The 72,089-nt window shown below is 41.0% G+C and overlaps 2 protein-coding genes across 2 annotated transcripts; both read left to right on the top strand.

Moving 5' to 3' along the window:
• The first annotated feature begins 20,631 nt into the window (after positions 1 to 20,631).
• Positions 20,632 to 33,876, top strand: LOC135503283 (uncharacterized). The gene is made up of 9 exons (XM_064796790.1): positions 20,632 to 20,712; positions 22,486 to 22,654; positions 23,764 to 23,953; positions 24,565 to 24,595; positions 25,360 to 25,433; positions 29,548 to 29,664; positions 30,029 to 30,122; positions 30,928 to 31,056; positions 33,450 to 33,876. Exons 1-8 carry the CDS (start codon positions 20,688 to 20,690, stop codon positions 31,002 to 31,004), a joined length of 777 nt encoding a protein of 258 aa, XP_064652860.1. The 5' UTR covers positions 20,632 to 20,687; the 3' UTR covers positions 31,005 to 31,056; positions 33,450 to 33,876.
• A 2,795-nt stretch (positions 33,877 to 36,671) lies between these two features.
• LOC135503355 (uncharacterized) lies at positions 36,672 to 43,107 on the top strand. The gene is made up of 2 exons (XM_064796906.1): positions 36,672 to 36,823; positions 42,402 to 43,107. Exons 1-2 carry the CDS (start codon positions 36,732 to 36,734, stop codon positions 43,105 to 43,107), a joined length of 798 nt encoding a protein of 265 aa, XP_064652976.1. The 5' UTR covers positions 36,672 to 36,731.
• Positions 43,108 to 72,089: the final 28,982 nt, after the last annotated feature.

The following is a 72,089-nucleotide window of genomic DNA, read 5'->3' as shown; positions in this document are numbered from 1 at the left end:
AATGTAAGAAAATAGTGAACAAAAAATGTTCAAATCATATCAAATTTGAAATTACTGATGTGAGTGCTAAAATAATTAATTTCAGAGGGAGCACAGTTACTTTAAATTTTTCACTTGAAACTAAGAATAGTGTGTTTGAATAGTTCTACTCCATTAAACTAAGATTACATGTTTTAGGAGTTGTGTCACAGTTATGTTTGCCTTCTGGTTTACTTCCTTTTAATTTGCTTCCTTCTGGTTTACTACCTTCTCGTACTTTCTTGCTAGTTTTAATCTTAGGATAGTAGTAAATGATGACTGCAAAACCAAATGCAGCTAAAATGACATACAGTGTTGTACTCCCGGAACTTCCAGTATTTTCAGGCTGATCGAGCTCTGCTCTTTGGACTTTGTCCGAATTGATATCAGTACTTTCAGTATTTTCAGGCTCTGGTCCGGGTTGAGTTGAACTTTGTTCGGGTTCATTGTCTTTCCTAGTAAACCTCTCCTTTTTTGACTTCTTGAATTCCTGAGATCTTTTACCTAATTCTCGAGACCATGCAATTTGTTTTTCTGATCTTGCTCTCTTAAGGGGCTTTTCACTGTCCGTCACTCAAGCTATGCTCTCGTGCTCTGCTCTCTGGACTTTGTCCGGCTCCACTTCTTTCTTCTCCATTTAATCTTCTGAAATTTTCATGTTCACTAGCAGAGTTTGGTTCGTGACAATGTCCTAAAGTGATCAGTGTTGATGAGGCAAGAGCAGTTAGTGCACCCATTCTCAAACTAAACCATCCTAACCATTTGTCCAATTCATTGGTAACAATGTAATCATTTCTTAGGTCTTCGTACAGCTGGTCTTCGTCATCAACAGGCAAGATCAGTTTTGTTAATTTAGTGTAAGTTTTTAAGACTGTCTTACCCAATGAATCGTTAAGTCTGGCAGCCATCTTTGTCTGGTAAATTCTATGATGTTTCAATACTTCCTTCTCATTCATTGCGTCTAAGTCATTAAATGTAAGCTGTTTATTTAGGAAATCCTTGCTTTTACCTGTTGCAACAAGCACCTCAAGGTCTAGTTTAGCTTTAAGGCCATTTTCAGTTAAATTTTGTTGAGAGCTAGTTGACTCTAGTTGGCCACTAGAACTGACTAAATTTGAACTATTTAACCCTAGTTGGCCACTAGAACTGACTAAAGTTGAACTATGTAACGCCTTGTTAGAAGTTTGTTGGTTTTGTAGTGTAATTATGTTGGTAATTAGCAGTGTTCTGTTGGTAATTAGTACCTTTCTGTTGGTAATTAGTACCTTTCTGTTGGTAATTAGCAGTGTTCTGTTGGTAATTAGTACCAACTGAATTTGAACCTGTATTAACTGGGATCACTCCGATTTGTTTCATTTGTTGTTCAATGACAGATGCTTCCTGATTATTCATTTATTTGAAAGGAAAATCCCTTCCAGACAAAGTCCTAAGAGCATATCTCGATCTGGCAAGGTCTAGACTACATGGTAAAGGGTAACATATACTAATATCTTGCACTTCTAATGCCTTCAATAGAATTTCACTTTGATTATCGATTGCTTGTTCATTTTCATATTCAAGCCTGTAATTTTTGAAGAAAATACTTCCTAAGAAACCAGACCATAGAGAGCTCAAATCATCCAGTCGGTCCTTATCGGTTGGATTCGGTTTCAATACTACATAATCAATTTTAAATGCTTTAAATGCTTGGTATAAAAACAGCTTGTAATTTATGGTAATTTTAACTCCCCTGTAATGAAGATATTTGAGGAATGCCAAGAAAACCATTCTGAGTTCTGTGAAATTGTCTTTGGTCAACTGAGGTTTACCAATTGCTCTGTTAATGAATTCAATTTCTAAATAAGTGTCACACTCTAGACCAGGTAAGACATCATTGGGTTTGAGTTTAACAATACCAAATCGCAAGGCATTCAGGACTGTTTTTTCATAGCTGGTCGCACAGAGCCATTTTCTTGGACTTGAGAAGTAAACCTTAATCCTATTTTCAAAAAAAAAGGTTTCAAATCATTTACTAATAAATCTGACAGACGTGTCTGACCAAGTTCTCTGATGATTTAGTCAAAGTAACATGTTTTGTTCTCAATAGTTATTCCTGGTTTCTTAAAGTCATCACTGTAAGTGGTCGAATTCCAATTGCAGTACATGTAAAGTTGCTTGGCCGATCTGTCAAAATTCAGTTTTTTCTGGCATTCAAAAAGTGTCCATCGTTTGCAGTTACGACACAATTGAGCATCACTTCATGTGAATGTATCATACTGTTTCATAGGTGTTACCTGTTTCATAGGTGTTACTGTAAGATCGAGCTCTGCTCTGTGCACTTTGTCCGGATCTTCTTCAGAGCTTGTCAATAATGGTTCACCCCTTGGTCTAATGTAACCATTTTGTTTCATTGGATTGAAATACTGCATTTGACTGAAATACTTCTCTAAAGAGACATAACTGTACATCCTTTCACTCATGATTTAGAATAAAAACAATTATTAAGTAGTAAACTTGCTTTTATTTTTGTGACATTTCGCGCACTTGACCAGTAGATATCTGTGTCCATTTGAAGTGATGTAATGAGTTAACTTACCCGAATTACCTGTAATTTCCTCACATCTAAGGCAATAAATCTTATTCATATTTAATTAGCAGAGATTATTTGAACCAATTTAAGTCAGTAATAGGGAAACACGTCGGTTTTTTCTATGTTAGATTTTTGGTAGTTTTTGGCTTAAAAACGAAGTTTTCTTGCCAAATTTCCAGAAATAGTCGAAGGTAAATCGTACATGCGTTTCCCTATTACTGATGTTAATCGTTCCAGTCGTACCTTCAGTTTACCTCTACTTTTTATCATGACCGCGGTAAGTTCTTATGACCATTATATCTCTTCATTATGTAACAGGCAATTGAAAAAATGTCAAAAAAGTAACTTTTTTATTTTCTTTCTTTTTCACAATGTGTGGGTGAACTATAATGCAACAAAGGTTTTTTTGGTTTTCATTACTAGAAAAATCCTGCTAAATTCTTTCATTTTGAAGATTAGTTTTAGCTCGTTACAGGTGATTGTTTTTTTCAGACAGCTGGTGACCTTTGAGAATACCCCTCATCGTCAGCAATGCAGTCAGTCAGGGTCTTTATGGCAAACTCAGCTCATACATGAAGGATTTTGGGTCTTTATCAAAGGTTATGGAAGAGATTTTTTAAATAACATAAAAATCCTAAGCAAATATGTGCATTCGTCATGACTATCAAAAACACTCTATGGAATTGCAAGTGCCAGAAAATGATGGTCATAAAGCACATTTCATGGGCTGACTTTAATGTTTGAAAAGGCTCATGAAATAAAAAAAATTGGACCTTTTTTCAAATGTTTGTTACATAATGAAGGGATGGAGTTAGTGCATCCAACTAAAACAGATATATGACCAACTAAATATACCATACTCTGATGAAAACCGCATTCAAATATCTTATTTCATCTCTGTGATGTTTTTAAAAAACGGTGAACATTTACTTTCTGGTAGGGCTGTACATTAAGGACATACCCTTTTTGTTATATATACTAACGTGGGCGGTGAAAGTGTAAACACTACATTTTCGGAATATCTCCTTAACATCACACGATACTCAAGCTTTACACCTGCGCCTCAAGTTCGCAAATTTCAAATGTCTTTCTCAACTGCACATACTTTCATTGTGTGCAGAACGGTGTCGTGTTCCAGTCGATTCTTCATTTTCCTCTCAGTTCATTGCCGGTAAGTAAACATAACAGCAACATCTTCCTGAAATTGTGATAGGAACTGTGCTGCCATTCGGGTGTCTCAGTTATTCTGGTTCTGGTTTGATAAATGACACACAATTTTTTTTCACCTCTTTCATATCCGTACTTGGGTTGGCTGAATGATTCCATGGTTACCGATATATAAATAAAAAACATAGACTGGGGCTACAATTGCCCCATTTTACCTTACTGATTAAAAGTAAAATAATTGTTTGAGACTAAAACTGCAGAATTCTCCGCAGATTTAGCCTCAAACAATTTTACTTTAATCAGTAAGGTAAAACGGGGTAATTGTAGTACAACTTGTATCACATCTTCAACAGCATAGCACAGATGGCAGCACTGGAGGGGAGCTAGTTTGAACGTCTTTTTGGGCAGGGAGTTGAAAAGGAGGGCAGGGCGTGGCAATAAACATTTTTAGGTCTCATTAGGGAGTTCCTAAAAAATAATTGGTTTCTTTGTCCGCACAGTATAAAAGTGTTGATTTAGCACTTATTTTGGCAAATACATGTTATTTGGAGTTTCTGAAACCTGGAGCTCTACTCAATAGGCGGCTAACAAGAAACTACGCATTTTACTGTTGTTGTCGACGTATGTGAACACAGAACTTAGGATGTGCGGCGGGCCCGTGTTGAAATGCCGTCCAGGGCCAGTTGGTGCGTTTTTCGCTGATTTGTGAAAAATTCAACATATCTCAAAAGTTCAATGGTTGACCCTCGATTTTTTTTGATTTTTCGGGATCATGGTCACTGTTAGATTTTTCCAGGAAGAAATTTATAATATTTGGGGTTTTCCGTGATTGTCCGGCCCAGTTGGCAGCACATGTATTGCCATTTTGGATGGTGAACTGAGCTAGGAGCCAATGCGACACATATGATTTATTTAAAGAAATAAAATGCCGGATTTAATTCATGCAGAATCAGGGGAATCGGGCGTTTCCAGTGTTATACGATACAAATGGGTTGTCCTCATGCAATCACATTGGAAACGCATTTTAAAATAGATGTCACGTCCCCTTAACGGGGCCCGTCATCATCGCGTACATTCGGGGAAAACTCCCTTACGAGACCTTAGCGGCAGGGCGCATTTCAAAATATTCTTTAAAGCAGAACTGCATGCACAAAACCAGAGCACCCAATGCGGCAGTAGTAAGAAATTCAAACGACCGAAAGGCCCTTCTGAATACGGCCTGAAACATGATAGACCTCCAATGCTTCTATGCACTTGATTTCACAAACCAGCAAGCCGTGGGACGATGCGGACCTTCGCAGAGAATTCTTGAAGGAAAAAAATAAAAAGGTCCTCTCATCGGGACTCGAAATCGAGACCTCCGGTTTTATGTGCCAACACTCTTATCCTCAAGGCCACTGGGCTGCTTGAAATGCTTGTCATTTTATACGGTTTAATAGAATGTGCAAACATTTTTGGGTAATCTTTGTTCAACATCTTTGAGCGGCTTCCAGTGGGCAACTTCAGGAAGAAAGTCATTTTTTCTTTGCTGTGCGTGATTATGTATGCGGAGTCTACGTTTTCTCTTAGCAATGTTTACCTTTGTCTTGGTATCTTCTTCTATTACATATACTTGAGAAAATTTCCGGTTCATCTCTCAAAAATTAAGCATAATGGCCATTCATATAAGATATATTTGCTGGCAGCAGTTCACATGATAGGCCCCCTAGCTCAGACGGTTAGAGCGTTCGTATTTTGAGCCCGAGATCCCGGGTTCGTATCCCTGGAGAAGATTTGATGTTTGTCTCTTCCATTCTCCGAGACTGTCTGCATCGTCCTGTGGCTTGCTGGTTTGTGAAATCAAGCGCATCGAAGCAATGGAGGTCTATCATTTTTCAGGCCGTAAGGACCTTTCGATCGTTTAAATTTCTTTTGCCGCATTGGACTATTGCCGCATGGGACGCTCTGGTTTTGTGCATGGATTTTAAGCTAAAAGCAAGAGATTTTCTCGGCAGAATATTTTCGCGAGCCTGACCTACTCGTGAATCTCGCGAAAATATTGATTTTTGTCTCTCCCATCAAAAATCAAAAATATTTGTAAAATTTACAGTGTTAATTTAAATGGAATTTCAAATGTTCTGGAATAGTGGATTTTACCAGAGTCTTTCTATACATAGAAATTATTGTAAAAAAAAAATTGTATAGAAAGACTCTGATTTTACCAAGAAGGCTTATCCTCATGAATCTAATCTAAAATTAAATGTCATCGATTTTTGAAAAGAGGGTTACAAGTCAACTATGTTTTGTTATGTTGACTATATTACAATGTCCATAGGTTGTGCTTTATTGTAAAATAGGTTTGAGAAGTTTTGTCAGGACTCAATGAAAGGGGAATGTCCTCTTTACTTTTCTAGCTCTCCATTTGTAGATTATGCAAAGAGAGTGTTCACAAGTCCTCTTTTTTGTAAAATGAGACATTTCATTACTATAATTGCTGATATATTTATGTTCACACAAACCCAATCATCAGTCTATCAAAGTTTGAACAAAATTAGCCCAAACACAAAGCGTCCTAAGAATAAAGTTTGTGTCATTTCACTAGTTTTTGAGATTTCTTTGTAAAAGTGGGGTTTATAAAACCATTTTTTCGACAAGATAAATGATCCATAGGCAAATTAGCATACATATTATTGTTCAGGCAATCAAAGTCATCAATCTGGCAGTGGTTTCAACAAAATTTAGGCAAGGCTTCGAGCAATATTGAAGCACTATATTTTGTAGATTAATGCAAAGAGAGTGCTTACAAATCCTCTTTTTTTGTGAGGTGAGACATTTCACTGCAAAAACTGCTCATATATTCATATTGTCACAGACCTAATAATCAGTCTGTCAAAGTTCTAACCAAATAGGCCCATACATAAAGCGTCCTTAGAACAAAATAACTTTTATAATCTCTGTAAAATTTCTGTTCATCAAAGGCACTATTTTCAAAATCAACCATGCTTCCAGTCAGAGTAGTCTTGCTACACTAAACAATGATATATGTATTAAGCATAGTATACATACTAGCAATTAATCTCTACCTGTGGTGACACAGAATGCATTGTTAAGAATGAGGCTTGTTTTACACAATACAATGTATTTTGTATATTTATGCAAGGGGAGTGCTTACAAATCCTCTTTTTTTAAGATGAGACATTTCACTGCAAAAACTGCTCATATATTCATGTAATCACAGACCTAATAATCAGTTTGTCAAAGTTCTAACAAAATTGGCCTGAACATAAAGCGTACTGAGAATAAAATAACTTTTACAATCTTTGAAAAATTGTTGTTCATCAAAGTCACTATTTTCAAAAATCAACTATGCTTCCAGTCCGAGTAGTCCTACTTACACTAAACAATGATGTATATATTAAGGATAGTCCATATACTACACAGACACATCTGGTTATGTAATAATCACACAAAGCAGCAGTGAACCATATCCTCAACACAAAGGAGGTGTTAAACCCTGCTTCCCTGCTGGATTAGTGAAAGCGAGGGCGGTTGATCAATGGAACAGTTAGGCTCACGCTCCATCTGGAACAATGGACGATCTTGAGGGAAGATAGAATAAAACGCAGAAACGAAATATAGTTTATTCCCTATTCTAGGAAGCCACACTATGATGTGAATTTCATACTTCATTAATAGCATGATTTATTCCCTGTTCTAGGAAGCCACACTACGATTGTGAGTTGTATACATATTTGATAGCGTACTTCATTCTCTGATCTAGCAAGCCACACTACAATTAAGTATTTCATTCTTTATCAATGTCATACTTTATTCCCTGTTCTTGGAAGTCAAACTATGATTGTGTATTGTATACTAGTCTTTATTAATAGCATACTTTATGCCTTGTTCTTGGAAGTCACACTGTGAATATGAATTGTATATTTTATTGACAGCGAATTTTATTTTTTGTTCTAGAAAGTCACTCCATGATTATGAATTGTATACCTTATTGTTAGCGTACTTTATTCTCTGTTCTATGAAGCCACACTATGACTATGAATTGCACACTTTATTGATAGCGTACATTATTCCCTGTTCTAGTAATTAAGCCATACTATGATTGTCAAACCAGTTCTCCTGGCCGTAATCGCCGGCTGGATGCAGAGCAGCACGGCCGAATGGACTTCCTACGAGAGTGATTTCGAATTCGAATGTCCAAGTCTCCATCACATCACCAGGATGAACAGCCAATACAATGGTAGAAACGACAGAAAATGGGAGTACGGATGTACGGAGGGATTCGTGGGAGAGGATTGTAAATGGAGCGAAGATCTGGTCGAACATCTTGGCAGCATTATCTTCTACTGCGGCAATGATGAAGATGATGATATTGAGACTCTCATGAATCCAAAGGTCAAGCCAGTTATAACCGGTTTGAAGTCTCGTTACAACGATGGTAAAGGAAGGATCTGGACTTACAAATGTTGTAAGGCAAGTACACTTCAATATCTTTGGTCCTGCTTTGTAGCCAGCTCGTTCAACGCTAAACTACCCAACCAGCCATATAGACGTGGCTCTGGCGCAGTCATTTAAATCACCTACAGCTATACGTCGCACACCTCGGCGGTTTTTCCGTCCCCATGTTTTTTACCACGGAACTACAATACTTGAAATGTACGCAATGTATTACAAGACCAATCATTTATGAAGGTATTGGGGTTTTGTCTTTCGCTGATCATGTAGTTTATGTACCATTTATTCATATGTGAAAATTCCATTCCATTGTCCCTAGACGAAAGGGTTTAAATCCACTGTGAAAGAAATTCCGTGTATGTAAAAATGTTAAGACGAATTTCCCGCTACAACAAAATCTGGTAAAGTCGAAAGCTGGTGTGGCCTAGCCGACGGAGACCACCACCTAAGTAGATAATTGGCTAGTGTGGGGATTTTGATTAGGGTTTAATAAAGTCAACAATTGGTTATATTTTTATGTGACCCCCTGTCACCCTCTTCTCATCAGTATTCAACCTGTGTCTCTCCATTTTCTCCACTCAGTATCACCGTACGATCATTATCTAGTTAAGAAACACCAGATAAAGTTTGATCAATTTATCAAAGGCCTTATCAAAAGTCATATAAAATTGGGTATATCTGAGATCTTATTTTAAATCAAATTGTCTCAGAAAACAGTCGGATATCGCCTTGAATAATCGTTTAAAACTTGCTCAAATTCCTTTGACCTCTACGTTGGCCTTGGTGACGGTAGTTGATAAAGCATGGAATCAGTGTAACCTTGGAACCAGTAATAAACCTTGGAATCAGTCCTAAAAATGCATAAAAACATGAAATAATGTGATTTGAACCTGAGGTGGTTACGAATCAATATTTGGAGATTATTTTTACATGATCAGATCGGAATTTGACGGTAGTTTAGAAATCAGTCGCATATCCGATTCAACATTCTATATTTTAGAACAACCCAGTCATACCTCGCCTCCAGTGTACATTACTGATCTCCCAAATATGGGCATGCACGTCACGACACGCCCACCACACACCCATAATATGGACCAATCAGCGCTCTGCTTGCTACGCCACCACACGGGGCCTATTTGAACTACGGAGCGGTGTGATCATACAGGGTGATACAGAGAAGATTGACTACATCATGCAGTACCGGCTGGCATTTATCCGTACATCATCTTAAACATGACAAGAAACGTAGATGAAGGTTTATTACGGAAGGTTTTAGCCGGGTTTGGAGATGAAAAATGTGAACAAATTCCTTCGCTGTGAGCGATTTCGTACATCTTCATGTACACATCGAGGGATGTAGATATCTTTTCGTGATGTCACCAGTTCTAAGCGGACACATTTTTTAGTGATTCCCGTGTGCATGTTTGTCCTATCTACCAAGCATAAATCAGAGCATTATATAAACAAAATGGTTCTTCTGATAAAAACGTTTTATTTTAGTGTATGGAATACAAAACAATCACAAAACCTTTCTTTTGCTATCATTGAAAAGAAACCATTAGATATTTGCAATTGCGGCCCGTCATGAATATAAGTTTATATTTTAACGACAACAACGGATTTCAAATGCATTCCAGGATGACGTCATCCTCCACCAAAGGTGGTTTCTGGAACTACTGGCAAATTGCTATCAATAAAGTCAGCTGGAACGAGATTGGCAGTTGGAAGGGTATAAATCTTGGAAAGAACGCACCCGATTTTACGCGGTACTTGCACAGTGATTCCACGGTTTATTACTGACTATTCCAAGGTTTATCACTGGTTCCAAGGTTTCACCGATTCCAAGCTTTATCAACTACCCTTGGTGACTGTACACAAATTGCTTACACTGCGCTACGCTGACAATGTTATAGCGTGCGTCACGTACATTTTACATTAGAGATCAATGACCTTGTGAATCGGACGGCCCATCGTTGATATCAATCTTTCAAAATACGCATGCAAAATTATTGAATGCGGTTTTCGGCATTCGGTCAACCTTTCATATAAGTTAGCTTCTCTATATTCGCGTGACATTCGCCAGTCCCATTAGATGCTTTTGAGAAGAGTTTTGATATTGCAGCGATGCCCCGTTTTGCTATGACGTCATCTTGATTGGGAACTTGTTGTGATTTTGTGTCTGCTCTGTGAATCAACGTCTTGTGTGCCACAATTACACAAGTCAAACCGTTAAAATTATTTTGTATTGGAGTCAAAGTACTTTGTTAAATGTATATTATGAGGTCTAATGTATATGTGGACTTTCGAATGAATTGTAGAACTCTAAAGTGAGTTTGATCGGAATCTGAGACAAGACCACAATTGATTTTTTAAGTCTTTTAGCAGTTAAATTGTCAATGTTTGACCGCGACGCATCAAAGAACGCGTGGTGTTGTGAATCTGAAATTAATATTATGTTATTCCGGACAGTCGGGCAAGTAAATGGTGAAAAATAAAATGGTGATTGACCACGGAAATTTTTTGATAATCGACAAATTAGACAGACTTTGATATTTCCACTCTTTTCAGCCAACTGGCAGAAAAAACTCAAAACACGCCCCCTATTACCCAATTAGCAAAATTCGAAATTAATTTTTTCATCAAATAATTTCTTTATATCTGTAGACTTGCCACAACAAATATTTTTTCAATACCTCTCCAAATATGTACTTGAGAGTTAAAAACATGCACTCGTCTAATTGATAGGCCTCGACCCTCCAACCTATGAATATTCATTAGTGGTCTTGTCTCATCTTCGTAACATTGCAAGGAGGATACCGCGGTGACGTCATATCACGTGATCACGACCCATATTACTGATAGCTATGGCCAATCAAAATCAGTCTCCTGACAGCACCAGCGCTGAACACATCTCCACGGCTCACTGTCTGGTGCGCTCCTGTACACAAAAACACCAATAGACATGAAATATTGCAATACCTAGTATGGATTCATCCTGTGTAAAATAAAATTTACAGAGCAGATTAACTTCCACAAATAAAAAAGACGTTTGGCGTGGCCAAAGTGCGGAAATAATGTCTCCGCTAAAATACACTACGAAATACACTAGGCAATGCACTACGTGATACACGGTAGAGATGCAGTTGAGTTTGTTATTGTTTTGACTTAGACGCCCGCCCATATCATGATATATTCATGTATTCATGAAGTATGAACTCATTTCTGTCCCATACAACTCTAAGAACAGTCAATTTCTCCTTAAATCATCACCGAAACGGCGATATCCGCAGGAAGATTTCGTTCTAGTGTCCGAAAACGCATGATCTTACAGGGGCGCTAACTCGACAAATAGAGGGGATCTATGCGAGTTTTAGGTCCTACAGGTCTCGAACTTGTAAAGTCTGTAAACATGCCTCCAAATCCCATTATGATAATGAAGAGATTGCCCCATATCTGGGAGACTGTTTTGAAACCATCGCTAATTTTGGAAGATCGGTGCCCGGCTATTTGGTTCTAAAAACCCTATTTTCCCCCATCAAAACAGCACTTTTCATTATTCAAATGATAACTTATTGTCTGAAGACATATTTCATAGCAGAAAAGTACTAATAACTCTGATTTGATGCGAAAAATCTAACTTTATTTGATGACTTGATTTTCCCTTGGCCATGGATCGAGTTTGTTTACAATATGCAGCGCCATCTTGGAAAAGCCGTGACGTCACCGCGGTATCCTCCTTGGTAACATTGAGTCCGTTCAGAAACTTTCCGAGAACACGTGGCGAACGGGTATATTGCCTGTACATCGGTCCCGTGCACCGACTAAACGCTTATGAAACCGGTTGAAAGTTAGAAGAGTTGAACATAATTACCTTATGAAAGAACTTTATCTAGGATTTTACGAAAGTTTTTGTATTTCCGGATATTTCATATTCCAAAGTTAGAGAAACAAGTTGTAAAAATGTTGAAGTTTCGAGCACCGTCTTGACGCGCGAATCAGCGTCAGGCTCTGTGGCGTCGTAACATATAACACAACTTCTTATTGGTTTAAAGAACAAGACGCGATGTCGACTCTGAGTCATCAACAGGTAAACTTTAATCAATAGACGTACCCGTTGTCCCGGTCAAGGTCGTCATCATAGATACCACACATCAGCTGTGTTTTGTTTACATCGTCATCGGTGAAATACTGAGTTCGTTATAATACCGATACGCGGTTGCATGAAATCAAAAGTTGATTGTTGATGAGGGGAACCTGGTGTTATAAAATCATTGTTAAGCGAAATTCCTTCTACCTCTTAGAAACACCTACCCAAAGTATATATGTATGTATAATAGCATAACACCCCAAATACGGGGTCTTTTTGTGTATGAAACCTTTCTTGTGGGGTATACCAAAAATATGGGGCATACATAATGCCCCACAACTAAAAGCATTATTAACGTGTAGTATGGTCCAAGGGAACCAGTCTGGTGATGTCCCTGATAACTCTGTCTGATATGCACATGGGTAAATTCGTTACTTTTCCATTCGTTATGTGGCAGCACTGGTATTGTTTTAGCTGTGAGGCATTTTTGTATGTGGGGCATATAAAATTGTGGGCTATTGCCTTCATATATACCCCATATCTTGGTGAAATCACTGTTCATCTAAACACAGTCCAGGTTCCCGGCCTATTATTTTCAACATGTAACCAGCTGACTGTGTAGCGCAAGTGGTGACCATACACTTGTAAAAATAAGGGGGTAAAAATGTTAGGGGGCCAGATCCAGGAATTTTAGCGGAGGGGGGGGAGGGGTCGAGATGAAGCGATCTCGGCGCGCCTACGGGATACCTAGAGCCTCCCCAAGAAAATGTTTCAATCTAGATGCCCCCAGATGGGTTTTCCCGGTATTTGAGAACATCAAAAATAGCAAGATTCAGTTTGATTTTAGGATGTTTCAGTGCCGTGGGGGAGGGGGCTGGCAGAGATTCTGGAAGCCAAAAACATTATAAGATCCGAAAGTCCGACCCAGACGCTATATGTGTGATCCCTAGAGGTGAGTTCTTGAATGAAACAACTCGGCGGCTGGGTCAGTCGAGCGCCCGGGCCCTCCCCCCAGGACAATTTGAAATTTAGAAAACCGCAGATGCGTTTTCCCGACATTTCAGCATCTCATTTTCACAACACTGACTTTTTTTGACAAGCCAAATATGGAGGGTGGCCTGCGTTTATTCTTTGAAAAATAGTGTCGAACATCAAAACGTTTTCTGACAGTGACCTGACCATGTTCCAGTGTTGTGGAAAGTAATCTATGATGTACGAAATGCCACTAGACGCGACCCGACCGCAGAAGTTGCCGGGCACTTCCCGTGTGCGGAAAACACCTTGACAGCGGAAGACTTTATTGGTAGGGCGGGTTTCGGTCCGATCGAGTTTCCAACATGACTCGTGGTCAGGGAGAGGCTTACTAGTCTTTTACCAAGATTACGGTCATGAAGGGATGTCGTTACTTAGGCTGTCTCGTCGCGGAAAATCGATGTATAAATCTTTGGTGGTCGAGAGCAGGGGGGGGGGGGCTGGATCCGCCCCTGGTAAGCACATGAAAGAATCCAACTTAGACCGAACAATGTTGCAAGTGGATAGTATAAGCAATGCATGGTTCGACGTTTAAAATGAACTACTTGTAATCATTATTTCGAGGTTTAGAAAAAAAGTGAACCGTGAACCAGGTAGTGTTCCATAATAAAACGGAAAACCAAGTGAGGACCATCCTCCCTTAGCAAGGTAAGCTGGTATTCTTAATACCCTTACATAGTTGTGTAAAGGTCTGAGGAGAACTGAGCTAAAAAAGCCTGCTCAATAGTAAGATGTGACATCCCATAGTCAGAATTCGCTGAAGATCTCTCCACTTGTGTGAGTGACAATCATCCGACGACCATTTCACCAAAGATCAGTGGCTTCAAATGCTGAAATATGATGCAGAAAAATGTTATCAAGACACTTTCATTTTTATTTGAGCAACATTTTATCACCAAATCTCTAATTTTGTGTAATTAAGCCGAATCAAGAGGAAATCCTGGGAAAATGGAATATGTTGCATGGTGACTTAGGACCGGTATATCACCCAAGACATTTAATTTTGACTAAGAGCAAGTTTGAATATTGACTCGGTTGCCAACTAAACCAGTTTTTCATATTTATAAATCCTGTTGCACAGTGCCAGCTAATGAAAGGAGGCAGATTTATAGAAATCTTTGTGTTGAGTTACCTATTTTCACAGTCGCTCAATGAATTTGGGTTTATGACTTCCTTTCCTATACACGCTGTACATATATATGCCCCTCAAAAAATGCCACTTATTTCGGTATAATCTGCATATTGATGATAGTTTTCTATATTTAGCCTGATATGTATATATGCCCTGAAATTTTCCAACCTCGTGAAATTGCTTGGTTTTGAGAGAGGAATCTTTCCCAATTACTGTACTGTGCTGCCACCTTAAAAAGTGACTGTACAGATTGAAACCAATTATTACGGGGCATTTTTACAAATGAAACCTTTCTTGCGGGACATATATAAATCACGGGGCATATATAATGGCCTTGCATAATGTTTAATGGGAAGGATACCAACTTTATGTCAACAAGCACCGAAACGGACCTCCCTTGGACTGCCAGCCCCTTCAATAGTGAAATGAATGTCAACAATAGAGAAAGTCAAGAGAAGTGTTCATTGTCGAAACGAGGAGTAGGCCTACATCTGATACAAACATGAGGTTGAACAACAAATGCCCAGAAGTGCAATCGCAATTGGTTGATAGTTATAAACTACAGGCCAAAAGTTTGGGACCACCCTTCAAAATTCTTCTCATTTCCAATAAATCCTTTCTATCCTCATAGTGTCAAGTCATTGAACCAATTGATATTAATATTTCTATCTTCAGTTATGTATCTGATTTCTCTTCAGGACATTTTAGTTGTTTCACTGTTGGTACTTTGGGCACTGAGAAAATTTTTTAAAGGAAGGAATTCATTTCAATTGATTTCTCAATTGCTATTTGCTGTCCTCTTTCAAAATGGCCCCATAGACAAAACTACTGGTAAAAAACAACCAAGTTTAGCCTGAAGATGCATCAGTTGCATATCCACACAGAAACAGAAAGATATGTCAATAGCCTGAGGTGCAGTGACTTGTGGACAAAAGGGATTTATTGGAAATATGTAGGATTTTGAAGGGTGGCCCTAAACTTTTGGCCTATAGTGTATTACAGCTAGGTTGTCATCCATTTGTCGGAAATTCACCACAATAGACGACGTACATAATCTACCTGCGGCGGACACCTTTAGTGTCTTGTTTGAGATGAAAATATCGCGAAATAGCTGGCTACTTACCACACCCAGCCAAGACACCGTTTTAATATTATCAATGTGTAGACTGATCTTGTTTGACTTGTAGTTTGCCTTAAGTCAAGCCACCTTTGTTACTAATGCTAATCGTCAACATTGCCCTTGGTTGTGACATTTCTGTATAGCATGCAACGATCGTACGATCGAAGGTTCTTCGCAGACATTATGCTCTCCAACAACACTAGTGTTCTGGCTAAGATATGTAAACGTCTGCGCATTGGTCATCATCTGTGGGCAGAATGATTGAAATTTCTCAAACCATGGGCGTACTTGAGTGGCAACGAAAAATGGAGCTTCTCTCAGAAATTCTGTACAATGGTTAAATTCAGTGGAATTATGATCATTGTCCGATACAATCAAAGACAAGACAAAGACAAAGACAAGCGCAGAAGAACGTCATAAAGAACAATGTCTTCGGTCGGGGTTGCGTACATGCTTTCCCATTATTATAAAAGCCATCATTTGTTGACTATAACGACTTGTGTGGGCGTCACGTCCGTGGAGACGTCGTAATATGCGAGTCAGGGCCCGGTTGCTCAATCAGCGTTAACACCAAAGTTTGTGTTAACGCCCGCTTTAAAATATAGCTTATGTAACGTTGAATAATGTTGATTATGTCAATTTGTGTATGGAAAACAGCAGTTTTGAGTTAGATACCATTTCAACTAAAACAAGCTCTTACATTAGTGAGATTTAAGCTAGCGTTAGGGCTAACGTTGGTGGTAGTGTTATCGTTAATTGTGCAGCCGGGCCCTGAAAAAAAAAAAAAATTGTTTATGGAAAACATTTCCTCCAAAAAATATCATATGCGACCTTTAAAATGAGGGCCAGTAAAGCCACTAGATGGCCAAATTTGTTTCCGAGAGGTTTCGTTCTTTAAGCCTATACCTGTATGGCCTGTAGGTCCCGCTCCGAAAGTTTTCGCTGGACTTTATTTGGAAATGTTCTCGGAACGGGATAGCAAAACGTACCTCTTACGACGGCGTTCTCGTTTTGTGCAGTCGGGGACGCGGTGGGGTTGCGGCAGAGGCAGGCCTGGGTCATCCCCGCCGGAGATGATTTTGTGACTTTCCGGTAAAAAAAGAAACTATGTAGGGGAAAAATAGGGATAAAAAGGCCTGTGTATAGACCATGGGTCGGGAGCAAGATCTTTAATGAGCCCAAGTTTGCAAATTGTGAAAAAAACTCAGTCGATTGTCCCCTGCGGCCGATCCATCCGAAAACACTCTTATTTGGCTTCGATTGAGTTTTTGATGCTGGCCAGTCATGCAGTATCGGAGATGACCTAGCTTGAATACCTTGGGGCATGCTTTGACATTCCCAGCAAAGAACGCACTCTTCGGAGGCTACAATTGGCCATTATTTTTGGCATCTAGCAGCTTATTGACTTTCATTTTGAGGTCGCATGCAAATTTCGAAGAAAAATAATGTTTCAGGTTATAGGCCCTTTGAACCCTTTGAGCCGCGCGGGTTGTGGTCCTCCTAATCTCTACGTGAAGGTATTTTGCAGTGACATTTTACTGCATGGCTTTCAGTCTACACAAATCCGTCTCAGTAGTTTTGTGGCGTCTTTGTCTTCGCGAATTACGCGAAAATATTTTTTTTTGTCTTCAAGAAGGTTGTGACCAGGAAATTGCATTTTTGGCACTTTTCTCGGCTCTCCGTGGTTAAAATGACGTGGCAAATGTTGTCATTCTGGGCTGGCTTTTCTTAGACAACCGACGACCCCCCCCCCCCCCCCCCGGGCGACGACCCTAACCCTTTTTTATTTTTGAAGGAACTTAAGACAATTTTTAGGCCTAGGCCTGATTATTGGACGTATAGGCCTATACGGTAATACGTTCAGGAAAAGGAAGAGTGGCTTTTTCATCGGCAATATAGCTTGGATATCCACGTTAATCCCTTAATCTACCGACCAAACCCCCGTTAGTGCCTTCAGTCAACAACACGTATGGCCATTATATGGCCATTACATTTCTATCCCCGACATTTATCCCTAGGCCCTACTATAAAAATAATTTTCTAGGGTGTCCAATGGTGTTCTAGAGTGTTCTAAGGTTTTTGTTCCAAAATACCCTTTGCTGAGAGGTGCTCTATACTAAGTGGTATCTCTTAATGTGTTCAAGGGATCTCTCGGGTTTTCTAGGGTGCTCTAGGGCACAGGGACATGTGTCGTGAGTTAAGGGGCCGGGGGGGGATTTTTATCCCTAGGGTTGTTTTATGTTTTTTGGCCCCCGAACCCCGAATGAGCTCATATTTACCTCACGAAACATACCCCCTGTGTTCTAGGAATACCACTTGGAACAAAAACCTTAGAACACCCTATGAGAACACCCTGGGACACCCTTGCTAGAAAATTATTTTTAGTAGGCCCCTACGGGAATTGAGGCATTGGTAATAATGGCTTTATGATTTCACCGGCGAATTTTCTCCCTAACCAACCATGGAGGTATTACCGCCATGAACCAACGGAGTACTGGGTAAATTGACCCATTTTCCTGCAAATCGGTCCCCTTGGCAAGGGGCCTTTCTCAGGGGGGGGGGGAGCATCGAGGTTGGCCAGTCAGTCGAAGAAGATTTTGAGACCGTTCCTGACCTATAGGGCTACGTCATCATCGAACCACGCCAGCTCCGCGCCTAGATGCAGTGTATAAAAATTCCAATCCAATGCATGCCATGTCAATGACTAGCATGGCAAGTAGGAAGGTAAGTTTCTTGCCCCTTTCCATCAGTAATTTATATACCCTGTAGGTACTTATATATGTGCCACAACCACGCCCAGCGCGCTGTAGCTATAAAATTAGGTCACAGAGACTACTCGCTGATGCTGGCCTACGTGGTTTGATAGGGATACACTACTGACGGCCCTATGCATGTATGCTACACACACGTTGGTTACAGATTACACAAGGCTTGTCATGCTGCTCATGAGATCTGACATGGTCAAGTGCGGTGCTGGCGAGCATTAGTCATTTTTGTCAGTGATGGATTTACTTCAGCGTACGATTGTTTTCCTGGACTTTGTTGCATACAATGTCTTCAGGCCTTTGGTGAACTTAACTCGGATTGCCATTTTCTTCTAGGCCTATTCTGGATTTCATTGTGTTCGTTTTTAACTCTGGAGTCCCATGCGGACTTCCTCACAGCCAATGACACTGGCAGCAGTCTATTTTTTTATGGAAGGAATATTATCATGGTCCCAATATTATTAGCCATCGGCGCTGGGTGATGAATGAAACCTCATCATCATCATTATCATTCCTATGGAAACATGGGCATGGAATGGATTATGGAACTTGGCCCAACCAGGTAAGCATAATGCTGGGGTCTGGGGAATTCATTATGAAAAAATAGGCCTGGCCTAGATCGAGCCCATGATTATGAATTGGCCCCGTGTTTACATAAATGAGACGTGTCATGGTTTTTCGAACTTCCATAACTTTCAAAGTGTGGCACCTACAAAACAAAGAAATACACCAAAACAGAGCAGAAAAAGCCCGTAGATTTTGTCATCTGCAAGTTAGTAGGCCTATAGGCCTGACTTCTCAAGTGGGTGCAAAAACCACTTTAAGTCCAGACTTGCCGGAATTCAAGGTTCAAAGTTTGCATTTTTTAAGTTTCGATCGTTCTGGAGGCTTCCATTTTGGAAAATTTCAATCGAAAAAAGGTTCATTCGATAGCCCACTGTCTCACAATCGAAACCTGCTGCAAACAACCCTTAAAAAGCTGAGTTACTCATGAGACTTTAAAGAAAAAACTGTCCATATCAAGTGCCGTTTTAGAGCCAACTGTGAACCACGTGTGCACGACGTGACATCGCTTCACAACAGTGCAGTCTGCAGATCGATAGGACGTTCTGATGTTACGAAGTCAACTTGGTGCAAAGGTACCGGTACTTAGGGTGAACTTTTACATTTTTGGTTATTTTGAGGAATAAATTATAAATATTTGGGTTTTCACCGATTTGGCCTAATTGACCATCTATAGTCATTGTTTTTAGGAAAACTACAGTTAATTTTGTTGTCCTAAAATGTACTGGCAAAAAGTGAAAATACAGATGAAGTTGGGAACAATACACAAGGATTTCTTTGGGGTAAACAGCCCTGATAAACATGCTTCTCTTTGCGTCATGTTCTTCAGAATTTACAGATTAAAAACATTTCTTTGGTCAACTTGTGAAGTTTACATGAATCTCAAAGGAAGCATACGCATGTAAACCATGGAAACAGTGAAAACTTGGAAAGAGTGTGGAAAATCATGGAAACAGTCAATAGAATCATATTATATTTAGCAAGAAAACACCCCACAATAGCCTGATACACAGTACGCATGTCATTACACATCATTATGAGTGAGTGAGTGAGGTCAGAGTTAGACCTACAGTTCATTTGGAAATGATTTTGCGCTGGGTTTTTGGGGATTTTGATTATATAGAATTTAAAGAGCTGGAGTTCTTCAAATCGCTTCGAATTCTCTCTGCATTATAATAGCAGCGATATTTTATTCAAAAAGAATTTTAAAAATATCTAGATTTAAAAAACAATCGATATTCTGATTAGACTGTACATTTGTTTAGGGTGCATGTACATTTCGCCATCGTGATGTCGAAATGATGTCATCTCGAGTCATGGACGAAAATTGTAGTTTTTCCCTATTTCTCAGTGGCAAATTGAGCTATGAAGATTTTTTTTTCTGCATAGAATACCACCCAAATTACCTAAACTGCTGGGAGATTGTTTTGGATTGTTGAAACAAAAATAATTGAATATGAGACATTTGCAAAATTTGATTTAGCTGACTGTATAACTTATTGTAACAGCCCAAAAATCATCTTCCAACTGGGATTTGAACCCAGAACTTCCCATACCGAAGTCTAATGCTCGACTGCTCGGCGGGCTTGAATGAGCATTGACACTGTTATCAGTAGGCCTATAATTAATTGTGAGCAAAGTATATTTTTTCAAGAATTTCTTGATCTGGCCACACAAAATAACAATATTTTAAAACATTTTCTTTTGATATAGACAGGGGCCCACGTGCGGGAAATGGCACTGAAGCATGTGAAGAGAAGCCCTGTACTGATCTGGAAATGAAATTTTTCAATCCCAGAAAAGGTAAGCACAAGATTTGTTACTAGAACTATTGTAAAACTATTGTGCCACGTTTCCTTCTTCCCGCCAGTTTGTTGCATGTTGGACAGTTTGTCGGCAAACATTTGAAATGGGTGGACTGGGCGACTGACTAGGGCCAGTTGGTTTTATTCAATCATGTCTGGCAACCCAACGCTTCCATTTTTTACCTTCACTTTTGAAAACATGACATTCCTGTGAAGTTACAATGCTCTGTTAATTAGGCAAATTTGGCAGTGTCCTCACGGACCTCATTTGTCACGTCTGATATCTTGATGAAGGCAACTGGCTAGGAGAGAATTGGTACAAGAATGGTCTGATTCTCCCCACAGATTATGGCCTTCTGCAAAAAAAATGCCAATTATAATCAAATTTGACACATAATTCACCCGGCTCCACCGACACTTGCTAGGTTCATAGATGAGAATGTAAGTTAACGATCCCCAAATCATGCAAATCGCTGCATCAGAAGTTCGCAAAAAATATTTTTTTTGCATTTCATGGTAAACTAAGGTGAATGATTCCACGTCATCCGTGGCTTGATCAATAATTTCAACTTCGTTTCCATTGATTGTACGCCTATCCTTTCTCTAGTGCATAAAAGCTTGCCATGCTGTTGCGTCGAGGATAAAGAGGATTCATAGGGTAGCATGGCCTTATAAGGAATGTCACGTGCCTTTGGCGGGAGCGTGGTTCTGATTCTCGATTGGCGTAAATCTACATGACAATAGTACCGTTGACATCGACTATTGAATCTATTGTAGTTTGTACATCGTATTGTACTGCATGTAGGATTGTGATCAAGTTTAAGGGGCAAAGAGCAAAAGCACACCACATTCCAATACAATTGGATCATTAAAACATTTTCCTCATTTTTTTGGAAGTGGCAATCTCATCTATAGATGTAGGTTGAAAAAGACCTCCCCCTCTTCCTACCAAGAAATGTCCAAGGTGGCAACATTCTCCTCAGAACCATTTAGTAATATAGGGCGGTGAGGGTAAGGGTAACTGACTCCATGGACTCCGAGAATTGCAGTGAGTCCTGTGTCCCTCTCATACATGTCATACCTTGAAAAAATGAGATTTCATTGGAATCTTGATTTTATGAGGTTTCTCATTGTAAAACCACTTTTTCAGGGTTCTGCAAACCTCAAATAAATCAAGTTTTTAACAACCTTCAAAAAAGGTTATCAATTTCATGAACCTCATTTACTGCCATCCAAAGGAAAATTCTGATTCATTCATTTGATCAGTGAAAACTGATTTCTTTCTTATGAGTAACCCTTGAAAAAATGAGTTTCTAGCAAACCTCACTTTTTTTTAGTTTGACTGGACTGCCTTAGTAAATATCAACACAGGGATAATAATTACTCTCTAATTCAGAATCCTAGCATGAACCCTGTGCCCCCACGCCCCATTTCAATGAAATTCATATCAGATGTTAGTATGGGAAGGGTGCCCTGCAGAAAAAAGCAAAATTTCAGGTCTTTCTGCAGTGTCCCGCTAAAGGGCCAGGTCATGTCAGAAGGAACAAAAAGTGTGTCTTTTTGTATTGAGTTTGTATCAGCTGAAGTTAGCCAAAATAGGTGGGGAATGTACTTTCAATTGGCTTAGGCCTAATCCTTCTTGATGGCTTAAAAATTATACGTATTGACCCCCCCCCCCCCCTTTTAAAAACCTGGTACTCAACTCTAGTTCATCTTGGCAATGGAAAGCCCAAGCCCAAGTCCACCTACAGTTACGTTTTTTATGTTTCAGGTAGAGGTGTTATTGCTACAGACAGTATTCAACCTGGGCAATTTCTGCTAAGATACAGTGGGGATCTTATCTCTGCTGATGAAGGAGACCGGGATTGGTGTGAAGAATATAAGGAGCTGCAACTGGGAAATTACTTATATTACTTTTCACACAGTGGCAAGGAATACTGGTAGGGTTGTGCTTTGCATCTGGATTCGTGATGCAGGTTTTTCAATTACATGAAACAGGACGTTATGTTGTAGGCCCAAATTGGGCACCCAAAATGAGAAAAAAAAATGCTTAAGTTTCTCTTTGTCTTAAAAGTCACCAATTTAACTATTTAGAGTCAAAGTCTTTATTGCTTAGGACTAATAGGAGAAAAAAGCCTATAGTTGTAACTGAGTTCAACCATGTCACAAACTACATGTACATTCACGGGCAAAAAAGCCCAAATTTATTGGGGACCATTTAAAATAGAGGGTGTAGCCCAAATGCCGTAATTGAAAGGCCTGTGATGTCATGTCATGATGTTTTACTGTACTGGTACTCGGATGTAAGGTCAGGGAAGGCTGAGTATCATCTGGTAAGCTATATGCCTACATTTTCCAGCATGTGGGATTGAGCCACTAGGCCGTGCTAGTTTAAATAGCAGAAAAAAATGCTATGGCTGCCAAGCTGGCATGGTGGCTCAATCCCACATGCTGCATATTTGCCAATTCGCCATGTTTTATAGAAACCCGGTTTGATTAACCAAGCCCAGAATATTTGTAAAATTAGTGCCTCCATCCATTCTTCACTAGTTTAATACCGGTTAGGTTGGTCATGTTGATTTATCAAATGAGCAATGAATTAGATGAATCACCTGCTGATAGCATTGAGATGTCTTTTAGTTTGCATAATCTAAAACTTAGCATGTTTTTAGTCAAATGACATGAAAAAGTATGTAAAAAATCCAGGCCACCTCCCTTGACCTTACAGTTACTGTGTACTTGCAGGAAATTCTGTCTCAGGTCAAGTATAATTACGATTTTCAGCCTTTTTACAAAAAAATGGATGTAGCCCAGTGAATGCTTGGAGGTTGTGAGTTGTGGGGCATTATGTATGCCCCATATTTTTGGAATGACTCGCAAGGAAGGTTTCATTGCGGTGGTCTTCACGGTTTCTTCATGTCCACTTAGATATATGGCTCGAGCGCACAGATGTTGGTTTTCTTGTTATTTCAAACTTGGATTGGCTTAGGCCATCTGTCTTGTCATCCTTTTTCATCATGAGTATGATTCTTGCGTCGTCTTTTTTCAGCATCGATGCCACTTCAGAAATATGCCTAGCAAGGCTGGTGAATGATGGCACGGGGAGAGAGAAGAATGCAAAAATGAAGAAAATAATCACTAATGGCAATCCTCATCTCTGTCTTTATGCTACCAAAGAAATCAAGAAAGGGGATGAAGTTTTATATGATTATGGAGAAAAAGAGTTGGAGTGGAGAAAGGTTTGTTTGGTTATTTAATTTTTAGTCTGGGTTGATTGTGGTATACTATGCGACAATAAACCCTGATTATTCTGGTTTGTCATTCATCCGTATACCAATGCAATGAATGCAATATTTAGATTGGGTTTCAAAACCAGTTCCATTCATAAATGTTAGTCTAGCCACCAATTTTATCTGAAACATATGTTATATAAGCCAGTATTTTTTTCTGCTTTTAATTGAATGCATCCAGTCAGTTGTTAATAAATTGCTGTGTTGATAGTGTTAAAGATGGTAGGGACTGACATAGGGAATCCCCCTTACTGAGTCATCAAACAGCTGAAAGGGGGAAATGCAGCCAGTGAGAAATGTAGCCATGGTATTACAGCTACACCAAATCTGAATATCCATTTTTCTGCATGGGGCCACAGGGGTAGTGAAAATTATCATCAGAACTGAATAGTTTTTTTTGCCAGAAAAAATGATTTTAAGGCATTTTGTTCTGCCAATAATCACTCCCCAGGCCAGTGCCTTGTTCTAGCATGATTATTACAGGTGCATCCCCATAGATAACATATTTTATAGGAGGTCCTAGTTGAAGCACCAGTTGAATGGACTCATTCTAATTTCAGGAGCCAGAGCAAATCAGAGTGGATGATTTCTGTAAGTAGTGAATTAAATTACCAAACTATCTCCCATGAGAGAGCATGACAAAAATGCTTGATGCTATTCCTTTCAGAGGTTGCCAACAACTCTTTAGTACCAAACCTTGCCACAAAAAACAGAGGCCAAAGCCAGGCTGGTGGTTGCCTTACGTATCTTTTTATGAAATCTGATGGCTGATAGCTCCTTTGGATAACCATCATCAATCTAGGCTTAGGGGGGTGAAACTGGAACTAAATTGACATTGTAGACAGTGATGTATGCAGCACTAGTTCCATTTCCCATCATTTTTCAATGTTAAGTTGACAATGAGCATCCCATCTTTACCTGCCATATTGTGCCCTGTGCATACATGAAAGGAAATTTGAGGGTGTCCAGTTACATTACGAAAATCTAAAAACTTTGTTCTCCTTTATTTGCCATTTAGCAAAAACACTGGTCTGTTACAAGGGCATAATCCCCGCATAATTGAGACATAAGTTATTGGTGCAAACTGGGTCAGATAAGAATGGTTTGTTGTATGGCACATTAATCCTATTGTTTTATCTAATAACACTATAACAGCTAGGGCATTTATTAGCTTGAAGTAGGTCAATCTGATATTGAATTTTGGTACCAATTTGGCTGAGGGCTCATTTTCGTAATGCGCATTCAGTTTCACCACTAGTGATGCTCATCAAATGTACTGAATGAATTGCTGACCATAGTTTATGCCATGCGATGGACACATCTGGTACGGTACATGTGGCATTTTTCATTTTCAGGGTATCTGTTTCTGGTTCAGCTCAATCACGACCTTTGTGTTGGCCAACAACAGGCAGCTGAAGGGGTTGAACAGGTGAGTGACCACACATACTCCCTCTAAGCACTGGAGTGTTAGTCTTAGATCTTGCAATCACATGGCGTCCGTCGTCGTCGTCCGTTAGCTTGGCACGTTTCGTAACCACTGGAGGGATTGACTTGAAACTTCATACATATGTTCCCCTTGGTCAAATCTCCCCACATATCATATTTTCGGTCCGATCCAATTCTCTGGTTGGCCACAAGGGTGTGCAATGTAAAAACAGAAAAAGTGCAATAACTCTCAAACGAATGGTTGTAACCTGATCAAATTTTTATGGTATGTGTATCTAGAGAGGACACATGACATATCAAACATGTTTTTGATTGACCTACTTTTCAAGGTCACAGAGGTCAAAAGTTCAAGACATCACTGTCCGAGGTCAGAGTTCAAGTGTTCTAATCTTGTGTGTGCATGTATTTAAGTTGACTCTAACATGTCATTAAATTTGAGGCTGATCAGACATCCAATATGGCTACCAGACGGCCATCATGAAAATTTGACTTCATCCAGTAACTCACTAATTAAGTCAGAATGTTCTTGGCTTGTGTGAGCATGTATCTAAGTACCTTCTACCATGTCGCCTAATTTTGGCCTGATTGGATACAAAAAATGGCTGCAAGGTGGCCATCTTGAAAATTGGACTTGGTCCTATTACTCACTTATTATACATGCCAGAATGTTCTGGGCTTGTGTGAGCATGTATCAAAGTACCCTCTACCATGTGACCAAACTTTGACCAGATTGGATATCCAATATGGCCACCAGGAGGCCATCTTGTATATTTGACTTGGTCCTCTAGAAAATTCCACCATGTCCCCAACTCGGGCATTCCAACTGTGTCAATTTTCTCGAGGTAAGCACATGGTCCATTTCATAAGCTCAGCTGGCAGAGCTGGTAAAATGGTTCAAATGACATCGGATGTCCTTGGCATCCATCCACTCGTCAACATGGGGTGGATGTTTTGTCATCTGGAGAGCTGTGAACCTCAAATTTAGTGGTGAGTAGCCCTTAATTAGGAGATCTGATGGGAAACCAGAAATCAGTCCTGATCAGACCAGTTTTCACTAGTAGGGGGCACTTTAGGCGTAATATTTCTAAAATTTGCTAAAAAACAGAGGGACGTCAGATTCATCACATACCGGTACATGTAACAGCATAGTTTCAAAATGACTGTCAGCCCCACAGTATATTGACAGGCGCTGTTTAAAGTTCTCAAACTTCTTGAACTCATCAGCCCCAACGAGAGGTATGTGTCCCAAAACTAATCTCCATCCCATATCTAACTATTTGTTTTGTTATCGTACTCCTTTTTAGCTCAGCTGACAAAGTCAGCGGAGCTAGTAGAATAGCTGTTCAAATGGTGTCCGTCCTGCAATCCATCCATCCATCCATCCATCCATCTAGGGACCCATCTGTGGACAAAATTGGACATTTCTGATTGGGAAGGCCTAGCCACTTCGTTGACGGTGCTAAATTAGGAGTTGCCCAAGGTGAACTCAAAACACGAAAAATCAGCGCGATCCGACCTGTATTAAGAGAATGAGGTCATTTCGCGTTTAGATTTCTTTCCCTTTGTACCTCGGTCCACAGAGCAAATATTGTTTTCAAATGTGGCTGAATATTTTTTAATATTTTTTCATTTTTTACTTTTAATGGAATTAATATAGTTTTCACCGCCAGTTGGCGCTGCAGGCACATTGACTGAATTTTGGCGATTTCAAATTTGGCGGTGGCTCAACTTTTTGCAAGCAGTGCCGCTGATTGGCCGATCGACAGAAGAGATGCCACCATTTAAAAATGGCGGTAGTCGCTGCTTCAATGAAGAGGAGTGAACTTTCTCATGTTCAATCGGTTGATACTCTTTTAATCAACATGACCATGTACCTGAAATTTGTTTAGGTACTGAAAAGAGTCTATATAATTCAGATTTATCGATAGTTTTTTATAATATTGCGGAAATTTTGTGCACAAATTAGCGAAAGTTGGTGCTCGTCTCATGTCATTTTAGAGCGAGAAATTTGTTTCCGTCGATCTCTACCACTGAAAAATCGCTTGCATAGCTTCGAATTTTTGTGAAAATAAGTATCTGAACTTGGTTTCAAATAGTCTAGAGAGTTACCTTTGTGGTGATACATATGGTATGTGATAAATATTTGTGGAATTTGTGAAATTCGGTTTTCAAACGTGCCGATGATGCAAGCGATCTCGCGTGAATTTTGCAAGTCCTGATATGTCGACCGGGTGTCAAAAATCACTCGCCTAAATTCAATTCAAAGATCAAAAATAATATCTGAACTTAGTTTCAAATAGCCTACGCAATTATCATTTCGGTGATATATAATGCATGCATGTAATAATTGATTAATCTGCCTAAAACGCGCTATTAAAACGGCGAAAGATCGTGATATTCTGATAAACACTCTGGTGGCGGTCGCACTAAATAACGACCGGTAGGGCCCGGCGTCTGGCGGAGAAAAAAAGGTTGCGCCCGGAGGTTGAAACGGGATTTTTATGCACTTTTAACTGTATATATATGTTGTTTGGATGTATTTCTAACAGTTCTGTAAATTTGATGACCAAGCTTGCGCCCAAAGTTGGTAAAATTGATGCTTGTTTATGGACTGCGCTAGCGACCGGAGAATTCGCCGTCGGCCATTTTGGCTACGGTCCCTGAGTTGTTGTGGTTGGCAATTTTGCAACAAATTTCGCCATTTACGTTTGTTTACAATTATTTTGAAAGTCACATTATGACATCGTAGTATGAATTCCACTGCAGTTTCGTTACGCAGCAATGCTCATGTTTTTGGTTTGCAATCCTGTACTGTCTGTACACTGCGCTGTGCATGGCTGTACTGTAGCTGTAAAAAAGACAAAAACCATAGCCTAGCCCTAGAAGGCTATAGGACAGGCTTAGAGTATAACTCAACAGGCCCTCATGATTCATTTGATGGACACCTTATTTGATAGTACCTCATCATTAAGTCCACTAGATCCTGTTCTGTCACATGTCGTAGACGATAGACAATTTTCAAAATGTAGTACACCACTCGCTCATCTTTAAGCCCAGCTCTCGGCTCACATCATGTGGGCACGGTTGGCTGTTGAGTGTTATGGTTCAGTCTGTGAGACTAATTTAAAGAGGTTACACTTTTATTTTGAATTGGAAAACAGCCCACAGGACTGACTTTTCACTGAGTAATAAGTGTGCCCTTCGAAGGTTAAGTCTCTTTCTGGATTTGTTTCCATGGATGCCTTGTTCAGGATATCATCTGACCGATGCCTGATCAAGCACAGACTGTATCCGGTGGTGTACATTTCCCCGTCTATGTCACCCTTTTTTATTCAGTCAGTGTTAATTTCTCTTCTCTTTTTTTACAGATTAACTGTTGTTGGTTATTGCAAGAGGAGTCGTTAGCACATTTCAAGTCCAGGAAAGCACTTGCTGTTCCCACATTCAGAGTTAGGTGTGCTTACTCGTTTTACTGCTTTCCATTCCCGGAGAGCGTTATCAAATATCTGCCGCAAGGCAACAAATATCTGCCGCAAGGCGCTTCAAATATCTGCCGAAAGGCATCAAATATCTGCCGCACCAATAAAGTTCATTTTGTTAACCAACTCTTTATCTTCTTTTCTTCACATACAAAAAAGACCGTCCCAAACATTTGGCTGCATCCACTTCATCAATGTCCAGACAACAGTCGGTTCATTTGACCATTGTAAAGCACCAGGCCCCACCTCACAAAATACACTGTAATAATTATGTACCTTGTGTCCATGTGCATGTTATTAGTTCCACCTACGCTGCATGAAGACAAGGACTCTACTCTTTGACATCACGTACCACACAACTCCTTGACGTCATCACACACCCAACTACTGCAACGGCAATAGAAATGACTTTACGTCATAATAGCAGGGTGACGTCAACTCAGTACTTCAGCATGCACTGATATAGCAAGAAGGTCTTTCGCATCAGCACTTCTGCGTGCTAGACGTTATAGCTTCACGTTGCCTCATAATAACGGTACCGACACACACTTGGCCCTTGCCTTCACCTATCCATTTCAGCTGAGCGCCAGGCCCTTGGGCCTCTTGTTGTAATTACAGGCAGTACTTTTTACAAGAAGGACATTGACTCTGATACTTGATGATATAGAGGCAACACCTCAATTTTTACTTGGCCTTAAAGAATTAGACCCTAAACTTTTGCAAACATTGGACAAGGTGAGTCATGACATTACAGTCGCAAGTATTCTGTTCTCCGAGTCTTGTTTCTTTTCCCTGGTCATAGTCTAGCATCAATGGTGCAAGGTTCGAAATTACTTTTTCCAACCATGCAGCAATTTTGCATTTTAAAATCTAAATCAATGACGCCATATCAAAATTTTGTTTAGCAATTCTAATAGAACTTTGATTACTGTATTTGTCAATCAACTATTGCCTTTGGGTAGGAATTCCTGAAATTTATTTCGAACCATAGAGATGTGAATTTGCCTTTGAGTTCATTCACCACTCAACTAATCTTGTTTGTGAGTAGAGGAAGGCTGCTTTTGAAAATGAGCTTGCATGATAATCCTTTCTTTTACAGTGTGCGTCCAGTTGTGATGAGGAAATAAGGATGAAAGCCAAAGGCCTTCTTACCAAATTCAAACTTGGGGATAGACCTGGCAATGTTAAGAAAGGTAAGATTGTGAATTGTTATTAAATGAAGGCTCTTGAGTTAGTCATATAATAATAAAACTGCCCGAATGGGTGATCCGAGTCACTAGATCGCACAAGGTCATGTTCTCCGGCAATGACTTTTTGTTGCCGGAGAACATGATCTTGTGCGAGCTGGTGACCACAGGAAAATTGAAGGATGAAAATGGGCGCCTATTGATCACTCTGATGGATATCCTGCTGCAAGATTTCCACCTTTCTTTCGAAGGTAATAATGAGAAGATATTTCTTAAAAGATTTGCTTGAAGAACGTTCAAAACCAGTCAGAGAGGTAGTCTCAGTATGCACTAATAGTAACTAATGGTTGTGATGTGTTGTCCACTGCCTCTATCAAAGATATTGAGAATAGAGCTGAGTGCCTAATACAGCATTATTAGCACTTTAGACAAATTGGGCAAATTTGGTGCTATGTAGGAGGAAACCGGAGTCCTCAGAGTAAACCTACACTGTCAAAGAGAATCGCCCTTTCTATCACATGAGGCCTGATGTCGGACTGTGATTCGAACCAGCCAACTCAGTGGTAACAGGCGTGGATCTTGCCACTGCGCCACTTCCTCTGGTCTGGATGTTTTGTAATTATGAGCACCACCTATCTCAGAGGAAGGTTTGCCCCCATTGTCATTTACAGCGGCTTTCAAGTAAACTTTGGTATTTGTTTTAACCGTAACAGTCTGATCCTTGTCCTCTTGTCGGATATAGTCTTCCGTCGTGTTCATCAAATTTGCCAAGCAAATTTCCAATTCTAGTTTTTGAATTGACTGCTTTCAGGAAAGTCGCAACTCCTGTCTGACGGAAGTAAAAGTGCTATGACCGAGTCTGATCAGCCAGGGAAAGAAAATGTCTGACCAATTAATCAGGAGGATGTGACTGAAACCTCGGATATACACCGAGCCAAAGGTAATTTAAAAAAAAACTTGCACAGAATTTGATGAAAGGTAACTTGTGTAGTGTTGTCAGCACGTAGCGCCATTTGGCTGTTGCAGTCCCTCAAAAGTCACAAAACAGATCCACTGCATGGATTATGATCACTGATTAAAGAAAACCACTGAAACCCATTGCAAACAGCACAAAGTGAAAATAAAATCCATGTTCAAGTTGATAAACTTGAGAAAAGCAGGCTTTGAATTTGGAACAATAGACATTAATTCTGGGACTGTATTCATGAAGCCCTCTTAACTATACGCAATGCGTAAACTATTGTCCACTTGCAGGTTTCCTTTTGTTCATTCCCGGCCTAACAATAGCTTACGTACTGCGTAAAGTTAAGAACTCAAGGCTTTGTGAATATGGCCCCTGATTTCTAACTGAACAATGCACACTAATGCAAAAAATTATAGAAAAAAAATCAGAAAACAATGAAGAAAATGTGATAATAGCATATATAGTATCACCCCAATTACGGGGTACTTTTAAGAATGAAACCTTTCTTGTGGGTCATTTAAAAAATATGGGGCATATATAATGCCCCACTATTACATGCACCTGACCTAATTACCCTTCAAATCCACCAGTGTTTTGTCTAAAAACCTTCATGGAATTAAGATAATTGGATACTTCTTGAATGCCTTTAGTCATACTCGCAGGTATTTTGGACCTCTGTTCAGTTTAAAGGGGGGATTTGCCCAATGAGTGACCTGTAGGCTAGATTACAGGTTCCCCTCATTACTTGATACTTTCAGACCTTTCCTCAATTTTTGTTTTCATTCCAGCATTCAGAGGTCGACAATCTCTTAAAACCTTCGGTGTCCGAATTTCTTTTGAGTTTTCCCAATGTGACTGGAATTCACCTATTTTTGTCAAATTTTGATGGCTTGCAAAAAAATAGAAAGGACAAAGATTTTTTTTCTGGAAACTAATCAGGCACTAAAGGTCATGAATTGTCACAAAAGTAAAATGCAGGCAAACGTTTCCCAGATAACAATATGCCCCTTATTTCTATATGCCCCACATGAAAGGTTTGATTGGTGAAACTGAAAATATCCCGTACATGATTATCATGCTACACGTACTTCCGAGTATGAGTGTGCAGACCTCTCATTTAAAGGAAAATAGTCAGCTGACTCTCTAAGGAAGTTGCCTTTTCAGGGGCATACCACGCTCTGCATTGCTTATGTCATAGGGTCGGATGAGGCTCAGTTACAATTACATTATTATACCCACGCCTTAATAAAGTAAGATGTATCTTGTAATGAGCCGTGCCATGTGCAGAATTGTGGGGCATTATATTCATATGCCCAATATATTTGAATGCCCAACAAGGAGGGTTTCATTGGTAAATATACCCCATACTTGGGTGATGTGTTATAGGTATCATGAGTGTGCATATTGTGTCAGTGTCATAGTCTTTCATTTAAAAGAAAATGGACCGACTGATTTTTTAGCTCAGCTGGCGAAGTCAGCAGAGCTGGTACTAGTAAAATGGCTCAAATGGCTTATGTGTGTGGCGTCAACATGGGGTGGAGAGGTAGCCCCTGGGGGTCTCTAATAGGAAACCGAAATTCCGCTGAATTGAGTGCCCTAATTTGCCACCAGGTGGTGCTCAAACTCACGGCCCTAATTCAAACTCTTTTGGCCATATCTTGCAAATGCTGCTATCTAGAACCATAATGACTTTTGATTATTGATCTGCCCATGTCCCTGCATCATATGATACGTGATTTTTTTTATGGACGCAGTTTCCTTTTTCAAATTTTTTGAATTCCCGCTTTTTTGCATTTCCTTTGCTTGACTTTGGGTATAGTCGGGCAGGTGGCTGCCAAATGTGTGTCCCAGTTTCTCAATAACAACTAGGGTATATGTTCATCTAGTGGTATGTATCAGTGCCTTGTCAAGGTTTCGTTGTTTCAACTTGGAGTAAAGCCAATAGGGGGCAGAATGCAAAAACACAAAACGTGATAAGTCTGTTGCAGCTTCCCAAAATTCAGTGGAATGTGGATCTCTTAACGAGACATAACATGTAAAGTGTGTATTTTGTCCTTGACAAAATTTTCAAAGTCACCGAGGTCAAAGTGTGTTCAAAATAACAATATATAATTTTTTTTATAACCAAGTTCACTTAACTGGTGTTGACTCAACATCCCTCATCCAATATGGCTACTAGCCTTAGGCCATCTTAAATGGCTTCTGCTCATTTCCAACAAATATGTGTTACGGTTATTTCCTGTAGTGTAGATGCACACATGGAGCAAGGCAGGCTGGGGTATCTCCATAATTGCTCACAATCATTGACAATGTCTAGATTGAAGGTATAACAAAAAGTACGGTATATTGTCTTGTTTATATGATTGCAGTGACATTATCAGAACAGAGTGATACTTCTCATAGGAGTAATGGAAATGGGGATCGTGCAGTAGGAAAGCAGCCTCATATTACATGTTATCATGATGAAGAAGTCACAGAGGAACTTCAAGGCAATTCATCTGAGGACAATGCCAAAGAAACCGTCATCTTGGTAACACAGGAGGATAGTGATCCACATTGTGTCGGAGTGGGTGGCGCGAACTATGAGAGGTATTCACAAACTTACCAATCAGTGGGAAGAGTTCCACTACACAGCACCATTGAACATATTTTTGATGATTCAAATAATGTTGAAAATGATGGTGATAAGACTGAGGCATTGGTACCACTCACTAGGCCTACTGTGTGTGTAGACATTGAATTTGATATGCAAGATGTAACTGATAATAATTTTCCTGTATCACCAGTTTCATTCAGCACACCAAAAGCAATGAAACAGAAATGCCCCCATCAAAGTACAAACAGTTCTCATGAAAATGTTCCTGTTCAAAACTATTATTTGAGCCAGAAACATAGATGTTTACATGCAGTGTTTGTGAGTACAGCTTAAGTGGTTGTGGGGCATTATGTATGCCCCATAGTTTTGAAATGACCCGCAAGAAAGGTTTGATTCTTAGAAGTACCCTGTAATTGGGATGGGCTATTTTAATTAGGAATGTACACAACGTATACAATTTCTTTATTTTTGGAAATATTTTAATCACACATGTTGGCAGATGTAAGAGGGAAATGTGGGTTGTAGTAAAGAACTGTATGAGTATCAAAGAGCACGTCATATCAATATTACCTTGATCATTTTGTAGTTCTTTATTTTAATCAAATCTGTTTTATGTTTTACTCTTTAAATAAAAGAATACTTAAGTCAATTCTGATTCTCTATTTTGATTTCTTATAACATGTCCTTTTGATGTGTTGATTTGTAGTTTCCTTTGAGGATTATCAAAGAGAGAATTTTAAGCCAGGCCAAGCATGGTGAAGGAACTCTCAATATTACCATATTCCTATAAACAGCAGGACATCGTTTTAGCTCAGTCCTCACCAACCCCTGCTGAATGTACACGTATGTTTGAAAGGCTGTTATTGTCCGTACAGCCTATAGGAAAAGCAGGTGTTTGTTGGTCCAGGAGAGAGATGACGTTTCTGTCTCGGTCTACTGTTTCAGTGAGATAAAAGGCATCTTGGTGATGTTGCCCAAGTAATATGAACAAGGAACTACAATAAGATAACAATGGACAGAGCCTGGAGACAGTAAAGTGAATGGACAAATGTTGATATTTTTAGTATAATATCATTAATTTGCGAGAGTAAAGAACCTTAATAAACAAATCAATGGGACTAAGAGTAACTTCTACCATTGTGAGGGTCTTCTACAAAAGGTTTCGTTAAAGTTGAAAACTTTTGGACATGACAGAATAAAATGGATTTCATCCTCTACCAAATTACACTGGAAAGGGCACAGCCTAACCATCATCTTCGAAAAGATAATTCCAGGGTGGTCTATCAAAAACTACCTAATTTGTTTTCCCGCTAAAAAAAGTTCCTAATAATATTGCTCCATTATGCTCTGCTGATATTGAGTAGATGCCCAGCACCGGATATAAATCGTTGTGGCCTATACTCAGCGATAAAATCAGTGGTGACGCAAAGACAGTATGCAAGAGATTTTGGAAGGGGACAATGTGCCGACCAGACGGACTATGGAGCGCCTGCAAGGGCGGATCCAGTTTTCCGTGACCAGACAGCCTAATTAACGGCATACCTTCATGACCATAATCTTTGTAAAAGACTGGTAAGCCTCTTTCAGCCCCCCCCCCCCCGAGTCATTTTGGAAACTCGGGCCGAAACTCATCCTACCAATTAAGTCTTCTCGACCACGTGTTCTTCTGCGGTCGGGTCGCGCCTAATTATATTAAAATTTTTGTACATCATGGATTACTTTCCACAACACTGGAACATGGTTAGGTCACTGTCAGAAAAAATTTTGAAGTTCGTCACTATTTTTCCAAGGAAAAAAGCAAGCCCGTAGGAGCAGGGGGCAGCTGCCCCCCCCCCCCCCCCCATATTTGGCTTGTCAGTGTTGTGAAAATGAGAGTGCTGAAATGTCGGTAAAACGCATCTGCGGTCTTTAAATTTCAAATTTTTCCGGGGACAGTGATCAGACCCCCCCCCCGCTGGCGGTTCACCTATACATCCCCACCCTGAGCCGGACCTTTAAACAGTGAATGTTTTATTGAAGAACCCACCTCAGCCCCCTCCCATCCCAAGTCGTTCCTACGGCCCTGAAACATCCTAAAATCAACTGAATCTTGCTATTTTTGATGTTCTCAAATACCGGAAAACCCATCTCGACCGCCCCCTGCTGAAATTCCTGGATCCACCCATGCGCCTGATACCTAAGTTTAAGGAGACTGGGAGTGTTGGAGACAATAATATTGGTCGACCATTTCAGAGGTTACTAAGGAACATTCCGGCAGACATGATTGCAAGAATCTGTTCGTGTCGCTGCCCTGGACATAGCACATTAATATCAATCATTGAAATTTGACTACCTAAAAAGTTTCTAATTTCTGCAAAATGGTGATCCTTATGGAACAATTTGGTGAAAGAAAATTGGAAATATCTTAATTGTATCAAAATTGAGATGGAAAGTAAAATAGGTCGTTTTTTGATGGACATAATTATGGGGTATATAGGGACACAACCTTAAAAGAATAATTAATAGTGTGACCCCAGGTGGCAGCAGTATACAGTAAAATTCTCTCAAACAGATTGTCAAAACAAGCCCAATTACGGTGGTGGAAAATTGCAGGGCATATAGTAGTGGGAAATTGGTGGGCATATATATTGTATATATGTTGTTGGACATATAAATGAGTGGGGTATATATAATATATATAATATATACAACCTCTGTATGTAGGTTTGATTTTCATGCGGGATTTCTAGGTCTCATTTCAATACCCCATAATTGGCACTGTACGCCTATATATATATATACGCATATGCGCACATATTTACGCATATGTACATAAGTGTTCACACATTTTATGGTTCTAAACAAAGTTACTTTTATGGAAACCCGACTTCGTAATTTCTGTGACGAGAACCCACACTTGTGGCAACAATCTCTTCAGTCAATACTATCGGCAGAAACCCGAAATCGCCACACTAGGGTTTCAAGCCTCACAACCGACATCGTCTTTCAGCTCAATACGAAACCTGCGACTGATTGTAGAACAACCGGGGGTGAAATCAACCAGTGGGGTGAAACCATGGAAAAAGACTTTCAGGTCGATCGAGCGATGTACGGAGTCACCTATTACATCCCGGAGGATCAATGGGAAAATGGCAGAGGCAATGGAGCGTGAGTAGGAACTACAGTAGAACCTCTCTGCCGAGGACATTCACGGGACTGAGAAGTGCTGTCCTTTATAGAGAGGTCACTTTTATTGGAAACAACCAATTTGGGACCAAAACAAACTTCCACTAGAACCTCTCTTTTGAGGACACCCTCTGGACTGACCAGTGCTGTCCTTAATAGAGAGGTGCCAGCTGAGGGAGGTTCCAATGTATATTTGTCACATAATTCTATACACTGGATTGAAAAAGGGCCATCCTTAAAGTATGTTTCCCCCAACCACCAATTTTTCGGACCCCCTCCCCTTGAACTGTATCAAGTTTGCATGTCAGTCTGCCAACCTGCCCGTTTGTTCAAAAGTACAAGAGTCACCTTATCCCTAACGGTTACGTTAATAGGCCAGTCAAATTAGCCAGTTGACCCACCACAAATTGCAAAAAAAACGATTCCACCTGTATTCATTCAGGAATGACCCCCTAAACACCATACTAAAAATCTCAATGAATCCAAATAGGGGAAGGGGGTCAAATATGCTAATTTATGCTAATTAGTAGCCAAATATAGGGAAACAATGACTTTTGTCCAAAATCATCCAAATTAGTCAATCAAGGTGTCTAATCATATGTTTTCGGTATCAAGGAAATCAATGAAACCATTCTTGACGAGAAAAAATATGTTGCATCGTGGGTAATATGTTAATTAGTCACCAATTTTTGTCGATTTTCTAAGAAATCTTGATATTAGTAATTTTCGTCACAAATTCTCCTTTTGTGACCATTTAAGAGTCTACCCCAATAAACTTAGAGGCAATGAAACTTAAGAAATATGGTATTAAAACAATAAAAGGCATTGCATCATGTGAAATATGCTAATTACCCACCGCAAGTGCTGATTAAAATGGATACTTTTCTAGTCATTTAGACATCGTCATCATCATTGTCAATGTCACTGTCATTCATTACAATAATTTCAATGTTTGTGCAACTGGTACCCTCGCAGTGGCTACAGGCAGAAGAACATAGCCTCAGACATGTGCATCTAAGTGTGTATGGAGTCATCCCTGTTCTTACTTTCAATCAGCCCCTCTTCTGGAAGGCTACGCTCATCAAAGCATCGGGTCACAAGCTGTGTCAAATCTCTTGTGCTGAGATCAGGTGGATTTTATTTGCAAATGAGCTTCCTTGGCAGTATGGCCTATCTGATGGCAGGCTCAGGTTTGCAGGAATTATTGGAAACAGTGTACGCTGCCAATAGTGTGAAGCACATCCTAACAGGCAAGGCGGTTTCACGGGCAATTCGAGGACACTTATTGTTGTACGGGACTTTACAAACTATGCTAGTTACAAATGCCTTCAATCTACCCTTGCCAGCTTGTGCAGATGATAGTGAGGAGCAGAAGAATGGAATTCAAATAGATCCTGATGAAACACAGACACCGCATGAAGACACCAATCTCAATGATTTAGAAGGTGCTGCGTAACTTCTCGATGGGTTACTTGATTGGGAGAGTTATGATGATGCCCTCTTGTCCGAAATTCTCGGTCGAATCAGTGAAAAAATCAAGCAGGAAAAAGAAAGCTTGACGAACTCTAGGACAGTTCAACTCTGGTTCCAGTTCATGGACATGGTGCAAATTGTATGTACATTCATCAAGGCGGAACGTACTGGAAACTGGAATCTCCACTTGAGTACTGTGCAAGAAATGCTCTATACTTTGTGTTTCGCTGTAAAAGTCGAAACGGAAATGGACTATATTATTTAAACAGTATTTGAAAAGCCCGCGTTAAAAGTTAGGTCTTTAGGCGCGAATTACGCATTGGACAAAGGGTCGCGTGATCCGAGCGCATGACTTGTAATTTTGCACCGTCACGGGATTAGCCCATTCAAGAGACATTTTAACTTAAGGCGTAACAGTGGACGGATCGCGACAAAGTCCGGGGCAAACATTTTATCTTATCAAAAAACAGGAAAAACAAACTATATGTGGATTCGTAAGTTTCAATTTTATCCTATTTAGACACTCATTAAATCACTTGTTAATTGGTGTAGGTTTTCGGTGATACAGACATTTATTTCACTTATTAGGTTTCATGGCCAGGCTAGGTTGCCAAAATATATTGCCAGATAAGTTGGATTCAGTCAGTTATTTCTATCACCAGCGTCATGTTAATAGGCATTGAAACCATGTGCGTCAATATCATCAGGATTATACATTTAGTTTTGTTCGTTAAAATTCTGTGATAATTTGCAATGTTTTAGGTTTATGGAAATGGTTTATTCACTGGTTTTAAATGGCAATTTTTCTGTGTACTAAAATGTATAATTTATTCCAGGTTTCGAATAAAATCTTTATATCGAAGAACCACATATTCCTCCTCCGTCCTTCAGTGTCCTGGCCGGACACGTCACTTTGCAGCATCTGGACATAATCTGTACACTACATCTGCACATGTGTATCTTCAGAATATGGCATGCCTTGGAGATGACCATCCAGATGTATACAACAGTTTTTTAGAAGGACATCATGTGGTACGGAGAAGTAACAGATGGGCTGGACTTTCAACAGATCTGATTATTGAGCAGATGCTAATGAGAAGCGTTAAGAGTCGCGGAGGACTGACTAGAGGTAGAGGCATGAATGAGATGCAAAGACTGGTTTGGCTGCTTTCAATGCCTGCATGCGCTCAGGTGAATAATGCCATGCAGACTCTTACTGGTGTGCGATATGAACCAAGAGAACAACACAAAGAGATGGGCAAGGCTCGACAAAACCGGGATATGAAAGACATGTATAAACTGCTGGACGCATTCAAGCAATGGGATCCTTTGTACAAGACACATCGCTCCAAGGCCTTATAAATGGGATAACAGCCGAAGAAAGTGTGAATGCAGACAAGGCACATCAGGTTGGACAAAGCATTCTTGAATCCATGGTTAGTGAAAATGTCCAGGAGTATTCGTTTAAAAGGAAATCTCAGGCAGTCACGTCAGGTTCCAAAACAGCACTGACAATTAAGAATGAAAAGGTACAAGTCGATCCCCAACTTCTGTTTCAGAGATTGTGCGTCATTGAAACAGTGAAGATAATCCAGCCACCGCATTCGAGTACGAGTTGTGTAGTTTTCCAGCAGCACTTTTTGAATCCCCAGTTCTGCCAAGACATGCTTATAAAGCATCTCTTGCGGATGCAATGTGGGAAATTGTGAAAGATTATCAGCCCGAATCTGTTCCCAAATCTGGTGTCAACTTTGTCGTGGATGGAGGTGCATTACTTATGCGGTTACCTTGGCCACATTGGAAAGCTTTGAGGACATTGGTAAAATGTATGTTGATTACATTTCCCGGAAATATGGTACGCCAACAGTCGTGTTCGATGGATACGAGGATGGGTCCTCAATAAAGGATGTGACGCACATACGACGTACAGGAGGTTGTGCGGGGACAAGTGTCATCTTCACTGGACAAACAAATCTCTGTATGAAGAAGGAAAACTTCCTATAAAAGAGCAAGGACAACAAGCAGCGTTTCCTCAAAATGCTTGGTAATATGTTAGAAATGACTGGATGCCAAATAATTCATGCGGAGGGCGATGCAGATGCAATGATCGTTGATGCAGCTATTGAATCTGCAATATCAATCCAAACTGTCCATGTTGGTGACGACACCGATTTACTCGTACTGCTATGTTACCATGCGGATATCAACTCATACGACATCTTCTTCAGACCAGAGCCCAAGGCAAATTCAACCAAGCATAGAGTCTGGGACACAAAGAAGACGAAAGCCACACTTGGTGAAAATGTGTGTTCACACATCTTATTTATTTATACTATACTAGGATTTGACTCAACTTCAAGAGTACAAGGAATTGGCAAAGCCGGCGCACTAAAAATGATCATAAAGAATGCAAAGTTCTGAAAACTCGCACAGGTTTTCAGTGGCGATAATGACACTCCCAAGGAGGATATCATCAAGGAAGGGGAGGAAGCCTTAGTAGGCGTTTTTAACGGAGCAGAAAAAGATGATCTGAACAGTTTGCGTTATTAAACGATATTGTGATAAGGTGAAAAAGGAGTAGAGGCAAAGAATTTGCCCTCTACATCAGCTGCTGCTACATATCATAGCTTGGGAGTGTTCTTCCAAATTCAAGAGTGGAAAGGAGATGTGTCGGACCTTGAGCCATCCGAGTGGGGCTGGAAAGAACTCGGGGGACAGTTGTTGCCAAATACGACAGACCTGCCGGCGGCACAAAGCAAATTGCTTGAGATGTTCAGATGCGAGTGTAAAACTGGGTGCAGCACACTTAGATGCACATGTCTGAGGCATGGCCTTCTATGTTCTTCTGCCTGTAGCCACTGTGCGGGTACCAGTTGCACAAACATTGAACTTATTGTAATGAATGACAGTGGCATTGACAATGAAGATGATAATGACTAAATGACTAGAAAAGTGTCCAATTCAATCAGTACTTGCGGTGGGTAATAAGCATATTTCACATGATGCAATGCCTTTTATTGTTTTAAAACCATATTTATTAGGTTTCATTGCCTCTAAGTCCATTGGGTTAGACTCATAAGTGGTCACAACAGGAGAATCTTTGACGAAAATTACTAATATCAAGATTTCTTAGAAAATCGGCAAAAATTGGTGACTAATTAACATATTACCCACGATGCAACATATTTTTTCTCGTCAAGAATGGTTTCAATGATTTCCTTGATACCGAAAACATATGATTAGACACCTTGATTGACTAATTTGGATGATTTTGGACAAAAGTCATTGTTTCCCTATATTTGGCTATTAATTAGCATAAATTAGCATATTTGACCCCCTTCCCCTATTTGGATTCATTGAGATTTTTAGTATGGTGTTTAGGGGGTCATTCCTGAATGAATACAGGTGGAATCGTTTCTTTTGCAATTTGTGGTGGGTCAAGCCCTAAAATGAGCTAGATTGATTGGCCTATAAGTATCCTTTAGGACGTTATCTCTTTCAGTTAAACCCACAGAAATTTTCACGTTAAGACTTAACGTCTCCGTTAAAGCTAACATGCTTTTGAACAACTCAGCCCTGGCCTTAAAAATCTAGGCCAGGTATATTTGGCAAGCCGCTTGCCGAACCGGCATCATTTTTTGCCCTGTTTGGAGAGCCGCTTGCCGAACAGCACTGAAAATCAACAGAGTTTGGCATGCCCGGCTTGACAAACAGATAACAATTTCTACCCTGTATGGCGAGCCGGAGAGTTCACAACACATTAGCCAATCGGAGAGCAGTGACGTAATATTTGAATTAATATGCGCATAATTAACAATAGCCGATTTCTCGCTCTCGATTCATTTCTTGTACTAAACTCGTGTTCTTGCTATAAATCGATGGAGAGGAATATACGCGAGTATGTGATTAACTGATAAGCGTAATGAATGCATTCGGTACATTGCTAAGGTCTATAAATCTCCAGAAGCATTTTATACTGTTATCTTGCTCTGAGGAGAGAACAGTTCTATCCTGCCCCCTGTAACACCTCATTATCCTACTCAGCGCCCTTCGAATATTTCTGGATTGGCATTCTCTCTCTTTTCAGCGACCGCGTATGGAGCATCGATACCTGTTTGTACGTCGGTTGTCAGGTAAGGCAGCTCGAAGTAGTAAACCCCATTGAAACCGTCGATGAGGGAGCGATGGTAATAGGCATAGCATCTGACCAGACCTGCAGTAGCGATACGTCAACGCTCAAATTATACAGAACCGACTCCGTAACCCGAACTGCGGCTTTTACCATAGCAAATGGTCGTGAATTCAACTGGGCTAGTACGCTCCAAGTCAGTGCCGAATTAACTGCTGGATTCCTTGGCTCTGGTACGACAATTAGCTTTGGTGCGGAACATACACGAGGCGGAGCCACAACCATCGAGAGGGCAGAAACGGATGAAACGAGCACTGGTTCCGAGGACTCGACTGGTAAGGATTTGTCATACCAAGGTCCTGGTGCGGCTATGATCATCGGCACCATCAACAGATACAGGCTCAACACAAACAACATTGACGTCGACGTCATCTCTACCTGCGGCGACGGTACCGAATGGCGAAAGACGAGGCAGATGAACGTGCGCGGTACGACCTATGGTAAGGCATTCTACCGCACGCGACGGGCAACATTCCAGCCCGGACGATGTGGCTCAGAGACAGAGAACTGCATCGGCAGTATAAGCGGAGGTAATGACGCTGATACAATCTTTCGACACTTTGAAAACTGCATCGGCGATGCGGGTGATGTTAGTCTCATTTAATAACTGCATGGTGAAAGCCATATGAGAATAAAATTGATCGAACCAACAATTCTTTGACTCAATATTGCATGTACCCAGAGTCTTTCAAATAAAAAGACGCTGATGTACCCAAGGCATCGGTAGCGCACTGGCAAATCGAGTGACAGTAATAAAATGAAAATAACAAAAGACAAACAATCTACTTCATGTCCATGCCGACTTATCGGTGGTGAATATCAGTCTTAAAGTCTCCTCCTTTCACTGCCGACACAAAGGGCCAGGAAATCTGTCAGACGAACCATCATAAACGGGTGGCCAATCAATTTGCTCGACACAAAGTAATTGAATGACGGCCTGAATTAATAGTGCCAACCTTAGGATCAGGTTACCCTTCTCCTATTCAACATGCACCGAGCATTTAGGTCAGCATCCCTGGAACCGTTACTCATAGAACACCAGGTCTTCCATTATGATGGCTTTCAGTGAGTTTCTCGTGCGACAAACACGAGTGAGTGTAATGTTAGTGTTTTCTCGACGTAGGACGCGTGGGAAAGGAAGGGAATGCAGGGAGACTACTGATAAAGTAACATCCCTTCTGACGGCCGAGCAGGGGGGAGTTTATCGGCGATGAAGTATGGACATACGCACAACGGTGGTGGATCGGCATGTTTCATGTCATCCTGTGAAGTCCTAGATATTTTGAAAGATTCTGATTATTGATTTTTGACCCTTATATCGTGGTTAACTCCAGTTGCCTGTGTAATTTGTAAATATTTGGTGGTTTCAAATTGGCAGTGGGCATTTTCGAGAACCATGTAATCCAATCTTATCTGTAATAGTTGCACTAAAACCACAGCACAACAGAACGGTATAATAGGCAGTGGATCCTGAGCGAAGTCCCCGAGCAGCAGAAACTGAAAAAGGAAGCCATTGTAGAAGTTTTAGCTCTTAAAGTCTACAGGACTCAGCCCCAATTAGGCTGGAGAGACCAAAATCAAGAGTCAAATCCAAGGATCCGAACAGGATGAAAAACCGCGTGTTGAATGAGCATCAAAGTGTCCGCCACGGCCATTGCCTTAATGTAGGTACACGGGGAGAGCGCACTGTTGTGTTTACTTTTCGCCATGAGGATGGAAAGGATGTTTCCCGGCACGCCCGTCGCTACCGGTAATATCAGCAGGCAATGAGTCAAGATCTGTTAGGCCAGAAACAACATGGGGTACAGTCGTTGAGATGTCTCGGTGTTCTCTCGTAGTCCAGAAGACTTGCGGTGATAGATGAACAAGGGGGTTTCATTGCGTCGCCATCTTAAGAATGAAAATTGAGATGACGCTACTAAACAACAGGTCAGGCTAATAAAGGCCACGCTGTACAAAATACTTCCGTTTTTCGAAGTGTCGAAGTAGTAGATGTAATCATTTCAAATCACGCATTGCACACACAACCATCGGAACTTTATATCTTATGTAGATTTTTGGTGACAAAGTACTTGTATTTACTTGACATTCTAAAATACCTTGGTACCGTAAAGTCAACTTTTAAATGGAAAATGCATAAGCCTCGATCTGAGAGTGGAGTGTTTTGGACACGCAACCAAGATGCTCTACCAAAGTTCCCTCGGGTTGCACTAAAATGTGGAAACCATGCACACGTCACCACAATGGAATTTCAGCTTACTTCAGAAGTTTGAGGCTCTCAAAACACTGCTTCAAACACAAATCAGCCAAGGAAGCATCAACCACCCTAAGTTTTTTAATGAGCACTACACATATTTGCCGAGAAAAACGCTCCAAATAGCCCATTTGCGCTGATTTTAGCATCACTTGAGCGAGCCGATGCGGACTTCCTATGCGCGCTGTACAAAATGTACATGTCTCATTTTCTGTAATGTTGCCGTAACATAATGTAAACAACGGCGCTACCGGCGCTCCGGGCCGGCGATGGATGGAATTTGCCAAATTCGCACATATTCAAGTTATTTTCGTGGCCTATCTTTTTAAGTTTGAGGTATTTTAGAATATAAATTGGTCGAGTGGAGCTAAAATTTCGTCCAAACCCTTATTTTAGCTCCACCCTCGAGTGTCTTGGTAACTCAACCAAGGTCCTCCGCCTCGGGTTCAATTCCTTAACCCAAACATGTTAATCTGGTCATGAAGCTCACCATTATGCAAATCAGGCTTTTTGGCTCACCGTAAGGGGAGTCTATACGATAGCGCTGTGTCCGTCGTCGTCGTCGTCGTCGTCGTCGTCGTCGTATCCTAACAGTGGCACGTTTCTTAACTGCTAGGGCTATGAACTTGAAACTTTGTACACAGAATACCCTAGGTCAGCTGACCTCTGACACTGATTTTCGGTCCGATCTGATTCTCTGTTTGGCCACCAGGGGGCCAAATGTCGATATCTAAAAAGTGTGATATCTCGCTTATTAGTGACTTGTTTTCGATAAAACTTTTGTTGTAGGTACTCATAGCAAATATACATTTTATATTATACGGGTTTTTAATTTGACCTTGTTTTCAAGGTCGCAGAGGTCATATGGCGTAAATTGGCCATTAGAGTGTAAACTATGGCACGTTTCTTAACCACTAAAGCTATGAACTTGAAACTTGGTACATATAACCCCCTATATCACATAGCCTCTGGTGCTGAATTTTGGTTCGATCTGATTCCTAACTTTGCCACCAGGGGGCCAAAAGTGGAAATCTAAAAAGTGTGATATCTCGCTTATAAGTGACTTGTTTTCGATAAAACTTTTGTTGTAGGTGCTCATAGCAAATATACATTTTATATTATACGGGTTTTCAATTTGACCTACTTTTCAAGGTCACAGAGGTCATATGGCGTAAATTGGCCATTAGAGTGTAAACTATGGCACGTTTCTTAACCACTAAAGCTATGAACTTGAAACTTGGTACATATAACCCCCTATATCACATAGCCTCTGGCGCTGAATTTTGGTTCGATCTGATTCCTAACTTTGCCACCAGGGGGCCAAAAGTGGAAATCTAAAAAGTGTGATATCTCGCTTATAAGTGACTTGTTTTCGATAAAATTCTTATGGTAGGTACTGTTTGGAAGAATACATCACTTATTTTACGGGTTTTCAATTTGACCTACTTTTCAAGGTCACAGAAGTCATATGGCGTAAATTGGCTGTTAGAGTGTAAACTATGGCACGTTTCTTAACCAGTAAAGCTATGAACTTGAAACTTGGTGCATATAACCCCCTACATCAGATAACGTCTGATGTCGAATTTTGGCCTGATCTGATTCTTTATTCGGCCACCAGGGGGCCATAACGGAAAAAGGAAGAAGTGCAATATCTTGCCTATTTGAGTGAATTGTTTTCGATAAAATTTTTATGGCAGGGACTCCTAGCAAGGATACATCACATTTCCTATGATTTTTGGATTTGACCTCCTTTTCTAGGTCACAGAGGTCAAATGGCGTAAATTGACCGTTCGAGTGTAACTATGGCACGTTTCTTAACTGCTAAAGCTATGAACTTGAAAGTTGGTACATGTAACCCCCTACATCAGATAATCTCTGACACCGAATTTTGGCCTGATCTGATTCTTGATTTGGCCACCAGGGGGTCAAAACTGAAAAAGTAGGATGTGCAATATCTCGCTTATTAATGACTTTTTTTCGATGAATTTTTTATTGCAGGGACTCTTAGCAATCACACGATATTGATCTTGTTGATGTCATAGACAATTATTGGTTGGATCATAAACTTATATATACTGCCCTGTCTTATTACTTGACATCAATACACATCTAAAAAAAGTCTTCATGCCTGATTGTGTTCACCATATTCACCTCTAAACTAAGCATGATCCTGCCTAATAAAAGATGTATACGGTGAGCACAATGGCCCCTGGCCGTTTCATTTTGTATAGCTTGTTTAGTCGTTAGTAAATGTTTCAATTGCTGATGGATAGCGCAGGCAAACCGAGCACCAGGCCACAGTGATAGTCCAGAGCATATGCAACAATAACGATGATAATAAACCTGGAAGAAATGTTACATGGTTACACCTTCTGTGGAAAAATAGAGGCCTAAAATAAATTAAATCTGTGGAAGCTTCTCCGAGCTGTCTGGTGAAGTCCGTCACAATGACATTCTATCAGAATCAGCTGAACTTTGCTGTTTATTGCACCATAACGTTGTCTGGACTACCGGATGTGACAGAGGTTAAAATCCCGCAATTGTCAAATCCATCTACCAATTTCATATTTACTATCAAGTTAGGAAGATACTTATGCAAATGGAAGTTCCCTTGATGCGGATTTTGCATTTAACTCTGCTAACAATCACTACAGCGTAACAGAATTATGTACTGAATTTCACGTATCTATAGACTTTGATTTTAGAACAAAAAAAGGAGACAAATATGGCTTAAGGAATTGAACCCGAGGCGGAGGACCTTGGTTGAGTTACCAAGACACTCTCGGGTGGAGCTAAAATACAGTCCAAACCCGAGCCGACAGGCGAGGGTTTGGACGAAATTTTAGCTCCACCCGAGAGTGTCTTGGTAACTCAACCAAGGTCCGAAGCCGAGGGTTCAATTTCTATTCTAAAATACCTCAAACTTAAAAAGATAGGCCACGAAAATAACTTGAATATGTGCGAATTTGGCAAATTCCATCCATCGCCGGCCCGGCCGGAGCGCCGGTAGCGCCATTGTTTACATTATATTACGGCAACGTTACAGAAAATGAGACATATACATTTTGTACAGCGCGCATAGGAAGTCCGCATCGGCTCGCTCAAGTGATGCTAAAATCCGCGCAAATGGGCTATTTGGAGCGTTTTTCTCGGCAAATATGTGTAGTGCTCATTAAAAAACTTAGGGTGGTTGATGCTTCCTTGACTGATTTGTGTTTGAAGCAGTGTTTTGAGCGCCTCAAACTTCTGAAGTGAGCCGAAATTCCATTGACGTGACGTGTGCATGGTTTCCACATTTTAGTGTTACCCGAGGGAACTTTGGTAGAGCATCTTGGTTGCGTGTCCAAAACACTCCGCTCTCAGAACGAGGCTTATGCATTTTCCATTTAAAAGTTGACTTTACGGTACCAAGGTATTTTAGAATTCAGAACTATGCTTTTTCTGATAAACATTACACCTTTGCTGAATCGTTACACATCGTTTAACAGTGTTCTTAATTCGTCATCGGGCGCATCTATCAATTTCTCGATTAGTTGGTTTGAACTGCTTCCATCATCACTGTTGATGATATTCTTATGGTACTTACTCCAAGCAACGATACATCACAATGTCATACCGACTTTGGTTTGACCTATATACTATACATGTACAATGTTTCTTAACCTGGATGAATTACAAAGCGCCAAATATCTATACCGTGAGCACAATGGCCCCTGGCCGTTTCATTTTTTATATTATGGCGATATTTGTGGTATATGACGGTCTCGAGCTTTCAGGCCGTAGAAAATCATCTCGTGCAATCTGGATATGAGGATCAGCCACTCGTGCAGTGTTCTTATTATATTCAACAGATATCATATAGAAGCATAATTTGTTGAGTCAATGGGTTGAGTTCATGCCTTGTGCCACCGCAGTGTTCACATTTGGCGGAAACTGCACGAAAAGCAGGTTCCTCTTCAAGCTCACTGCATTTGGTGATTTGCACTCGCGCTGCAAGCAAACTGACCTTGGGAACGCCGAACAGAGTGTGTTTTCAGATAATCAAGGCATTCCTTTGTAACATGTGCATAAAATCTGACTGGATTCTCTAATAAGACACCTCCGTTTTCATGAGATGCTAAAATGTGATGAAAAGGGGCCGAGTTTCACGTCGGGCCTACTGGAAATGCGTTGGAAAAACGATGACGCATTGTTGTTTTAAACGGCGCTCTGTTCACCAATATTGCGTATTTCGTTTAAATATTAATTTTGTTGGAAAGTATTCAAATTATTCATAGCTACGTGGTTAAGTTGAAACTAATAGTTTCTGTGCTCATGAAAATGTTGTCATTCCATCTTAAGGTCTCGTCAAGGAGTTTTCCCGAATGTTGGCGATAATCGCGTGCCCCGTTAACAAGATGTGACATCTATTTTAAAATGTGTTTCCAATGTGATTGCATGCAGACGACTCATTTCTGTCGTATATCACTGGGAACGCCTGATTCCCCTCTTTCTGCTGGATATTAAATCATAAGCGTTGCATTGGCTACTAGCTCTGTTCACCATGATATCCTAAATGGCAATATTGCCAATTGGGCCGGACAATCACAGAAAAAAACAAAAGTTACACATTTCTTCTGGATAACTCTTATGGTGGCCATTCTTCCGTGAAAGAAAGTTCCTTAAGCTACGTAAAAAAAAATTAAAAGCTAGGGCCAACCATTGAGTTTTTGAGATATATTGAATTTTGCACAAATCAGCGAAAAACGCACCAACTGGCACTGGACGGCATTTACAGACAGGCCCGACGCACATCCTATGTACGGTGTACACATACGTTGGCAGCAGCAGTAAAATGTTCTTGTTATCAGCATATTGAGCAGCGCTCCGTGTTTCAGAAATTCCCAACAACATGTCTTTGCCAAAACAATTGCTAAATCAACACTGGCCTAAACTGAGAACCAAGAAATCAACGATTTTTGAGGAACTATCGTACTGGGGGACACTGCGTATGAATACATTGAAACACCCTTTATTATGAGACCTAAACTGGTTATTTGGACAATGGCGTCATTTCCATTGATTGATGATCGATGAGGGAGGTTTACCACTGAAATGCTATATGCAGTGTTTGCTCGTCAGTTAATGCACACCCTGCTATTCGTTCGCCATCAGAACAAGCTGGCGGTGAAGTTTTCCTCTTTATATAATGCAAAAAGTGCAAGAAAAACATCATCACCAGACAATATATTGTCGAACTCCGGGAACGAAAATATCCCAACTTTATTGAAAAATCGTCCCCGTTCTCAGGCCACGACACCTCGGTAAGTCGTGAGGCCTGTACGATGATTCGAAAGTTGGATATCTGATTCCATCTCCTGGACGATGATACTTAAAGATATGGCTTGGTGGACAAGCTAAGCTGCATGATATCACTCGAGAAGTCAATACCTCCCGTATTTTCAGAGTAAATGAATGCACTTGTCGCACTCTCTTACAATTACGAAAAAAAAGCCTGACATTAGTGACAAGATTGTTATGAGATATGTTGATTTTTTATACAAAAAAATGGCTTCCAGTAGGACCGTGACTTCTCAAACATGATAAAACAGGATAATTGAATATTTATTGAACTGCAATAAACAATGCACTAGAACGGGGCAACCATAAGGCTGCCTGAAATTCACATGCCATGTCCAAAACTGCCTCGCAACAAACACCGTCCAAAATCATTCTAAGAACTCAGCATTTGTCGCGGATACTTCTGGTGGCGGCGAATGGTGTCAAGCAGGGTAATTTTGGGTCCTTTTGGGTCCTCGTGTTGATCGGAGAAGAGTAGAGCTTTTAATAAATGACTTGTACAAAAGAACTAACATGTTAATGGCACAGTTCAGATTTGCCCATGCGCATGTAAGGTACGCACTTTTCAAAAGTTTTTGTATGTCTTTATATGGTTCTCAGCTTCTGGGCTCGTCTAAGCCTTATATGGAGGAATTGTTTGTTGCGTGGCGGAAGTGTCTGCGACGGGTTTTAAATCTACCATACAGGACTCACAATGATTTACTGCCGTGCATTGTTCACGACTTTTGTATTGAAATTGAATTAGAAAAACGGTTAATGAATTTTATGGGTGGTATGTCTTCATCTAAGAATGTATTTGTCAGCTTGTGTTTTAAACTTGTGTGTCAGGGGAGTGAATCTTCACTGGGGAGAAGTGTCAACATGTTGTATGCAAAATATGGGTTAGATAGGAACAATGTGGACAGCTGGGGAGATATGTTGAGGGTTTTTTATATAGTGAATGATAAGAACGGGCAAAATAGGTTAGCGGAACAGATTAGCGAATTGATGGTCATGCGAGACGTAGGGGATGCGGCGTTTAATCATAGGGAATTAACAGAAATGATTGATTTTCTGTGCACTAGTTAAATTCTTTGAACCTTGATTTTTCACGGATATGTAAATAGATCGTTGTAAACAAGCACCTAGCACCCAGCACAAATCTGTAAATGCACCACATGTGTCAGAACTATTTCTCGACGAATAAACACACATATATATATACTCCTGACCAGCCAACTATCACGCCTAAGTTGTCCCTTTAAACTAACTCAAATGCGAACAAAGACACAACACGACGGCTGCAGGTTGATTTAAACGGGGGTTTTCATGATTAATGGTGAACTTCCTCCACTATCCAGTGACACCAACGTACCGTCCTTCGCCATAGTAATAGAGGTTTCACAAGTGATAGTTACGAGCATCCGATATGTTTTGTGGAAGTGCCAAAAAAGTGGCATAAATTCGGGAAGAGGTAGATATTCAATCAAAACAGGTTTTCCTCGCTTCGTGCTTTTCTTTGTAATGTCAATCAGTATAATTGTGGTCATTTCAAAGGCAACAATACGATGTACTAGCAATCGTCCTATTGTCGTTTTCCGGGTGAAGTTGCTTCTTTCTGTGTAGAGCAAGATACACGCGTGAATTCTGATATGAACAATTACATCATGGGTGGCAGTTATGTGAATTTGAAATTTAGTGTTTCCGTGAATGTTCAAGTACACATCCAGCTCTCTTCCGTATTTGTTCACATGGTTGATCTCCTGACCTCTCCCTTTCTCTTCAACAACAGTAAAAACACCAAACACTACACATTTGGCTGGATTCCTCCTGATGGAGTAAACGACAAAGGCTTGGTCAGAATAATCAGGTCGAGCAAGTCGGTATATTCTTTGAAATTCCCCTTTTCCTTGCTGGCTTCGTTGTTCTACCGAATAATAACCAGTGAGTTTCCTCTTGTGAAAGTCAATGACACGGAATGAATAAAAGTCCACCAAGCTGCCATTAATAACTTCAAAAGCATAAAAATGTCCAGGAATCGAGAATAAGTCCTGTATTTCGTAATTGCTCCCTTTTTTAACCACAGCATGAAAAACACACAAATTAGCATAAATGTCAATTAAAAGGAACCCGTTCGTCAAGCTGTTGTATACTACCTGAACTGATCTAAATTGCCGAACAGACTGAAAAAATTTCGGCCAGATGTTTAACTCTTTGTACCTCATTCGTTGTATTGCTTTTCCTAGAAAACGATGTAAATGTCTTAGTCTATGAACACATTGGGTGGAAACAGCGGTCTAAAGGGATGAAAAAGTTGCCCCCCCCCCATACCACCACGATCTGTACATTGTCAACTACATAATTACATGACATTGCAGACGATTTCCTTGGTTTCGTTAAGGAAGCATTTGTCCCCAGTAAGTTGTTTCTTGGTATTGTCATACACGAGTTTATTGATCTCATACTACTCCACTGATCATGATGCTGTATTGTTAACTAAGTGCCACTATATTTGGTGCTGTATCAATGCCGTTCGCCAAACGGTAATACTGTACTGGTAAGCAAGTTGTCTCACCTTGCATATGCAGCTAGAAAAATAACTATAATGAAGATTTTATTTCTTTTAATCAGTTCACCTGCATGTCGATATGTTACTCGTGCTTTGCCATGTTTACGTCTTGATGATGGCGAGTGCAGCTATAAAAAGAATTACACTTACGAGGTACATTGTGCATTTAAAAAATCGGATACGCTGGGGGTAAATTCCATTCAAATTAGTTCAATGTTTTAAATGGTGTCAAGCAAGGAGGAATACTTTCTCCATTTCTCTTTGTAAATTACATAGATGGACTACTTTTAAAACTAAAGGGTTGAGGATATGGTTGTTACATTAGTGCCACATTTGCAGGAGTGTATGCGTACGCTGACGATATAATTCTATGTCCGACAAAGTTTTCTTTGTCAGCCCTACTTGAAATAGCAGTTGAGTCTTCAAAAGATTACATAATGAAATTTAACCCAACGTGCCAACTCCTATTTTTCAGTCCGATAACAGAACCGTGGGTGATATAGTAATAAACTTTCAAGATATTCCTGTTTTGGCAAGTGGTCACAGCTTTGTATACCCATCTTGGAAATATCATTGGACCTGATTCACAAGATAGAAATGTTATCAAGGCAACATCTGATTTGAACAGAAGAGTGAATATCATTTTACTAAAGGGAAAATATAGACAGCAGCTAGGTCGGCAAGACAAAGTTACACAAAGTCGGGATAATATATAAAATAGGGAAAGAAAGATCAAAAGCCTATGATGAATGGAGTTAGAGATTACCTAATTGAGTGAGGTGATTAGTAGTCACACTTATTTTCACTCTGAGAGTTTGGCTCACTCCTCATTAACCCCATTCAACATAGGCCTTTATTCTTTCCTGCCCTATTTTGGGAAGCCCAGTTATTTTTTCATAAGATTTTAAAAATCCGACCTTGAAGGGAAAAGTCGACAATGACGGATAAATCTTGAAAAAAAGTGAGAGAAACCGTTTAGAAGTCGAAAAAGGGCTCCTACTTGTGTTAAAGCACCATTGGCTTCATCAAGGGCAATATTACCAAGCTGCCGGCTGCACAGTCACCTCCTACTCAGCATTAGTTGTTTTTATCCACAAATTGCACAAAAAAATTCAAAATTCAAAATCTGGCTATTTCCATGTTGCCTCCAACTTGACCAGAGTTAGCCCTCGATGCGTCGCTCCTCTTCATGTGGACCGATGCACTAGTAAGGCGCTATCTGGAGCCATGGATCTACACTGTTGTAAGTTACAAACACACCTATTTACCTGTTTTACCATCTTTCTCCCCTCTTTGGCACGTGATTCACCTTTCCTCTGACAAGGCGACCACGTCATAAACCTACAAAAGTGTTGTGTCTTCCTTATCCGAAAGTTGAAACCGGCGTAACCTTCATACCAAGAACATTTGATGGAGCAATCTAAACATGATCGTGTCCACTGTTGCGCTCCATATCGAAATAAGATGATATCTTCTTTGGCTCGAAGAGTTTTAAAAGTAATGGATAGGTTTGAAAAGGTATTTATACAACATGTAAATGTCATAAGATATGGACAGAAGATAAAATAATAACGCTTAAAAGGTCGAAAATATTTATTGCTTTGACTATATGCAGAGCTGAGTTTATACTTCATATCCATGATAATTTCACTGAATCCGTTATTCAGCGAAATGTAAAATGACCAGTATATCACTAAGCCCCTATTGCGACCACTTTCCGTCGACGCCCAATTACTGACCAGGTGACCAAACCTGGAATGCCAAGCTGAGATAGCAAATCAGCCAGTTTTGTCAACCGACTTGGTCAACTGACTAATGAAATTAGAAAATTGGATAACTGGATAATTGACAACAGAATCGGTCAGTTCACAAATAATGCGATCAAATGACTCAAATCCTGGATCAAGTTATCACATGGACCAACTGCAGATCACACCCTAACTCGGCCATTTACATCTTGCGTTCTTCGTCGATCTTGCGTAGCCCTTCCTACTGGCTGGCATCTCGATCAAGCGTCTCATATAGAATAGTGGATCGGTTCTATAGCTCAGCGCTCACATTGCCGCATTTGAACTGTTAACGACAAACATCAGGGTTCATTTCATTGTTTCAACGTTATTGTTTATAAACTTCAAAACAAGAATGCATTTAGTAAAATATCGCATAAAAAAAACAGGACTGCACATAATCATGATATCAAACTCGCCGAAATTAAAACAATTCAGGCACTGGAATTGATCAATTGCCGCCATCTTGGATATCGGCATCCTCAGATTTAGGATTTTGATGATCCTACGTCATCCACTACATCACCAGTTCGGACTGTAAATCTTATTCAGGCCGAATTAGTGCCACTTTCTCTTATAATAAATAACAAAATATGATCTTTATAGACAAAATTTGACACTTACTAGTGGATTTTAAGATGATTGTACGGAGAACTACGAACGCAGCGTACGAAGGGCATCGCAGGCTTGTGTTGCGATAGCCTCAGAGCAATAAGAAAGATTCTTTCCGTATCTACATCCGCGGTACTGCTTTTCAAGATGGTGGCAACTTACTAGTTCTAGAGGCTTTGAAAGGAACGAAATCAGCGCCTCTAGTGTCAAGATTGGATAAGATATGAGAATACAGCAATTTAGGACTCTGATAAATTTGAACGACAGAAATTGGTGAAACTATAGAGATTGAGCGGTACGACATATGGGATACTTACCGAATATGGAACCTCTTGTGAGCGACCAGCCGGGACGAGAGTGAATGACAACGAAAATCGACCGTATTTATAGGGCGGCCCCAGACGCTTTTATAGGCCCCTGGAAGGACACTTCCAAGAAGGGACAAGAAATAGCTAGAAATAGCCGCGAGAGGCCTATTGAAGCGACCAGGCACGCAGGTCAAGTAGTAAACACGGTAAACAAAATCTCCCGCCCGGAAGCCAAATAAAGTATGTTTTGACCGAGAGATAAGAGTCTGCAGCATGAACCCCGCCCATTGTTGTGTTTTATTGAATGAATAAAAGACTAATACTTATGATCGGTTCATTGTCTTTTATCCTGGCTGCATCGATTTTATTGGCATTTGAAAGCTAAAAAAGTCATGACAAGGCATGAATGGAAAACTAAAATGCTATGCATATATGATTATGTACAAGTTTCGTTATAAGTCGCGGATCTGAAACTCTCTTACAGAGGGACTACATCCGTCATCTAACCTCGCCGTCCCAAGTATCACCTTCAATGTTAGATTGACATTTTAACACAAACATGGGGGGTCCTGACGTCATCAAATGGTACCCGACTATGGCGTTAGACAAAGTAACAAGACACAGATCTATGAAACCAGTTGTTACTTCGCCCGGAAAACGTAGCCGCGTAGGAATTGCACAGTCGATTACCAAATGTAGCCGATTTCTGATCGGGGTACTCTATGTGTTTAAATTTAAAATCATTAATGAACCAGTTGGAAGCTGCACGAACTTCTTATCCGTGGAACCATGTACATAACTCTGCTGTATACATTCTACAGGCTAAATTTCCTGGCGCAGTTATACATTTCCGGACACATCATGATTGTGAGAGCTTTTGTTTTGATAAATCTTACCTGCATGTATCCCTTATAAAATTTGCACGCAAATTTAAACAATTTGAAAAAAACTGATTTTGACATCCGAGTATTATTCAAAGTGTTTTGTGTAACATGGAGCGGTTAGATGGCAAAGAATAGTCGTCAGTGAAGCATTTTCAGATTGACGTTTCAGGTTCTGAAATTAACAACCCTAGGGCCGTTTACAGACCAAAACCGATTTAGATCGATCCAGATCGGCTTAAAGCTGAACTGCATGAACAAAAATAGAAGCGTTCATGTTTTAAAAAAAGACCCCCGCGCCCCAGCGCGGTGGCCGAGAGAAATGCAAACGTCCGAAACAACCTTCAGAAGTCTGCTAGAAACATGATAGTCTACGGCGAAACAGTGGCGCTGCCGTCAGTCTGTAGCAGAACCCCAGAAGTGCTGGATCATAAGTGTAAATACATGTACAAAATAATGCACGTAGGCCATGTCCAAGCATGCGGGCGGCCTACAATGTACATGCACGTACGTGCCTGTGTCCTGATGATAACCTGAAAAAAAACGATACAAGTTAGAATTATAGAAATAGAAATAAATGAAAACAATCCCCTACCATGCAACATCAGCACATAATTTTGCACCGCTATTTGCGGGGAAGACGTGGTAGATAAATTGCCCGGCACAGGTTCCAACACAATGGTCGTCCAGAAATATATACGAGGCCTAGTTGGTAGATGCACAATCCTAATGAATCGATTGCGAATAATATTTGAGCAACCCAGAACTACGCTTGGGTAATTTTGATCAAAGAAGGTCATGAGTTTAGGACTAGTCGGAAAAAACATGGCCGTTTTAAATCTGGCGAGGAGGATTTCAGGACGAAATAGCAGAATTTCTCTGTCTTTACGCTTATTTTCTTCAGATAATACACGATGGAGTATAGGTGAATATTCTTTCTATTAGGGCGTGTACTTTTACTGGTTATATTTCAACACTTCGCAAGTTTTTACGCCGTTTTGGCCGTTTTCTTTGTCGGCGTGCAATTACCAACTGGGCCTCGTATCTATTTCTGGACGACCATTCCGTTGAAACCGGTGCCGAGCAATTTATCTACCACGTCTTCCCCGCTTATATAGCGGTGCAAAATTATATGCTGATGTGGCATGGTTGGGGATTGTTTTCATTTATTTCTATTTCCATAATTCTAACTTGTATCGTTTGTTTTTTTTCAGGTTATCACCAGGACACACGCACGTACATGCATGTACATTGTCGGCAGCCAACATGCTTGAACATGACCTACGTGCATTTGTACATGTACTTACACTCATGATCCAGCACTTCCGGTGTTCTGCTACAGACTGATGGCAGCGCAACTGTTTCGCCGTAGGCTATAATGTTTCTGGCAGACTTCTGAAGGGTGTTTCAGACGTTTGCATTTATCTCGGCTACTATACCGCGCTGGGGCGCGGTGGTCTTTTTAAAAAAACTTAGACGCTTCTGTTTTTGTTCATGCAATTCAGCTTTAAGGTTGGTCTGCCTTTTATAAACTCGAGTGAATGTGATCTGGTCTGGTTCGATGTACGGGTCATACTCACGTCAGCGATGTTTAGATTCGGTCAGGTTGTGGTCGGGTCGAGTTCGGTTTGGTTGAGCCCTTGTAAACGGCCAATATAATATCCTAAAGCGAACTTCGTACAAGCATTACAATGCCCTTACCGCTCCTCACTCGGTACCAGAGCAATTGATCCAACATCAAGTCACCCGCGAGTTTCTGAATAGAACCCTGTTGCAGACCCTATATGGTCAACATGTTCATGAGGCCGTGAAAATTAACCAAGGAAGTTAATTTTCATCACCCGAGAAAACATAAAAAGTAGACCGAAACGTTGGTCGTGCGAAATCCCCTTTAAAGGGGGACTATAGGCATGAGCAGCGGGCTTTAACTGACCATCTTCCGGTGACTAATAACCACAGTAACGGCAGCAGGTCAAGTGTTATATTGCTCTAAATATATTCCTCGTTTAAGAGGGAATATTTTATTGTATTGTGGGATTAGAGAGACCCCTATTGGCAACTTCGTGAAACTTTAACTGGCCTTTCTAGCTGCTACCTATAGTGTCCCTTTGAGCTTTGCTTGCTGTGAGGAAAAAATGATGTCTAATGATTCAGGCGTCTGTAAGTAAAGGTGGAACAGCACGATTATGACTTGAAGCAACAATGGAATAATTCTCCGAATACTTCTCGCAAATCGTTTCTGTATTTCGCACCGCCCCCTATACAGTACATATAAAAATTAATTGCATAGTTGAAAAGCCACAGATTTTTTACAACGAAGACCTGGACGAGATAGCGCAGGTTCCAATAGACATCATCCATTTTGTACATCTCCCCGATAGCTGGCAGATCCATCATCATATAGTACAGTCGAAATGGAAGTGACGTCACGCAATATGCCAGGCTCACAAGTATGAGCATGCGCGTTAGGTGTTGTTGTTCCTTCAGTTTCCCCTGACTTTGACCTTCTCTGGTAGTTCCGCTCATATTTGCCCGTTGTGCAGATGCCTTTTTAACCGTGGCAATAATGACTAGATTTGCACCGATTATGACGACGAACGGGCCGAAAGTTGCCATAAACATTTGTGCTAATGAGGCAACAACCTCGATTTGTGGGTATTCTGGGATTTGGATGATGAGAACTTCAGTGCCTGAGGAATAAAACAATACTTTAATTGGTAACCAGCAACAATACCACGTACAATATACTCAAGCCATACTTAGATGCATTCTCAGACTTCCAATGGGTTCTGTTGCTCATCGCGTGAATTAGAGTCATGTGAGAGACAACATCGGAACGGCTAATCCAGGAATTGGTACTACGTAATTATGAGTGCAGTATGAGTTTCGGGAGAACAGAGATGTTTTGCTTCGTAACTGCCTGCCGTCCAAAAGCAACTAGATATAACGCGATCGAGACGAATCGCAATGTATGCCCCGCTCCGTGACCACCAGTGTCCACAGGCCTGTCACTAAACTGGTTTTGAAGTTATCGGGTGTAAATGAAAGATGGCCTCTTGCTGGCCATATTGAATTTCGGAGCGCAACCAAAATCGATAGAGAACCTCCCCCAATCCACCCTATTAAACCATAAAATTTAGAGATCAATCGGGATGCCTGTTCTTGAGTTATAAGCCGGAATGGTAAATCCAAGATGGCATATTGGTGGCCATATTTAATTTTAGAGCTCGACCAAAATCGATAGGGACCCTTGCCCCATCCACACCAATTCACTATAGAAATTACAGATCAATCTGGTCACCGGTTCTTGAGTTATAGTTAGGAATAGGGTGCGGCGGACGCGGCGGCGGCGGACAAGGAAACCAGCTGAAAACATAATGCCCCACCTCAACTTCGTTGAACTGGGACATAATGATGATGATGATGATGATGATGAAATGTTTTTTGCATATTGCCGATTACGCGGCATGAAAACCAAATGAGGAGAAAGATATTTGGTCTTCAACCAACAGCAGCGGGCAAGCCCATTTTTGATTAATTCATGATCAATACATAACAAGAGGAGGCCATATTGGAAATCAGGTGGAGCTCGAAAATTGGACAGCACCTCTCTTACCCTAGGCGATCATACCACAGAAATATCAGCTCCCTCAAACAACTGCTTCTGGAGTTATAGGTCGGAATGCTAAAAATTCAAGATGCCAACTGACGGCCATCGTGGATTTCGGATTGTCCCCAAAATCAGTAGGGAAACTCCCCTACCATAGGCCATTACACCACAAAAGCTTGGTTCTTTAATTAACGAGCGGATGCAAAAATCTAAGATGGCGGCTGGCGGCCATATTGGATTTTGAAACGCGCCCAAAATCGATAGTGAACCTCCCCTACCGAAGACCATTACACTACAAAAGTTTGAAGTCTGTCGGAACTCTAGTTCTTCAGTTAACGATCGGAATACAAAAATCTTAGTTGACGGCTGGTGGCCATATTGGATTTTGATCGCGCCCAAAATAAGTAGGGAAACTCCCTATCATAGGCCATTACACCACACAAGTTAGAAGGTTGTCAGACATCTGGTTTTTCAGTTAACGAGCGGAATGCAAAGATCTAGGATGGCGGCTGGCGGCCATATCGGATTTTTGAACGCGTCCAAAATCGATAGGGACCCTTTGACACACTAGGCCTACACCCCCTAAAAATTTCAAGTCAGCCGAACAAGGGGTTCTTGAGTTATAGTCCGGAATTGAGTGAGGCGGCGGCGGTGGCCGGAAACCACTCAAGTACATAATGCCCCCACTATGGCGGGGGCATAATTATCCTACTGCTTTGTAATTTGTGATTCGTATGTTGGTATCCATTCGCAAAGCCCATTAACAAATATTTTGACACAAAACAAAATAAGAAGGTATCTATAATAAATTCCTGGAAGCGGGCTGCTCGCGCAGGAACACGTTTCTCCGTTGTTTGCGCTTCAACCGTCATCAAAACCTCCTCACGTCGTCGTGGACACGCTAAACTTTCGGCATCGCGTGTCTTATCATTTTTTCAACCCTTTACTTGCGCTGAAATCAGTCTTTAATCACAAAAATTATCGCCCGCTTCACCATTCTGTGTCCCTGTTGTTATGGTTTGCTGATAAACCTGACGGTGCCATTTTTCGTGCGTGCCGTAAAACCTGTCTTCGGCGCCGCCGGTCCTCCTTAAAACAAAGCAATCGAGTGACGTCACTCACAGTCGGAATGAAGAATCAGTGAAGATTTCCTCATTCGCCTACCGGTCCTCCGCTCATGCCGCTAGCTAAGGTCGTTCATAATACTATAAGGCGGCTCGATAAAGTGCCGTTTGGGGGTAGTGTTTTGTCTCGAAATTTTGCAGGTTTGCAGGTGATATGTTATCCTGATGCAACGTTATGTTTATTTTCGGAAATTAACTTCAGCGGAGCAGTAATGAGGGATTTTTAATCGGACACTGTCAATTCTCCTTACCACTCACAGAAGCCAAGTCATTGCTGTTTAGGTATGCAGGGGCTTAATCAATTATCTGCACCCCTGTGGGGTGGCTAACATTACCTGTTGAACAGCTGGCAGTAGGGGGATGATTGGAACAGCCTGTACCTGTTGACCTGCTGAACTAAGGTTAATGTTATTTTTTCAATCCACGATTGCAGGTCACCTGATCTTCGAGATTTCGCGGGGAAAGAAATTGTAAACAAACGTATGTGTGCAGTTCAAATTTAAACAAAAATGTATTTTTGGTACTTTTGGTTGCTGGACTTGGGTTTTCCCCGGGGTCAAATTGGTGGTCTATTGTTTATAGGTGCTGTGTTAGCCAGTGCTAGCCCTTGATTATGAAGGGATTTTCAAATGAAGGTTACCATGGTCTGTTTATAATGTGCTCACCACAGCTTTCAATACTTTATGATCTATCTGAAGAGGCACTCTGAACTTGGCATGGTCTTATCAAGGAGCTGCTCACGGTGCTGAACTTCTAGCTTGCCTGTCGAGTAAGTGCCTTGCCTGAGACCTTGCTACATGAAGGAGGAGCACGCATTTTAAAGTTATAGTAGTGATAGTACAATTGGTTCGAGCCATTTGGAGGCCGACATGTAAAGGCCTATCTGGGTGCTCCTTCTTCTCCGTATAAAAAGGCGCATATTGCTGGCTAAGGAACGAGGCATTGCCTCATCATCTCTATCGGACCAACTGATATACCTTTATATGCACGCATACAACACGCCACAGCTAGGTCCGAGTCTGTGCCGTAGACAAATGGTTGGTTTAATTTGTCTTTTCGATATGGCTCCTTTGATATTGCATTAGATTTTCATTGCAATTCAATATATTCAAGGTATAGCCCATTTGAACCTGCCTGCGCCACGGGTACAATGCTATATATAAATAAATAAGGCATGTTTTTCCAAAACCGCATCGCGGGGAAGTGGTCATGCTTTGAGATATTAAAGCAATACCATTGACCGCCTTATAGGTTTGGACAGATTACCAAGAGATGTGAGGCCGGTGAAGGTGAAGGTCGTGTCAGTGATGACATGCGGTTTGTTCGTGTTGTCTTGATGCTGTTTTCCGGTGTTCTTAAGTATCTCTTGTTTTCTTCAGCTTATTGTTAGTATTGCTGTTATATCGGGTAAATACATTTTTTTGCCGAACTTTACAGGGTAATTACTAAAGATATCCAGTCTATTGCTATGAGATTTGTCAAATAATAGGTCCAAATTGTTTTTACGTCGCTCTTGATTTTGCTTAAGATAAGTTTGAAAATATCAGGTTTATGGCAAACTTAAAATGTTATGTCAAAACATCCAGATCTCTTTATATGGACCAAATTTTACTCCAGTGCACGAAAGGAATCAAGAGTCACCGACCCTTAAAGTTCGGCAGGCTTTTTATATTCTTTATACACGACGGGATATTTCAATTACAAACTCCAGAAATCTACACACATTTGCCTCCGTTTTGGTCCATTTTGACCCATTTCGGCCCTTTTCGGTGATTCAAGGTACCCGGGATTCCCCATCAGCTATTACAACGCCACAGGGATTTGAGGCAAAAAGTGCTAATCACACGAAATTAAAAAATGCCAAAACCCAATACCCCTTCTTCTAAAATGCCCAAAGCAAAACCAATCATTGCTATGCTATCATTGCTATCACCCTGTCGCTGCATCAGAGTAAAGGGACGTTATGAATCAATGAATCAATAAGTAAATTGGTATTGCGCCCAAATTAGAAGAAATACTTTAGGACTCATGGGCGCATCCTGGAACTGATTTATAGAAAGACCGGCCCCCAATGCCTTGCACCTGCATGGCGCGCGGAATTACCAAGGTAGGGGTGCTCTCTGATCCTAGGGAGTAGGACGACCCTCGACGAAAATTCAGCATCTCACTCATAATACCTGTTACTGGATTCTTGACATACACCATCACAAATGGAACTTGGAGATTGAATATTATCGATATAACCGTCGTGATGATGACCGTCTTGATGGCCCTTGATTTGGTGCAGAGTCTTGTGGCAGCCATCGGAAACCTCACCGCGATCAGACGATCAACGCTCATCTCTGCGAGAAAGAGCCCGGAAGCCACGGCGTACATGTAAACTGTACAGTAATGTAACCTGAAAAGAAAGGGTTACTGAATGAAGAGTCGGTAAGGGGTCAAAGCATTGTAAACGGGTTTAGGCAGAAGAGGGAGCAAAAATCCAATGAGGTCTCGAAGGAGCGAAAGATCGTCCCCCCTTCTCTACCTTGCGTAGTGCATTGGTGCACAGGGGCGAACTTGTGAAGCGATAAACATGCCGTAGATTCCTTCTCATTATTCTACCTTCACCCTTCATAGACATTTTTCAATTATCTAACCCCTTTACACACCCTTGATTCAGTTGCCTGTGGTCTGATGAAAAGTTGCCGATGAAAAACTCTGAGTCGTGAAGCTCGTCAGTAGCGGGTCGTTTTTGACACAGAGTTCACCACCAAGGATCGAAATGTCTGTATCCAAAATTCAGTCTGAGATTTTTTCATATATCACCGGTTCCTTCGGTGAAAACTTATATCGAGTAGTACAGTGGAATAAGCGGACTCCTCTCTAATAAGGACTTCCTCTCTATTAAGGACACTTCATTTGGCCCCAAGTTGGTCATTTCCCCTCAATTTGACATTGTAATCAGGACACCTCTCGATTAAGGACAGTATTTCTCGGTCCCAAGGGTCGCCTTAATAGAGAGCCTATTGTATTTTCAGGGCTGAATAACGTGGTAGACGAGCTCTCGTATAACATCCACGCACTTAACCACTAGATTTTATAACAGAGAATCATTCTTTCAAACTGTCGCATGTTACCAACAATAGTGAGTTATTTTTCCCACATCCAAATATGGCACGGTACAATCACAAAATCTCAAGCCCTGTTTGAACATATTTTATGCATATTCATAATAGTACACGTTATAATCGACGGGCTACTATAAGGTTAATGGAATGAAACGAGAGAAAACCTTTATGAAGGAAAAAGGGATTAGTATAACCGTTTAGTTGAATAGTTACATTTGGCGCTAAAGGCGCCAGTGATTACGAACGGCATACCACTTTAAAACCGTATTTGATGTGTTAGATTCTGTGCACGAGTTAGAGAGATTATTGATAGAGAAGGTGTTCTTATTAAAATTCGCCAGACTGTGCCTACCTGAATAATGCCTCTCTCAGGTCTTCCTCCACTTGCCCCAACTCAAAGTAAACTACCGGGTGAAAAAACGCGTTTTGAATGAGCATCAAAGTGTCCGCCACGGCCATCGCCTTCATGTAGATACACGGGGAGAGCGCCCGGTTGTGTTTCCTATTCGCCACCAGGATGGAAAGGATGTTTCCCGGCACGCCCATCGCTACTGGCAACATCCACAGGTAACGAGTCAAGATCTGGTAGGCCAGAAACAACATGGGGTACAGTCGTTGAGGTGACTCGGTATTCTCGTAGTTTAGAAGACTTGCGGTCAATGATGAATCAGAGGGTTTCATTGTGGACTCACCTCCGGAATAAAAATTGAGATGAAGTCACGAAACAACAGGTTAGGCTGATCAAATCCACGCTGCACAGGAGTCTTTTCGTTTCTCTCCTTAACCATTTCATGACACGCATTTCAATAACACACATCAGAAACTTATGTTTAGATGGTAACAAAACACTTTTATTCACTTGACACGCCAACATGTTAATCTGGAGCTCACCGGTATGCGAAACCATGCTTTTTTCTGGAACGAGTTGTTTGCATTGCTTGTTCAATCGTTAGTATACACCTTTCCAGAAATGGGGCGCTGAGTGTCCGATATAGTGATGTCATAAGGGGAACTAGGCCTTATGGTGGAGGGACAAAGGAGATAGTCGGGATGCATGTATAGATGTCTACATTCGGTTGACTCCCTGGTGCTGGCAGTACCAAAAAATAAATAATCTAAAGCGTTTTATGACGAGGGCTAATGTTAGAGGACCACAATAGCTGGACACCACCTCGGTCCGCCGTTGCGGCGAAATTTTGGGCGCGCGTAGCTAATTCTGGCGCCAATAAACTCCAGTATAACTTGTCCCTAAGGTCAGATGAACAACGAAAGTGATTAAGGAATAATTTCCAGTGTTGCATTCTCTTCAAAACATCAACCAATCATTTCCTGGTGGTGAATAATTTTCCCGCCGTCCTGTCGGTACACGGTGTATTTTCATTTCCCTCAATCCTGGCAACGACAACTGTACAAAAACTCCTTACCTTATTCTTATGGAATAATGTCTGATCATCACAGTATTCCTTTCATGGCCTTTCCAGTGTGGGGATTTGGTGGGGGTTCGGTTTGTGGGGGTTCGGTTTGGTTGGGCCCCTGTAAACGGCCCATATAATATCTTAAAGCGAACTTCGTACAGGAAATACAATGCCTATACCGCTCCTCAGTCGGGACCAGAGCAATAGATGCAACATCAAGTCACCCGCGAGTTTCTGAACGGAACCCTGTTGCAAGCTCTGTTGTCCACATGTTCATCAGGCCGAAACATTTGCCAAGAAGGTTAATTTTCATCACCTGAGAAAACGTAAAAAAGTAGGACGAAACGTTTGTCGTGCGAAATCCCCTTTAAGCTTTGCTTGCCGTCAGGAAAAAAGCTGTATACTGATCTTGGCGTTTGTAAGTCAAGTTGGAACAGCACGATTATGATTTGAAGCAACAATGGAATAGTTCACTGAAAACTTCGCGCAAATCATTTATGTATTTCGCACCGCCCCCTATACAGTACATATAAAATTAATTGCATAGTTGAAAAGCCACAGATTGAACAAATCGTAGACCTCGACGAGATACCGCAGGTTCCAATAGACTTCATCAATTTTTTTCTTCAAAATCTCCCCGATAGATGGCAGATCCATCAACACACCGTGCAGTCGAAATGGAAGTGACGTCACGCAATATGCCAGGCTGACAAATATGAGCATGCGCGTTAGGTGCTGTCGTTCCTTCAGTTTCCCTTGACCTTGACCTTGACTCGTAGTTCCGCTCATATTTGCCCGTTGTGCAGATGCATTTTTAACCGTGACAATAATGACTAGGTTTGCCCCGATTATGACGACGAACGGACCGAAAGTTTTTGCCATAAACATTTGAGATAATGAGGCAATCATCTCGATTTGTGGGTATTCTGGGACTTGGATGATGAGAACTTCAGTGGAGATTGAATATTATCGATACAACCGCCGTGATGATGACCGTCTTGATGGCCCTTGATTTGGTGCAGAGTCTTGAGGCAGCCATCGGAAACCTCACCGTGATCATCTCTGCGAGGAAGAGCCCGGAAGCCACGGCGTACATATATGTTGTAGAGTAATTTAACCTGAAAGGAAAGGGCAAGTCTGATCACAGTTCGCTGAATCCGGTGTCAGTAAGGGGTCAAAACATTGTAAAGGGGTTCAGCCAGAAAAGGGAGAAAAAAACAAAAAAGTTTCTAAGGAGCGAAAGGTGCTCCCGCCCCCTCCCCCCCCTGTACATTGCGTAGTGCATTGATGTACAGGGGGCGAACTTGTGAAGTGACAAAAATGCTGACGTTTCTTAACTTTCGGTGCGTTACGAGATCTCCGTGGATTCCGTCTCCTTCTTCTACCTCAACCCTTCATGGTTATTTTAACTCCTTTACAAACCCTTGATTCAGTGGCCTGTGGTCTGATGAAAAGTGACTTATGAAAAACTCTGAGTCTTGCAGTCAGGACACCGAGTCATGACACTCGCCAGTCTAGACTGAAAGCAGCGGGTTGTTTTTTTGACACAGCGTTCACCACTTAGTATTTTAAAAATGGCTGTAACCAAATTTTGTTTCAGATTTTTTCATGTATCGCTGGTTTTTTCGGTGAATAGTACAGTGGATCCTCCCTTAGCGAACACCTTTCTACCAAGGACACCCTCTCTATTAAGAGCACTGAATTTGGCTCCAAATTTGTCATTTCCAATCAATTTGACATTTGTAATCAGGACACCTCTCGATTAAGGACAGCATTTCTCGGTCTCAAGGGTCTCCTTGATAGAGAGGCTTTGTATTTTCAGGGCTGCATAACGTGTTAAACGAGCTCACGTATAGTATCCATACATTTGCAACTTGCATACACCCATAGCCCCAGGGTGGTCTTAACCACTAGATTTAATGGCAGGGAAATATGTTACCAACATGCGACATCCAGATGCGGCATGATACAATCACAAAATCTCAAGCCACGTTTGAACATATTTTTGTGCATGTTCATAATGGTACACCTAAGAATCGATATGAGGAATTAAATTAAGTGGCATAACTTTGTAGTTAAATAGTTTCATTAGGCGCGCCAGTGATGACGAACGGCGTACGTACCCCTTCAAACCCATATTTGTCATGTTTTATTCTGCGCACGAATTTGAGGGATAATGTATTGTATATAGAGAAGGTGTTAATATAAATATTCGCTAGACTGTGCCTACCTGAATAATGCCTCTCTCAGGTCTTTCTCGAATTGTCCCATCTCAAAGTAAACTACCGGGTGAAAAACCACGTTTTGAATGAGCATCAGAGTGTCCGCCACGGCCATCGCCTTCATACACGGGGAGAGCGCCCGGTTGTGTTTCCTATTCGCCACCAGGATAGAAAGGATGTTTCCCGGCACACCCATCGCCACTGGCAACGTCAACAGGTAACGAGTCAAGATCTGGTAGGCCAGAAACAACATGGGGTACAGTGGTTGAGGTGTCTCGGTATTCTCGTAGTCTAGAAGACTTGCGGTGATAGATGAGCTAGAGGGTTTCATTGCGGAGCCACCTCGGAAATAAAGATTGAGATGACGTTACGAAACAACAGGTTAGGCTAATAAAGGAGTATTTCCATTTCTCTTGGTAACTATTTCATGACACGCATTTCAATAACACACATTGGAAACTTTATATCTTATTTATTTGAACTTTGATAGCAAAATGCTTGTATTCACTTGACACGCCAACATGTTAATCTGAAGCTCACAGGTACGCGAACGCTTGCTTTTTTCTGGAACCATTTTCTTTGCATAGCTTGTTCAGTCGTTTGCCGACTCCCTGGTGTTGGCAGTACCAAAACCAAAATTGAGCTTTTTATGACGATAGCTAATAAAGTTCAAATGACTTCGACATAGCTGGACACCACCACGGTCCGCCCTTGTGGCGAAATTTTAAGCGCTCGTAGCTAATTGGGCGCCAAACTCCAGTAGTAGTTGTCCGGCTTGAGGGCAGATGAACAACAATAGTGATACAGGAATAAATTCAATTGTAGCTTCCTCTCTCAAAGCATCAACCAATGATTTGCTGGTGGTGAATAATTTTCATATGCTGAATTTTCATTTCCCCTCATCAATTCGGGCAAAGACAACTGTACAAAAACGCCTTTACTCATGCTACGTGGAAGAATGTCTGATCACCACAGTATTCATTGCATTACCTTCCATGTCGTCTCGGGAACAATTATTGCAAGTCACGTCAAATAGCTCTGAGAAAAAGTAATGAAATCATGATCAACTGCAAAAAATGGCTGTTCTGATTACTTATAACACTCCCGTACATGTGTTGTGTAGTTATTCAAAAAAAGAGAAGCTCTTCGAACTTTCTAGCGCTTTGGTTCAATATTGTTTGTACCTATTCAACGCTGTCATACTACTTTGCAGTGTTTCTTGTAAGATCTATTAAACCTGCAGGGGGGGGGGGTCATAAATGCTTAAACGGCAATTGCCGATGGATCGCAGTGCCGACGAAATAGAAAAAACATGTAGGTCTCCTACACCGGCAAGACAACAACTAAGGGACCGTCCATCAAGTACGTACGCACTGAAGGTGGAGGGGTCCTCAGCAGCTGAGAGCACAGGGTGCGTACAGGGGGAGGGGGTTCAAAAGTCTGCGTACGTACGACCCACGTCGTGTAAATAGTGTAGCTGATCGGACGCCGACACCACCTGGTAATTTCCCCACCAACGGCGTGCCAGGTATCTGAACCGAAAATGGTTTCATAATTCTTTGCATATGCTTACGGGGGTGGTTGTGGGTGAGGCCAATGCGTATTGGGTGCGTACAAGGGGGAGGGGGTACGAAAATCCAGGTTTTAGTGTTGCTCTAAGGATGGTCTCTAATGAAACCGCGAGTTCCATTGTATACATGACCTGACCAGACACAGGAGATCCTGCGATGACATCGCGTCATGTGAACACGTACGCATTGCCAATACCAAAGCATGCCCAGGGGTTTAGTGCCTAATTGTAATCATATCTGCTTATTCTGGTTTACATACTACATCACACAACACAGCGCTTGCAGTAATCTTCACAATTTATATATGCAGATATGGTGGAAATAAGTGCAATTTGCACCCTGAATTAGGCATAGGACTAAAAAAAACACTGTTTTTTCTATGTATTCAGGACGGCTATACACCGATAGAAACATATTGACAGATGTGTTAAAATTATCATCTTGAAATAACTACCAAGAAATCCAAGTCGAGTGCTGAAGAACAGGAATTATTCGCCGTTGAATCGGCCTGATTTTCAACTTTGTTATTGTCATACTGTCCGAATCCCCACACTGTTTAAGCAGACGGTAACCAGATATGTTATCACAAAAAGGGGGGTCCTGACGTCATCACCTGGCACCAGGCTAGGGTGTAAGTAACAAGACACAGATCCGTGAACAGTTGTTACGCCCGGAAAATGTTGCGGCGGCTCGGGTACTACGGAAGTCTATGTGGTTACATTTAAAATCATTTACGAGCCAGCCGGAAGGGGTTGGTTCAATACCTGGCACTGGCACTGGCACAAGGATGCATCCTAAAAGGGTCAGCAGTTCACTGACAGTCTCTACCAAGAACGTATTCCCTGTTAATGCTGTCTGCCATCAAGCTATCTCATGAGGTAGGTGATAAAGCTTGGAACCAGTGAAACCTTGAAACCAGTGATAAACCTTGGAATCAGTCCTAAAAATGCATAAAAACATGAAATAATGCCATTTGAACCTAATGTGGTTACGAATCAATATTTGGAGCTTATTTTTACATGATCAGATCGGAATAATCTATATTTTAGAACAACCCAGTCATACCTCGCCTCCAGTGTACATTTCTGATCTCCCAAATATAGGCATGCACGTCACCACACGCCCACCACACACCCATAATATGGACCAATCAGCGCTCCGCTTACTACGTCACCACACGTGGCCTATTTGAACTACGGAGCGGTGTGATCATACAGGGTGATACAGAGAAGATTGACTACATCATGCAGTACCGGCTGGCACTAATATCAGTAGAAACGTAGATGAAGGTTTATTACCGAAGGTTTTAGCCGGGTTTGGAGATGAAAAATGTGAATAAATTCCTTCGCTGTGAGCGATTTCGTACATATTCATGTACACATCGAGGGATGTAGAGATATTTTCGTGATGTAACCAGTGTGCATGTTTGCAGGCGCGGATCCAAGGGGGGCGCACCCTGCGCACGCCCCCCCCCCCCCTAATTCCGGCACGGTGTAAAAAATTGTAGCCGAAATTAAGTGACACAAACTATTGTATAGATAGATTCCGAGCCTCGACCAACACCAATATATACGCCAAGTGGTTACTACAACTCCCGAACGGACAACTTGGTACATATACAATATAACGGCATCTACTTAATCCCACCATGTTCACAGATTCTATTCAAATCCTATCGGAATGTCATATCCGATAGTATGCTGGCGTCAGTGTGCTGGTGATACCAAGACACTTTTCCGTGTAGTCAATTCACTATGCAAGCAGAGGCAGGAAACAACACTTCCTGCTCATGTTGACCCAGTAGAACGTACTAACCGATTTGGTGAGTTTTTCATAAGGAAGGTTGACACCATCAAGGAAAAGATCCGTGGAGTTACTGTAGATCCACCTGCTGTTAACGTTCCTCCGCCGCAACAAAAACTTAAAGCATTCTCAAATGTGTCAAGTGATCAAGAGGCTAATCTGATCAAGGGTTCTTCCAATGCGTCGTGCAAACTTGACCTTATTCCAACGTGGCTTCTGAAGCGATGCTCCGCTACCCTCCTCCCAATCATCACCAGGATGATAAACCTCTCGCTTGATTCTGGCTCTGTGCCGAGTCAGTGGAAATGTGCACTTGTGTCGCCGCTTCTGAAAAAGCCAGGTATTGTCCTGGTTTTTCCCAACTACAGACCAGTGAGCAATTTTCAGTTACTGTCAAAGTTGACAGAAAAGGTTGTTGTCGGACAACTCATGTCACATAGCGCCTTGCATTCTCCATTGCCTATATCACAATCGGCCTATCGGCAGTACCACTCTACTGAGACAGCGCCAACAATTGCTCAAAGTTAACATTGACTCAATTAAAGTTGGTGTGACTGATGTGAGCCCTGTCAAATGTGTATCTCGGCGTTTGATTTGATTCCATTATGAACATGGAAACCCATGTAGGCAAAGTGTGCTCAAAGGCCTTTCGCGGACTTTATAACATCAGATAAAATTTGGAAATGTCTTACTGAAGACACCACCAAGGTTTTGGTTCACGCTTTCGTAACTTCCCAATTCGACTACTGTAATACTATTCTATATGGCATCACTGACAAGCAGTGTAGTCGGATGCAGAGGGTTCTGAATGCTGCTGCGAGGATTGTATGTCTTGTGCCTCGCTTTGACCATACCACCCCGGTACTTGTGCATTTACATTGGCTTCCTAAGTACAGGATAATTTGCAAGGTATACTTCTAGTGTTTAAGGCCCTCCAGGGTAATGCTCCTCAGTACCTGGTTGATATGGTCAAGGTCAGGAAACAATTGTCTCATCATAGA

The sequence above is a fragment of the Lineus longissimus genome, chromosome 19, assembly GCF_910592395.1.
Source record: "Lineus longissimus chromosome 19, tnLinLong1.2, whole genome shotgun sequence".
Taxonomy (NCBI): domain Eukaryota; kingdom Metazoa; phylum Nemertea; class Pilidiophora; order Heteronemertea; family Lineidae; genus Lineus; species Lineus longissimus.
Note: the sequence above shows the minus strand (reverse complement) of the source record. Positions and strands in the feature narration are given on the sequence as shown.

Bases quoted from the DNA above. Each gene is read 5' to 3' on its own strand.
- LOC135503283 (XM_064796790.1), top strand. From the start codon at position 20,688: ATGAAATTTTTCAATCCCAGAAAAG. The intron at 25,434-29,547 runs GTGAGTGACCAC...TTGTAATTACAG, and splicing joins CAGCTGAAGGGGTTGAACAG to GCAGTACTTTTTACAAGAAG. The intron at 29,665-30,028 runs GTGAGTCATGAC...TTTCTTTTACAG, and splicing joins TTTTGCAAACATTGGACAAG to TGTGCGTCCAGTTGTGATGA.
- LOC135503355 (XM_064796906.1), top strand. From the start codon at position 36,732: ATGGAAAAAGACTTTCAGGTCGATCGAGCGATGTACGGAGTCACCTAT. The intron at 36,824-42,401 runs GTGAGTAGGAAC...CTCTCTTTTCAG, and splicing joins AATGGCAGAGGCAATGGAGC to CGACCGCGTATGGAGCATCG.